The 65,441-nt window shown below is 39.4% G+C and overlaps 3 protein-coding genes and 2 pseudogenes across 5 annotated transcripts; 4 read left to right on the forward strand and 1 right to left on the reverse strand.

Annotated features, from left to right (window-relative positions):
- Positions 1-16,865: 16,865 nt before the first annotated feature.
- On the forward strand, positions 16,866-24,265 carry gfi1b (growth factor independent 1B transcription repressor). The gene is made up of 7 exons (XM_085166890.1): positions 16,866-17,106; positions 17,306-17,406; positions 17,708-17,887; positions 19,286-19,518; positions 19,670-19,807; positions 20,201-20,366; positions 21,224-24,265. The coding sequence occupies exons 2-7, from the start codon at positions 17,313-17,315 to the stop codon at positions 21,400-21,402; spliced, it is 990 nt and encodes a 329-aa protein (XP_085023016.1). The 5' UTR covers positions 16,866-17,106; positions 17,306-17,312; the 3' UTR covers positions 21,403-24,265.
- Positions 24,266-32,507: 8,242 nt separating this feature from the next.
- On the forward strand, positions 32,508-42,011 carry gtf3c5 (general transcription factor IIIC, polypeptide 5). The gene is made up of 11 exons (XM_085166889.1): positions 32,508-32,858; positions 33,949-34,147; positions 34,860-35,055; positions 35,163-35,346; positions 35,678-35,782; positions 36,373-36,487; positions 36,639-36,719; positions 36,934-37,022; positions 38,046-38,128; positions 38,593-38,735; positions 39,825-42,011. The coding sequence occupies exons 1-11, from the start codon at positions 32,655-32,657 to the stop codon at positions 40,013-40,015; spliced, it is 1,590 nt and encodes a 529-aa protein (XP_085023015.1). The 5' UTR covers positions 32,508-32,654; the 3' UTR covers positions 40,016-42,011.
- Positions 42,011-45,895, forward strand: LOC146514609 (bile salt-activated lipase-like; annotated as a pseudogene). The gene is made up of 12 exons (XR_014875152.1): positions 42,011-42,176; positions 42,453-42,600; positions 42,835-42,922; positions 42,991-43,173; positions 43,283-43,413; positions 43,513-43,618; positions 43,737-43,853; positions 43,994-44,180; positions 44,337-44,540; positions 44,676-44,885; positions 44,999-45,215; positions 45,604-45,895. The product of XR_014875152.1 is annotated as a bile salt-activated lipase-like (transcript).
- A 4,147-nt stretch (positions 45,896-50,042) lies between these two features.
- Positions 50,043-59,944, forward strand: LOC146514610 (bile salt-activated lipase-like). The gene is made up of 11 exons (XM_085166888.1): positions 50,043-50,176; positions 50,307-50,454; positions 50,683-50,802; positions 57,319-57,516; positions 57,628-57,758; positions 58,126-58,233; positions 58,351-58,465; positions 58,664-58,850; positions 58,974-59,177; positions 59,342-59,551; positions 59,675-59,944. Exons 1-11 carry the CDS (start codon positions 50,111-50,113, stop codon positions 59,856-59,858), a joined length of 1,671 nt encoding a protein of 556 aa, XP_085023014.1. The 5' UTR covers positions 50,043-50,110; the 3' UTR covers positions 59,859-59,944.
- Positions 52,692-55,233, reverse strand: LOC146514611 (uncharacterized; annotated as a pseudogene). Its single transcript, XR_014875239.1, has 2 exons — positions 54,346-55,233; positions 52,692-54,201 (listed from the first exon to the last, which is right to left on the reverse strand). The product of XR_014875239.1 is annotated as an uncharacterized LOC146514611 (transcript).
- Positions 59,945-65,441: the final 5,497 nt, after the last annotated feature.

The following is a 65,441-nucleotide window of genomic DNA, read 5'->3' on the forward strand; positions in this document are numbered from 1 at the left end:
GAGCAGGCCTTTATGCAGGCTTTGGCACTGGCACTTATCAAACCATGGACAGAGCAGATGCTCCCCTCTTCAAATCTGTCACGTCAACTCAGAGTCCTGATCTGTAGCATGCTTGACATCCCCTCCCCTGGTACTCTTGTAGGTTCGGCAGGATCAGTGGCAGCAGAAAGCAGTAGTCCCCCTTTGTCAGGTGTGCTGACAGGAAGACACAACACAGGTGCCATGTCTGCCATCAATCAGTTTGTCCACACATTACTACCCTGCGTCAACTGATTGCATGTAAGGAGTAGGGAAGTAAGAGTGGTCCTTTGCATGTTATTCTTATTTGGTGCAGTGGTTATGAATAAATATCACAGAGTGGTGATTTCCAAGGGAATTGATATGGTGAAAAAAAATATTTTAGTCAACTGGTCATTTTTACCCACTCAAAAAATGCCATTTTTGTTTCTCTATCCTGCAGCTATGTGTGCTATGTCTCAATTGTCCCAGGAATAGGTGTACCAAAGACCAAGTTTCCAGCATCATTATTTTTTTTGTTTAGGAATTTTTTGTTCTCGAATTCCTAATTTGTCAGCCACCTGAGTCCACCCCAGGCGCCTTGCCACCAAGTAGTTGTTTTACTGATTTAGTGACCTCACCCCCGCAGATAGCGAGTTGTCCCCCTCATCCTCAGACTCAGGCAAACAGTTTGCCTGATCATCTTCTCACAGGGGTTTTTGAATCGCTTTGAATGAAACCTCACCCAGGACCAATTTGCCATGCTACCAGGGGACACCCCCCCAGCAAAATAGTCCCTGGAAAATAATTAAAAAAAAAAAATTTGTTTATACAGTTATAGGCATATAGGTTTTTTTTGTGTGTTTTGTTTTTTGTGTACAAAAGTTATGGGGGCTGGACTAGACTTAACAAAAAATGTGCCTTTTGTTTTGGCTGATAACCAAACCTGAACAAAACAGTAAAACCAAACTAAACGAGGACCTAATCATGAAAAGTCTAAACCAGGAACACAGAGACACATGGGAGGGTTAACAGGCGCACCAACAAAGGACTGAGGAAGACAGAAACAATAAATACACTGTGGGGTGACAAGGAAAGTGGAAAAACATGGGAAGACAGCAGAAACAGAGACGTAATGAGACGGGAAGTAAATAAACATAGAGGGCACGACAGACACTCACAGGAGACACAGGGATGAGACAAAAATAGCCTAACTGACAAGAAATCATCAGTTTAATCATTAGTCTACATTTTAGGGTGTCATTTTCTCAATATTAGTGGATAACGGAATTCAGCTACAACATATCACTACAACACTGGAATGTGTCATGCAAGTCTCTATGAATATACAGGGAAATTAATCATCATCATTATTTCTCTTTATTAAAATTCAGATATTTCTAGTACCTTCAACCAATAGTTTCTAATCCACATAGTATTTATAAATGTACAAGAGGTTCCTGATTTCTATGCAAGACTAACATCTTAAATTTTAGTTTTTTCTTAATGAAGTGTTTGCATTTTTTTTAAAGTCACTGTGTAATTATAAATTATAAAAGCTTGTAAACTTTTATACTTAGGTGCTGAACAACTTGGCTCCTTTCCAAGGTGAAAACTTCAAGCAACCACAAGCAGCAGTTGTCATCTAAAGAAGAGCTTGCCTTGTTTGTAGGGGTAGGTTTCGATAATCAGTTTTCCAGTTAAAATCAATTTTAGCTTAAATAAAAAGATATCGATCCTGAATTGATTTTTAAATAGAAATGTTTTTTACCAAAACTGCCAGAATCTCAGGTTAAACCTCACAAAACTATTTCAACAACCACCAAACAGCTAATACAGTAAATGAGAGCAGATAAACTGATTCCACACAAAGATGTAAACAGAAGCGCGGACCCGACACATCAGACGAATCTGTGAGATGTCAGCTTTCTCACCCGATGGCATGTACACAGGCACGCCATTGTGGCTGAAAGCCAGCAGCTCACAGATTCTGAAGCTACAGGTTTTGTCACTAACCAAAATTCACTGAACCAGCAGCAAAAGAAGATCCAAACTACACTTCACGTTTAATAAACATCATCATGATTCCCCTCTTTTGCGGTTTTGCTTCCACCACAATAAAAAAAAAAAAAAAAAAAAAAAAAAAAAAAAAAATCACACTTCCTGCACAGCTCTTTCTGTCTCTCAGTGTATTTCAAGAACAGTTTCCCATCTCAAATCTCTGTTTTCTGGGATTGGGATTCTGGGGGTGCTCCACCTCCGTGCTGGGGCTCTGGCTGGGCCTTGGGGGATTCGGACCTAGTTGGTGTGTCGCCGAGGTTGTGGGTGGGTGGGTGCAAGGGGGGTCAGCCCTGGCGCAGGGGGCCTCTGGTGCATTGGCCAAACTGGGGGGCTCTTCAACTGGCAGGGAGGTTATTTCATGCTTGCAGAAGTTCACTCTGCAGGTGGGGGAGAGACATAGGAGAGATGTAGATTAAACTTAACCTGGGTGTCTATTGTCTTGTGTAGTCTGGGAGAGGATTGAATGGGGTGGGTACAGTTTCCTCTGCGGTTGGGACGGGTGGGTTGCCCTGGGTCCTGTGGGGCTTGGCGGTGCTGCTGCCGTGGGCCCCGGTCTGAATGGGCCTGGGCCCCCTTGCCTTGGTGGTTCCAGGAGGCGGGGGTGCATGTAGACATGCATTTAAAATTGGGCCTGCAGCAACCCCAGAACCCCAAACTGGGCCTGCTCTCTGGCAGCAGCATGATGCCCTCCCGTGTTTTAAATACACTTTAGAACAACACACAGCAACACTACACATGAGGAGGGAGGTATGGGGTCTTTACATACCTCTCTGATAGCCATCGGGGCGGAGGGGCTGGAAGGAGGTGTTGGCTGCCCGACCACCCCCGGAGCTGGGGGTGGTCTGCTTGGCTCCATCTCCTGGGTCTAGGTGCGGTTTCCCCCTCTGGGGACGAGGGTACCTGGAATATAAAGTATGTTTGGGGAGTATGATTGTGTGTACAATATCCATTTGTGTCTGTCTTTACATTGCGTGACTGCTGAGTATTTGTGCATATATATGTGTGCATGAGGTTGGGAATGCACGTTTGTGTCTGTGTGTGCCTGTTTGTCTCTGTCTATATGTCAGGTCGGCTCTTAGACTCCACCCATCCAAAGTATGGAGGCTTATTTCCCCTCACCACACTCCCTGCCAGTGGCTGTTGCCCTCAGGCATCGGTGCGTTAGTGGTATGTACCGGCTCACTCTCGGTGGCTGCTTGGAGGGGCCTGGCCCGGGGGGTGGGGGGCCCTCAGGCTTCTGGGCCTGTGGCTCGGTTCACTCTGGCACAGCTCCCTGCCAGCAGAGCCCGTGGGCACGCCAGTGCAGCCCGCTGTGGCTTCTGCTCCGTGGCTGCTGGGTGACCCGTCATCTGGGGCTCTCCCAAGCTTTTCCCAGGAGGGTGGCACGGATGCCCCTCTGATGGTCCTCCTTGGGCTCTCGCACTCTGGGGCTTCTGGATGTCTGGGGCCTGGACCTCCTCCATGCATGCTTCATGCCCTGGGGGACGGGGCTTTGGCTCCCCACACCCCCTAACAGATCGTTACATGGAGAAACCTTTTGAATACAAGCGCACTCATCAATACAGGTGTGCACACGGGTGTTCACTCTTCATAGACACAAAATACATCTTTCTTGGCTGCTACCTCAAAGCACATTGTGCGCTGTAAATAAAATAATTTTTGTGTGTAATAAAATACAATAAAATAAATAATAACAACAAAGGTTGATTGAATGGACCAATAGGCAAGGCCGTGATGATCCACTTGGTAAAGTAAATCTGTTGGGTATCTTTGTTGGCCGTCAGACATCAATTCCGATGGCTAATAAAACCAAACAGGACAAGCAAAAAAGAAAGTGAAAAAAGAAAAGAAATTTAAAGTAAACTTTTTCGAATTATGCCACATTGCAAGACGCTTAGCTGTATCTCTAATTAAACCTCTGTAACATTGCTCTGCTTCACTTCAGCACCATCAGGTAATGTTCATATGTAGATTCATGTTTTGGTTTTTTTTCGTTTTTGTTCCATTGCAGAATATTTTTAGGGCTATCTACTATAAAAAGCCAGGCCGGGAAAATCTTCATGTTTTTCTGTGTTTTATCCTCAGTTACTTTAACACAAAGGCATCTGCTGTGGTGCTTACACCTCTGATGAAGTCTCACAAGTGTCAGAACTGATAAATGGTCAGAATTATAATATTTCTGTCTGAGTCAAACTTGAATCAAATCTATATATATCTATATATCTATATATAGATATATATAGATATATAGACAATTAATTAATGAGTTTCTCATAGGTTCCACAATCATGGCAGATCTAGTAAAGAAAATATCGAACCAAAACCTTGTGAAGTTAGTCATGTCCATTCATAAAAATTATAAACTCGGGCTGGGTATTGTTACTGATTTCTAGAATCGATTCGATTCAGATTCACAAGTCTAATTTCCCTGTTGCAACTTCAACAGGGAAATTAGAATTGCTATCAGATTTACTTCTCTAATCAAAAGTAGGGACACAGGGAATCTGACTGTTATACAGATTAGCAGAAGATTAAGATCATTTATTCAAATAAAAGTATCAAAAGAAATTTAAAAAACACTCTGTAACAAGAATTAAATTAATTTAAAATCTTACTTAAATACCAGTTCAAAAGTAGGCAGTCACGGCACAAAGCTAAAATAGAGCATCCCAGGTTTGAGTCTGTGTAAACTGTAAATTGTAAATGGCCTGTATTTGTATAGCGTCCCCCCTATAGGGACCCCAAAGCGCTTTACACACCCAGTCATCCACCCATTCACACACACATTCACACACTGGTGGAGGCAAGCTACAGTTGTAGTTGCAGTTGTAGAACTGCAGTTAAAATCAGATTCTTATCTACTGCCATTATCACATCAAAGCTTTACCAGAACATATGGGTTTCAGCTCATCTTCACATTTTGGCCTGAATGACTAGAGTCCTTTCACCATGAAACATTGCAGCAGGAAAATATAAACATAGTAAACTTTTTTTTTTTTGTCATGCATGCATTAACATAGATAAAGTAGTCAAATACAGTCACTTCAGCCATCCAAAAATCTGTAGATGCTTGGCTGGAAGTTATAACATGTTTGGAGACAAATCTTTATAAATTTCAGTACAATGGTCAAAGTGTTCATGCATCGTTTGGCAGCAGCTAAAAGCAGCTGAACAGAATTGTTCATTAATCACATGTGTTTTACCAATGTGATGTTCAAACCATTATATAGAATTTAGTGACTACTGGAGTTTAAAAGCTGCTGCCATGGTAAGTTGGCAGCAGCAGACCCCAAAAGTTCAAAGTAAGCGTTTACATTAAATAAAATGCAACTGTCTACTTTGGTACAACTCACCACCATTTTAATGTGTCAGTCAAGAAATTGTTTGCCTCACTAATGGGCAGCACCTGTAGCTTATTTGCTTCCACCCCTTATATACTCAAGGTATGGTAGCTGGAGGTCCAAAACAAATGGGTCCTGCATAAAGCAGTAATGTTTCTCCATATCACACAACACAACACACAAGCATAACTTAAACATGACTATGTTAGAAAATGAGTTGGGCACTGATGGAATCATAGCTAGAAGATAGCCCTGGTATTAAAATCTGGCTGCAAATGACACCTTTCATATATTTTAACTTGCATTGACCAAACACCTGCATTTGATATGATCCTTTGAACTTTTAAAGTTTTCTCCAGTGAATTGAAATCATTTAATGCTTTTATGGTAATGTTTGTCAAGTGCACTAAACTTGGATCACATTTAAGAGCCAAACTATCACATATTGATGCTCAGTTGGTTATTAAAACGTCACACTGAACAAAAAGAATTATATTTTAATCGGTTTTAGATTGCGACTCTTCGTGGGACAGCAGCACTTCTGCACTAAAATGTTAAAATAGATATCTCCTGTAGTTGTCTTTGATTCCAGCTGGAAATAAAATGAACACATTTGAAAATTTTAAATGTTCTGTTATATTTCTAATTCATATTATTTCCTTTGCTGCTAAAAGGCGTATCCTAATAAAATCCCCTTGTTTTACCTATTCCCACTAGTTTAGGGAAAACATTTTGGTGGTTACAGTCACAAATCCCTGAATGGACTGGAACTGCATTAAATAAAGAAAAAAGAACGAATAGAGAAAATATATCATACTGCATGCACTGACTTGAAAAGGGAAAAAAATATATATTTCTATTATCTGGCAAATATGTCCAAATTCAAAACTTGGCATGTTGGAGATACATATTGTGATTTTTAAAAGATCCGTTAGGAGACAAATGTTGAAGTAAATATTGACTCAGTCTTGTGACTCGTGAATTTCCCCCCAATGCCTCAGGTATGTTTGTTTGTCCTTCTTTTCTGTGTTATTTCTAACGGGCACGCTTCATTTTTTGTCATTGTTGATCCAGATATGGACTGAGAATAATGTTTTATAATGGTTTACCACAACTATATTCCTCTGAGAGGTCAGCAACATATAATGACACAAGGTTTGAATAGATTAGCCTTAAATCTTTTGTATCTTGTTGGGCAATGAATAAAGACATTATCAGTCAAATTTGCATTTTTTCACATCCCTGTCAGGACAATGAAAAACAGAAATGATTGTGTTGCACAAGCAGTCATCTCCTAACTTCTGACTATGCTTCCCGTAGTTCTTTTGTGTAGAGCCCTGAAAATTGTTCTACACAATATACATAATTATGTAATGGCAAAAAGATAATTGTTTGTATTCCTCTCTGAGCCTTGTGTGCTTAGTGTAGCTGTATAGAAGCTGATGCTGCCATTAAAGTCTGACTTCCCTGCAAATCAGGGACAGGGGAATCAGTATCAATGTCCTGATTTTACAGGATGAACAAAGAGTAATCTGCACCACACAAAAGTTTAATGAAAGACGGTTTTTGGTGACAAGGTTTACGAACATAAAAAAGTCTTTTGACTTTAATTTCAGAGACAGGGCAACACTTTTCAGATGTCCCATGTTTTTTTGAACCCCTCAGGCACATTGTTCATGTATTTGTCCACTGTGGTGGTTGGAAGTGGAAAAATGAGCTCCTTCACTTGTTTTTAGGCTATGTATGATTTTTTAAATGTCTTAATGGTCTTGGGCCTTCTTATCTCTCAGATCTGCTTTTACCATATGAACCCTCGTGGACCTTGAGGTCCTACTGGCCTTTTGATTGTCCCTAAACTCAGGACAAGACAAGGCAGCCAAAAAAATGATTCGTTAAACATGTTTGTGGGTTTTACAGTAAAAAATATAAATGTTTTCTACTCGGATTTTGAATTTTTTTGTCTGAATTTAGATCAACTGTGCTAATATAGTATGCCAAAATGAAAAAAGAACTCAACTTTCAGATATTTGAGATTGTGCTGAAAATAATGATACCAAACAAGGCAAGAAAAACATATTTTAAAGGTGAAATATAGAGGTAAAATCAAAAGTAGTCAAAAACGGCCAATTATACCCTGGACCCCAAACATGTAACCAAAATTGGATTTTATCATCTAAAAAATATAGCCAGAGTCCGCCCTATTCTCTCTCGGGCCAACACGGAGATGCTGATGCATGTTTTTATTACCAGTCGCATTGATTACTGTAATGCCCTGCTCTCTGGTCTCCCCAAAAAGAATATTTCACCTTTACAACTTTTACAAAACTCTGCAGCTCGTGTGCTGACGAAGACCAGAGGGCGGGCCCACATTACCCCGGTTTTAGAATCGCTGCATCGGCTCCCCATGTGTTTCAGGATTGATTTTAAAGTTCTTTTATTGGTTTTTAAATGTCTTAATGGTCTTGGGCCTTCTTATCTCTCAGATCGGCTTTTACCATATGAACCCTCACGGACCTTGAGGTCCTCTGGTACTGGCCTTTTGATTGTCCCTAAAGTCAGGACACATACTCACGGAGAGGCAGCTTTTCATATGGTCCTCGTCTGTGGAACAGCCTGCCGGAGGAGCTCAGGGCCGCGGAGAACGTACATGTTTTTAAGAACACGCTCAAGACCCACCTTTTTAATTTAGCTTTCACCTAACGTTTATTTATTTTATGCTTATTTATCCTGTTATTCTATTTATATTATTAATTTAGGTTTTACCTAATATTTATTGATTTTATTCTTATTCATTTGTTATCTTCTTATTCTATTTATATTTATATTGTATCCCATTCTTATTTATTTTATCTTTTTATTCTGTATATACTCTTATTAGGTCATATCTCCAGTGTTTCCTCGGAGGGGACTCCCTGCACCGGGGCTGTGATCGACCGTGGCTGCTGGGGCTCTGTGGGTCCTCTCAGCCTGGCTGGGGGGCTTCTTTGCCTCCCTCCTGCTGCGTGCCCAGCCTGGAGGCTGCGGTCTGCGGCGCCATGCAGACGGCTCCCTGTGATAGTGTTTCCTCACCTGGCTCATGTGTGCCCAGCCCAATTTTACTCTTTAAGTGCGTGTGCGTGTGTGTGTGTGGGGGGGGATGTATCCATGATCGTTTATGTTAATGACAGTGTGGGGAGTGAGTTGGAGGGCGGTGCGGGGTGGGCTGCTTTTAACCAAGTAAAGCACTTTGTGCTACATCTTTGTATGAAAAGTGCTTTATAGATAAAAATTGATTGATTAAACATTTCTTAAAACATTTAGTCCGAGATTTTATTTTTGATTTTTTATTTTTAGAATTACGACAAAGAATTTGTACATTTCGGATTTGCTACAATTTGCACGAAAGATGTCCGATTTACTACAGATGAACTCAGAGTTTTAACAGTTTTTGACTGCTTCGTGAATTAAAAAACAAAAAGCAAAACAAAATGTTTCTGTTTGTCAGCAGTATCATTATGCCGAGATGTTTCATGGTGAAGATCAGAAAGTTTTTCAGGCGAATGACAACCGTTCAAGACGAAAATGAGCCGGTATTTTCAGGTAAGGTTTGAAAAAAAAAAAGATTTGAGGGATTGTAAAACTATCTGAGAAAGGCGGTTAAAATAATCAGAGTAGATTATAAACGTGTTTAATCAGGGGTTTTTTTAGTATGTTTTTTGTTTTTTAAATCTTCCAACCATCCATTTTTTCCTTTTTTTCCCCCTCATGGGATATCTAATTAGTCTATAATCACTCAGGCATTTGACGTTCGATTTTAAATTTATTACGGATTTATAGTAATCAGAAGGCAGTCTGCTTCTTCTTGTTTTGCCGAGGGGGAGGCAAAGCTTGAATCCTGCTTACTTTAAATATTATTATTTGAGTAACAGAGATCTCTTCTTTTTTTTTCTGTGTCTGTAGCCTCAGACGACCAGCGGCTCAGAAAACACTGTTCCCCAACTTCAAGTGACTACAGTTGTATTGTCTGTCAACAGGTAAAGACCATGCATGCATGTGTCAAGAAGCAAGAGCAAAAAATACATCTATATTTACTTTTCAGTGCACCTTTCCTTTGTGTACAAACCTGAAGTGTATCCAATTTAATGAGAAAAAAAGCTGTCTATTTTAAACTGTCAGTGTCTCATATTCTTCCACTGATGGACTTACTCTGTTTTAGGTTTACCCAACCGTTCATGGACTTGAGGTCCACAGCAGAAGGTCTCACAAAGGAACGAAGCCCTTTGTCTGCATACTGTGCAATAAATCTTTTGGTCATGTTGTCAGCTTGAGACAGCATATGAACATCCACTCAAAGGTAAATCAGCCAATTTCAATGGAAACAGAATTTTCCATTAATTATCTTGCCCCAAATTCTTCAATTTCCATGATGCACCCCTCTTTATTTTATTCTCTTTGCCTGTTAAACAAACAGCTTTGATTTCTGCAGCTTAACACAGCCATGAGCAATACTTCTTACTTCTACTAACATTTTCTTGACTTTACAGTTGACGTTACAGTTATGCTTCAATATTTAACACTAAATGTGATCATATGCAATTCTTTGATAAATGGGCAAACTTCACTTTTGTAATGAAGCTCTTCTTTCTGATTACAGGAAATATGTTTTGAGTGCGAGGTCTGTTGCAAAACTTTTAATCGTTCCTTTGCACTCAAAACACATCTGATAATCCATTCGGACATCAGGCCTTACCCCTGCCAGTACTGTAACAAGAGGTTTCATCGGAGGTCTGATATGAAGAAACACGCACACGTCCACACTGGTAAATATCTTAACTATTCCACAGCTTATGAACATTAATGTGATGATGGGATAAAACGAAACCTTTATATGATTTACATCTCCTGCTTTGCTTAATGCAGCAGGGGATTAGACAGGGATAAAACTGCTGATGAATCAGAAAAAGAACAAGTATCCTGTTCATTTGCAATTTAATAGTTTTTCTAACTTCCAAGTTCTGTAAGAGAAAAATCTATGTATTTGTTCACAGTATTTGTTAAAAACCTGTGTAGTGGCCTGATTCTTGTTTGTTATTTTTCATTGGAAAAATATTCAGCATTATTTGAAAAGCCTCACAAAGGTGAAATTTGTGGCAGTGCTTTCAGCCAAAGCTCCAACCTGATCACACATAGGTGGACACACACAGGCTTCAAACCTTACCACTGTGACATTTGTCCAAAGGGTTTCCAACGTAAGATGGCTCTACAAAGGCACCACAAGCTCCAGCATGCGTAAACTGAAGAGGAAATGAACTCAGCTGAGTTTCCCTGTATTTTTACTGTACCGTATTTTATTGTATTTGTTCATATTGTGGTTTATGATTATCTTCAAAACTACTTCAACACTTCCAGCACCATCCTCATCGGGGACTCTGGTCAGAGTGAGAACGATTTAATTTCTAAGGGTTTTCTGCCGTTTTGTGAGGTGAACTATGCTGCATCTCCCATGTACTGTTTGTTTAGTCCCACCCAAGATTATACCTTGTTTATCTTCTTAACTATGTACCTGATGCTCATACACTGACCACTGAGGTTAGTAACTCAAAACAGTTCTGGTTACTGTCATGGTTTGTGTTTTCAATTTTCTTGTGTTTTGGTATCTGTTGTGTATTAGTATGATTCAGGGGCGATTTTAGCCCAGTTTTGGAGGTGCTTCAGCACCCCCAAAATGAATCAAAGCACCCCCAAAGATGTCTTACTTTTTTTGAAAATATTTGCTGTTTGTGGGACACACTACTAAAAGTATAAAAAGCATACAGTACTTAATTGAGATGGAACATTTTAACAACAAAAGTATAGATAACCCCTCCCCCCTCCCAAAATGGTTTGTTCCAGCTCTGCTCTCTCCTACTCGCTCTAGCGCTGTTGCTGCCAGAGCGATGGTGGCTGAGACCACCTTTTTTTAGTATTTTATTTGTTCCTGAGTAAATCGGTTTGGCTGAGATTAAAGTTATAGTTTTTACACAGCTGAATAAACGTCAAGCAGACAACTGATTATCAGAAGTGTGAGATGCTCGAGATATACTCCGGTGTCCCGTTATATTTTAGATAACAATGAGTTTATTAAACTTCACCGAAACAATCTGCAAATTTCATTCAAATTTAATAAATTATCATCTTGTCTTTATTTTTAGTTAGCACATACCTTAAACACTTAGAGCTGTAAGCTAATGATAGTTATATGAGAGCAGATGCATGCTGGTGCAATAAGCTGTACCTGTACATCCAATGGATGATGATCTGATTAGTCGACTAATTGCAAAAATAATCGGTGACTAGTCGACTATCAAAATAATTGTTTGTGGCAGCCCTAGTTGAAAACGTGTTTTCCGACGATGTTTGCGCTGTAGTAAAATTAGCGATATTTGACTGCCCTGTTGATGTCATTGAAATGTATACAGCCTATTTAAAATCTAAAACTTAACATTGTCCGTAGCCTGCTGTTGTTACCACTGTCCTGTTTGAAATGTAATGAGAGAAACTGGTTATTTTGCCATATGTGCATGTGCCGATATTGAACCCAAGGTACTAACTAGCTAACTGACTGGATGCCCATTAACCTTATAACTCCTGTTGTGTGTGTGTGTGTGTGTGTGTGTGTGTGTGTGTGTGTGTGTGTGTGTGTGTGTGTGTGTGTGTGTACACATTGTCAGTCCAAAGAGGGAGAGAGGAAAGAGGGGAACATGAGGACAAAGTACAAGATCAGGAAGTACCAGGTAAGAAAACAGACAGGGAGTACTAACAGGCAAAACAGGAACTGTTAAACTGGCAAAGAAAAAGAAAGACAAACAACTAATACAAACAACTCACACAATCTGGAAGTTGTGTTCTCCCTATATTAAAGCTGCTATACAGAATCTGCAAAACAAACTGGGTTGTCAGCCCTGGCACTGCATTACCATATTGAGCTTCAGTCAGAGGAAGTCACGGTTGCCAAAGACTTTATAAAGCTCAAGAGTGAGGCTGGTGCCATTCCAGATATGTTAACATTGTACAATCTTCTGGATAATCAGATCTTCCCCAAACTGAAAACTGTTATTCAGGTTGCCCTAACAAACCCAGTTAGCAGCTGTATCTGTGAGAGGTCTTTTAGTGTCTTGAGTCAGCTCCATACCTGGCTGAGAAGGACCATGGGTCAAAGCAGACTCCAGCACCTGGCTGTGATGTCAGCTGAGAAAGAGATGCGTGAGAGACTTGACCACCAAAATGTGATAGACAGATTTACCAACCTCAAGGTGAGGCGACATAGGTTAAAAGAAAAGAAAAAATCTGCAGAGCCATAGTAGTATCTGCAGTAAAGATATTTTCATACATTGTATACATTGTACCAAAGGCCAAGTGTCTCCATTTTCTAATAATATTTTGTATATTTCAAGGACTCTTCTATTTTTGGAGTGTATTTTTTATGTATCTGTATTGTATTATACATACACTTTAGAAGTGAATCTCTGTCCAAAAAATGCACAGTGCACTGTGTAAACACAGTTTACTTTTTACTCACTGTGAGCATCATTCATCATTTTTCCCCAGTAATTAAGGTTAGGATATGTTTTTTTTTTTTTATTCCAATCCATTCTTCTTTGACAGCATTTTAATAACCTTGATCAGATTTGATGGTTTTGTTACAGACTTTTCAAAAAAGTGTTTTGCTTTTCTTTCAAAAATGTGGGGATTAAATTGTGTTAAAATGTACAAAACAGTGATGTCATGTTTTGTGACAAGGACCCAGGCACAGAGAGACTTGATGAATTTAAGAAACTTATGATTTAATAAAGAAATTTGCAGACTTGCACAGAGAGGGTAAAATTATGATGACTGATAATGGAGATGAAGACAACAGACAATGAGGACAGGGAGGAACAGGGGTTTAAATGCACCAAGGAGGCAGACAACTGGAGGCATTTAGGGATGCAGGGACTGACAGAGACGGGGAAGAAGTCTCATTGTGATGAGTAAAGTTTACCTTGCCTGGATGGGCAGCTCTCTGGGTGCTCAGCACCCCCAAAGCTCTGATCCTAGAATCGCCCCTGGTATGATTATTATTTTCATTTAACTGGTTAGTTCTGTGTTTATTCTTATTACCTCGTTGAGTTTACTGATGATCAGTTTAGTTATTTGTTTATTAGGTTCCCATCAGTCTTTGTTCTCTGTGCCCCTCTCTGTGTCTCTGTATATGTATGTTTGTTCCATGCCTCTCCTGTCTGTTTTGTCCTCTGTATGTGCTCCATAGTTATATCGGCATCTCGTCTCCCATTGTCAGTTCCTTGTTCCCTTGTTAAGTCAGAGTGTCTTAGTCTGCCTTTTTCCTGTTTTATTTTGATAGTCTCGTGGTCAAGGTTCAGCATGTTTAGTTTTGCCTACCCTGTGGTGTCAGATTCATTTGTATCAGCTGTGTTCCCCCTGTGTTTCCACTTCCCCTGATCACCTACAGTCTGTATATATTGTGTACTGTAACAAGAGGTTTCATTGGAGGTCCCCCCCAACCGTTGCTATCACGTGTGCTTTCCCCTGTTGCTCTCCTGTGTCCCTCCCGTGTTTCCAGGTTTTCTCTAATGTTCTGGGTTTTGTCTTTTTTTTTTTAGTTTCTCCAGTTCAGGCAATCCTCTGTTAGTTTGTTATTCATGTTTCTTCCCCATTGGCTATATCTGCCTAAATAAATGGCATGCTTTCAGTTAATTCCAGTCTTTTTCTTTTGTGGCCTTCGTTTGGGTCTTCACATAGAATAGAATAGAATTCAACTTTATTGTAATTGCACATGTCACAAGTACAAGGCAATGAAATTCAGTTTGCATCCATCCTGAAGTGTTTCAGCAATAATATAGATATATTACAAAATATAGATCTATTATAGATGTGTTACAATGTACACGGTATGAAGGTATGTTATGAATATACTATAAGTATGTACAGGCTCTAACTGTAGTGAGTGTGCAAGCTATGTACAGGCTATGAACAAGTATACGTATGGTTATAAATATGAAAACCTATAGCAGATTATAAATATATAATTGCGAGTATTAATAAACAGTGTAGAACTATAAATATTGTCTTGTACAGTATAATTGATTGTCTATACAGCATTTACAGTAGTGCAGTTGAGATCAGTGAGATATATGGATAAATTATACAGTGGTTATATATAGTGCCAGTAGTTGTAAGTGGTGGTTCAGTCCATGTTATTATTGTGTGTATGAGGGTACAGTAGGCCATTTGTTTGTTTCTGTCCATTGTGTGTATGTTCAGTTATAAAAGAATAATACATAAAAGAATCCACACTATCTGCCTCACATATTGTAACAGGTTAACTCATTCATAGTCATTTTTACATGACAGCAAATGAAATGTCACTGCTGGAATGACATGACCGAGTAAACTAAAACTACCCAGTCAGGGCATGATGGTTAATGTTTATTACCATCACTGTAAAAATCTTTGCATTTCTTCATTATTTATTAATCTGTCCTGTGACTGGGAGTGATGTAGTGCAGAAGGTGATCGGATGTTTGTATCTATAGTATGCAGTGTGTACAACACCAGTTCCAAAAAAGATGTGATGCTGTGTAAATGTGAATAAACAGAATGCAAATCTCATACACCCATATTTTATTTATATCAGAACACTGAAATCATATTAAATGTTATTTCATGAAAATATATTTTAACGATTTGAACTTTATGGCAGCAGTATGTTTCAAAAAGAAGTTGGGACAGGGCAACAAAAGGCCAGAAAAAAAGAGATATTACAAAGTAAGACTTTGCAATTATTCAGGTAAACTGGCAGCAGATCTGAGACATGACTGGATACAAACTTTCTCAGAAGTAAAGATGGACAGACATTCACAGAAAAATAAACAAAAAAAAAAACATCTACAAATTGTGGAACAGCTGGGAAGACTTTGACTATCTTAGTATCTACAGCACAGCATATAAGACACCGTAAATAATAAAGGATAAGAAAATCTGGAGAAATCTCTTGGACATGCTTGGCATCAGCCAGATTTAAAATACAGTAGTTAGTCTGGAAATGAATAACTATCAACAGCGAAAGGTACAGAAATGTTTTAGAGCAACAAATGTTTCCATCTAGAACAGCAATTTTGTAGGGAAGGACGTGTATATTTAAACAAGATAATATTAAAGCACATACTGCATCTATTCTAACAGCACAGAATTCATAGCAGCAGAGTCTGGGTGCTGAACTGGCCTGCCAGCACTGACTACCTTTCACTGATTGAAAATATTTGCATTGCTGAGCAGATAGGTTTCTAGAATGGGACAACAAGATGTGTATGAATTGGTCTCCTCAGTTCTCAGATGTTAACGTTTTTAGATGAAGAGGGGATGCTTCACAGTGGTAAACATGCCGATTTCAAAAATAAATTTTTCTTTAAAACATTTATACATTTTCTATGTTCTGTTGTGAATAAAATGCAGGTCTGTGAGATTTTCATACTTCTATTATTGTTATTATTATTATTGAGTTTGTTTTGTACAATGAAGTCTACTCCAAATGTTTTACTGATGTATTAAATTGAATAAAATGATATAACAACACACACAATACACACAACAAAACGTAATCAGAAAAACTTACACATTCAAAAATTTATGTTCAATTTAATCTGTTTAACATCCGAATAAAAATACATGATCCTCATTGAAAATGCACACGTTATCCACAAGATGGCGCACTCGTATTTCTCGCCCTTCTCCACAAAACGTTTTCTCCCTCCTTCCTTTAATCTGATTACAGTTATGCGATTTAATAAGCTGCTATTTTCATTTCAACCAGAAAAAACCCAAATCTCTCACATTATAGGTCTCCTGTCATTCGGACCTCCTCTTGTGTGAATCGAAAACAGACTGCCGGGAAATCTGTCATACACGAATAAAGACAAGCTTCGATAAAAGTACACGAAAAGAGTCAACACGGTTAATCTCCCGGACTGGTTTGGTGTGTGTATCTTTGGAGGTCCTACAATCTCATATGATCTTTTAGCCGTTTAAATCTTGCACGCAATCATACATCTTTACTGCAAGTAAATCCTGTAAATCAAACACGGAGCGATGAAAATATTTATTTATTAAATTAATTCGTTTTGTATTTCAAATTCCAGCTTATATTTATTAATTTTAAGCTTTTTTTTATTCAGCTGAATTTGGTTTTGCTTTGCTGGTGACAGTCGAAGTCTAAAAGCCTTTAAAAAAAAAAGAAGAAACAAATAATAATTCGCCTAGCATATCACTTTTATTCTGTAAACCTACTGCACATATATTTTGCCTTTAGTTCCGGCATTTTTGGTCCTGTGAGTACTGTGTGCTTTGTATAACTGTTCCTAAGGCCCTGTGTTTTTCTAAGCAAATTTCCACCTGCCGTTTGGCCTTTTCATTGGCTAAAACCACAGTCAGATTCCGCTGCGAGATTGAAAATCAGGGAGGGGGTGAGCGGGAGGTATAAACCTGATAGGTTTACACTGCTTTTCAAAGACTTTTGGAATCGACGCATCTCTCCTCTGAAACTTGTTTTTCTTCCAGAAAAAAGGAAATATTAACTGGGTTATTTTCCCCCCGTTTGCGTTTGTTTTCGTCTCTAGAAGCTGCGAGGAGCTACAAAATCAGCAGGGGGACATTTTCTTTTTTCTTTTTTCCTAATCTTCGCGGATTTTTAACGGTATGAAATAATTAGACGCAATGAAATCATCTCATGTGAAGCTTTGAGATAATTAAAATTCAAATAAGAGGAGAATTTCCGGGAGTTTAAGTGTATTTATTTATTGTTATACTCTTGACGTTGACGTAAAAGCCTACGTAAAAGCCTCGATCACCTTTTTAAAAAAAATATTTTTAATTATTATACTTTTCCGGTCTAGGATCACCATGCCTCTGTCGTTTATGGTAAGAAGCAAAAAGTTCACTTCCTACAGGCAAAAAAATTTCGATGAAGATGACTCGAAGGCCTCCGCAACATCTGGTAAGTCTTTAAAAAAAGAAGTGAGTTGATCTGAATAGGTGAAGAACGGGGCACTATTAAAATAATTAAATGAAATTACTGCTGCAGGGTGTAACTGCTTTTTATCGCAACCCCAAATCTCCTTGCCGTCTTAAACAAATTTTTATTTGTTTTGCAAATTAAAAAAAACAAAAAAAAAACTTCTGATGTTATTTGTAGCTTTTTCTTATTAAAGAAAATACCTAATTGAACAAAGGAAGATATTCATTTAGATTTACTTTCTCTCTAATCAACCGAACTTCACTTTGTTTTGGATTTGCAGAAATCCCAGCAGCCGTTCAGACCACAGACATTTCAGACAGGCCTAAGTCAGAGGGGCAATCTTCCCCTGAAGACCCCCGCTTACTTACTAAGGAGGAACCGGAGCTTGAATGTCCCTTACCGCTTCACCCAGAGCCAAGCAGACCTCTCATGACTCAGACACAGCCGTACTACCTGCCAGGTGAGTTTAAAAACTTGCCATCTGGAAGTCAAAAGACTAGGCTGGAATAGAGACTGCATATCAGAGGTGGAAGTAGACGTGGCCCATTAGTTTTGGAAAGCATTTTAAAGCTTCAAAGTTGGCATTTTGACCACAGTTTTATATATTTATTTATTTATTTATTTATTAAAGATTTGCCTATTCGGATGAAAAAGGGTTAAAAGTTATTCCCTTAGGCTGAGTAGCTAACTAACAAAACACTAATTTCACTCACAAAACCTGAAGTACAAACTCTTTGGTCTGTACCACATGGTTATCAATCAGATTATTAATCAGACTGCTGTAACTGAAGAGTGTAACTGCTATTCATAAGCTGGACCTTGTTTTTGTATTATTTTGACTCTGACATAATATTTTGTTTGATGTGTTTTGAGGTAATTTGATTTTTATTTTGTAACATTGTAATGGTGTGCAGTCTTGGCCAAGTCTACTCTGAAAAAGATTGACTCTTAAGGGATAAATAAAAGGTTTTGTTTTTTTTTTAAAGAAAGAATAAAGATTGTTCCATTAATGAGCATGAAAAGGCACAAAAGCTACAGCTGTCTCTGTGTCAGGACAGCAGTCCAGTTAACCCCAGTATATAGGTGAATGCACTGTAAAAATATTCAGCTCCATTGTCAGCATATATTTTTAATATCAGTTGTTAAACATGTTTTTCATGCTAGGAGGTATCCAGCACTTCCACCTTGGCTTTGTTTTTCATGTGTAGAAGTTTCTGTTTGCACTGGCATTCCACTCAATTTTGCATTACATGTTATCCAAATAAGTAACAGATATGTACATCTTTAATGTACAGGATCCTTTTTGTTTTCAAGAAAAATACTATAAGGAAAAACAGTAATATTTCATGCTTTCATGCTGAAATAGAATTATAGCCTTATGCTTACATCTACGAGATTGAGGAAAAAATGACAAGGGTGTGATTTAACAGATATAAAGCAATATATTTTTAGGCTGGATTGGCCCTTTCATGTCTTACAGTGGTTTTCTTCACTGCCAACTATTTTCTAATTACTTAATTTTCAAAGGTTAACTGAAGTTTTTTAACTTCTGCCACCTAAAAGAATCCAACATATGTGTACTGTTGTTACGTGGCAGCCATGTCATCTGATGCATGCTTTTAGAGGCTATTGGTCTATTCACAGTTAAAATCATTAGAACTTGCTGAATTTCAAACAATTTTCAAGCCTTTTTAAACTATTTCCAATGAACCCTCCGCAGCTCAGTCTTCACAAACCTTGTACCATCCCACTGAAAAATTTGTGCTACTGGAAAAACACCCCTGATGCAAACTTTTTAAAAAGGCATCTATAACAAAGATAAGATATGCTTTTTTTGTCTCTTATGTGTGCCCTTCAGAGCCTCACTTAGCTGACTTCCAACCTTATGGCTCACAGTCGCCTTATGCCTGGGAGACATTGTCTCCTTCCTACAAGCTCCGTCAGATGAGTTTCAGCCCCAAAGTGCTGCAGCATGCCAGTAACCTGTACAGCACCACCATCAACCGTAGTCCTCAGCCTCAGCAGCCTCTAGACTGCAGCACTCACTACTCGCCTTCTTCGAACACCTATCACTGTATCACCTGTGACAAGGTAGGTACCACAGCTTAGGCCAAGATCAAAGGCTTAAAACTGGTTGTGCAGCTCGCGAAGCTGTTATGTCAGGTGCAGACATATTTCACGGCTTTCACTTTGTCACTTTGACTCCACTGACAAGTGCAATTAAGGGCAAACTGTGTTCTAGGTATTTTCAACTTCCCATGGACTGGAGGTTCATGTCAGAAGGTCTCACAGTGGAATGAGGCCGTTTGGCTGCAGCATCTGCAGAAAAACATTTGGTCATGCTGTCAGCCTGGAGCAGCACATGAATGTCCACTCTCAGGTATACTGACGAAGCAGGAATTATTTCAGTGTTAAAAGAGTTTAGGGACCTGAATATGCAGAGGACAACACATCTTGGCCTTTAAATCTTTTGTGTGGATTAGGCTTCAATTTTTTACTCTACTTGTCTGATATGCTGACAGCTTTCAAGATTCATGCTTACATTTAGTGAACACAACTATAGTTCCTTTTCGTAAAATGCTCTTGATCATTTAAAGTAGGAACAATGAAGGAAATATGAACATATACATTTCCTTTATTACAATTTTTCCCATCAAAAGGTCCCAAAAATCTACTAAAATTATTGGAATGAACTTTTAAAGACACTTTTTTCTGACATTTATTCACTAACTGATTATTGTGCCTCACTTTTTTTGTCTTTGTCCTTGATCAGGAAAAAAGTTTCGAGTGCAAGATGTGCGGCAAATCCTTCAAGCGTTCATCCACGCTCTCGACACACCTGCTTATCCACTCCGACACCAGGCCTTACCCCTGCCAGTACTGTGGCAAGAGATTTCATCAGAAATCTGATATGAAAAAGCACACCTACATACATACTGGTAAATGTCTTAACATTCTCACAGTTTGTGACCATCAGTGTGACCCTGCATATGATCCATCTTCAGCAATCACCTGCTTTCCAGGTCAAGCATGTAGGGACTATTTCTAGGAGTAATATAACTGCTGATAAATCAGAAAAAGAAGCTTAAACAAATATCCTGTTGATTTGCATATCTGGGTTTCCTCTTCACAGAGCTCTGTAAAAGGAACTGTAGTTTATATTTGTTGCCAGTATGTCTCTGACAAATCTGAACAATGGCCTGATTCTTCTCTCATGGTTTTAATGAAAAATGTTATCTGTATGACGAAAACGCTTGGCACCATTTTTGGTAATGTTGGAAAACCTGATTTTACCGAAGCGGTGAAAAGAAAACTATAACAATTTTATACAAATCACTTGAAAATTGTCCAAGTTTTGATTGTGCAGATCAGGGGTGTCAAGCTTAAGGCCCAGGGGCCAGAGTTGGCTTGGCAAAGACTCCAGTCTGGCCCACTTGACAGCTTTGGGAAATATGTATAAGGGCATACATTTTGGATTTGGGGAGTTGTGGGGAGTGAGCTACCAGAACTTTTTTCTGTAATTTTAAACCTTTTTTAATTGTACTGACAGATTTCCTTCATTCACTCCAGCAGTATTTCTTTCTTATGTAGAAAAACTGAGATGTATTGTGGACATTGTGCTTCCTTTTCTCCTGTAAAATGCAGTTTAAACTGACAAAAATGGGAGTTTCACTGTTCCAATCCACTTAAGATGAAAGCTGGCTGTATGTGGCCCATGATGTAAATGAGTTTGATATCCCTGGTGTAGATTTCTTACGGCACGTGTCCTTCTGTGTGTTTCATTTTCTTTTTGTAGGTGAAAAACCTCACAAATGCCAAGTTTGTGGCAAAGCTTTCAGCCAAAGCTCCAACCTGATCACACACAGCCGGAAACACACAGGATTTAAGCCCTTCGGGTGTGACATTTGTTCAAAGGGCTTCCAGCGCAAGGTTGATCTGCGCAGGCACCACGAGAGCCAGCATGGCATAAACTGAAGAGGAAGTGTTCTCTTTCTTGTTGTTGTTGTTGTTTTTTAACCTGTGTGATAAATAATATTTAACAATATGCTCAGTAGAACCCAGTTAAGGTTAAAAGGCACTATGTAAGTTACATTGGAAGAAATCTTTCAAGATATGAATGAATGTTTATTCTGTTGCACTTTTCATTGTGTTGTTGCAGTGTTGCAATGTTCCATTGCTTAGAGTCCAATAAATATTGAAGCAATCTCAAATGTCTGTGGTTGTTGTTTTTGAATGAGGCAAAATATAATACTTGGTCCTTTGTCACCTCACGGTAAAATACACACATAGTGTGATGAACATTGTAAACAGACTTTCCCTTCCCGACTGGTTTATTCTGCTTTTCATAGTTAGAAACACATACAGGATGAAACTGTGACTCAGGCCCCAGGTGGAAATCTCTCGCAAGACTAGATATAGTGTGTAGTGGAGTTATCCTGCATTCAAATAACACCCAGAACATTATGCAAATCCAAGCGCAGGGAGCCATTCGTTCCAGAGAGTCGACTAGAAAGCAGCTAAAGGAAAGTTAGAAGCAAATACATCGTCCAGTTTGATGTTCAAGAGCAAAAAGGAGCTCTGTAATCTCAGTAAAAATCAGAATAACACAAACCGTCTGCCCGGACATACTGTATGTTTTCCCTACACACCTTTAAATGGCCTTTGCAGTGCATTCAGCCTAATGGGATACAGGGATTAATAAAAGGTTGTTGAAAAGGTACCGATTACTTACTCAGCTCTAACCACACCCAGGCAGCCTGTTGGATTTACTTCAACAAACAAATGGCGATTCTAACGAAGACACACCGCCCTCCTCAAACACCAAACCTGTTAGGTTTAAGCTGCTAAATGCAAATCAGATCTTCACCTGCTCTGTTTAAATCTGACAAGAACTTAAAGAAGCACTGTGAACATTTAAAGTGAACCCAAAGTTGAAGCTCCCACCCACCCCCACCTTCCCTGCCATGCTGTGATGTAAATATGATGATATCAGTTTTTCAGGTAAGTGGATCGTTACTGGTATGTTAGAATGAATAGTTTCTGTTGTTCAATGCATGCATCTATATCCACAATGCATGGGCCTAAAAGACTGAAAAGACGAACAGCTGGCACGCTGCAAGACTCCAGTCTTACAGTTTTTCCACTATGCAAACTGCAACAATTCACATCTGTTCCCCAATTTTCATTGATATTAAAAATGTTGCGCATTACATATTTTGTTATTGTATGTACGTCTGAGTTTACCAACCTCAGTTTCCCACATACAGCAGCTCTCCACTGTACAGTTAAAGAACTAGATGGCTTGTAGATAAATAGATATACAAAAAGTATAAAAACATACATTATAAATTCAAGAGCAAGTGTGTATTCAGTTGTGTTAGTGGTGCAGAAATCAGTGTTTGTGAAGGGACGAGTAGAAACATGAGGGCTTACTGTCAGGCAAACAAATCTGAGGTCTCTATGCAAAATTTGTTGATATTACAGTAGGGTCTGTTGTTATCCTCTGCAACAGTTAGACTTACTGGTGCTGCAGCTTGTGGGTGTGAGGAGACTGAGCAAATCAAAATCCTGCCCAGGTAAACCAACAGAAAGGGAAGGAGAGGATCATCTTGGGTGGAACCGAGCAAACAGGACATGGGTCCTGAAAGAGGAGGGGTGGTGCTGCCTGGGGAAGCCTGGGGGAAAACCGGAGAACATGAAGGTAGCATGCATGCCTGCATGTGTCTGCAACAATCCCACATGGAAGCAGAGACATACAAAACCTTAATTAAGGGGAGTAATTTTGATTTTCTAACACAATTGCCAGACATAGCAGCTGTGTTAAAGTTGTGTGTGACCAAAGTGGGAGCCACAGTTGATTTGTATATCTTGTTGCCTGAGGTGCTGTATCCTCAAAGTTGTAAATCTACTAAACAGGAAACAGTCAGAAATACTCTCACAAAACAACATTTTTTAGAAACTGTATGTAAAGATATGCAAAATCCATGCACGTTTGCATGGAGTGCAGGACAGTGAAATATTTTGAGTGTACTTGTTTGATGTGTCTCAGATGTCTGTAAAATGGCTTCAAGTTTCTGTCTGACCGGTGGTGTCAAATGTCAGAATCATACACCAGAAACAGTCTCAGCACTGGCAGCAACAGTTATCTGCCAAATCTGATCCATCCAGCAAATAACCAAACCAACAAATTTTAAAAAAAAATCAAGACTAAAACATAAGCTCTTTGTGTTATGAACAACACACCCTAATCCACATGCAGGTACCGAGTGTGTCTCTATCTCACAGACACAAGCAACAGGCGAGGTGATAGAGCACAGCGCTGAATTTGTCTTGCAAATTTGATCTATGCAAATGAGTCTCAGCCAGTACATTGGAAACTCTGCAGGATGAAGGCCTGAGGCATCAATGACATATTCATGGAAGACAGAGCGGGAGTTCCCCTAGTGGTGTGTCTTTCCCTGTAAGATCACAGGAACGTCACAGGTCTCTCAGTCATTACTGTTGTAATATACCAGTAACCAAACAAAACTTGTGCCACAAGACACATCTCCAGCTTGCTCTGGCTGTGACAGTTGATCCCAGAAACAAGGGATAGACTTTTTTCCCTTTTTTCTTTTTCTTTTTTAAGCTTTATGGCTGACATCCCTTCCCTGTTCCTCTTGTTATTTGACATTCCTGGTGATTCACAGATTTAGGATTGAAATGACTTGTCTCACAGATTTAGTGTAACAATTTAATATTTAAGAAGATAGCTTTCCTGCCTTTTTAGCTCGTTGTTCTTCATAATATCATGCCGAAAATACCCTGAACAAGAGTGGTTTTATTAGTTTCAGTTTAATGACACCAGATCTCTCACCATCATGACTATACTATTCAATTATGGCTGTTAAGGTTGTGTCTACTATAGGACATAACGTGTGACAGCCAATGTGGTGTAAAGCATTAAAATATAATAACCATGAATGTATTACTATGCACTCAAAATTTTGGTATAATCACTTCTTTTAGGTGGATTTTTGGACCGGTTCATAAATAACTCAGAGGTGTAAAATATATATAGACTGCAAGTGCTAAAATACAAGACATAAAATATATTTAAAAAAACACAAGGAAGCTAGAGGTTTGTTGTCTCTGTGGAGTCAGGCTTGTGTGATATGCCAACGATCCATCATCGGCAAACAGAAAAAAACAAATACAAAACAAACTGTCAACAGATTTCCTCTGTAAGACTGGACTGGGGGCAGATGCCTCATGATCACAACCACTGCTGTCACACAACGTCGGGGTGTGATACTATTTGATTGCCAGTGGCACAGTTTTGTGGTCCTGCCTTCCTCTAGATAAGTGCAGGGATGACGTGTACAAACGGACACACCTACAAAATGTTCCACGAGAGTCATGAGAAAAACAAAAAAACAGATTAGCATGTATGAGGGAGCTTCTCGTCTTTTTTAGAGGCAGAAACAACATGTTGCATTCAAGTTGCATCCAGACTGTCAATAATTATAAGGAGAGCTTCAGCACTGCAATATTTTAATTTAGTTTATCAATGGTAACCTTTATTGGCTCTTCAGCTCCTGAACTGATCTTTTTAAGTACAGGCAGGTAATAAAATATTATTTTGATGTGGAAGATTCTTTCACTGTGTTGTCTTTCCACCATAATTAAAACAAAATTGTAAGCAATGATAAGTGTTAATACTTGCTGGGATGTCCTGGTTGGCCAGCAGTCTTGGATGTAAGCCATGTAGTTATATTTTCCTGCCAAACCAAGGTTCTTTGTACAAAACAAGTCACATTGGTTAGTAATTAATCATGGCTTATTTTCCAGTAGGAGATCTTGAGATTATTTTAAAAGCAGATACAGCTTAATCTGCAAAGGTTGATTCTGTTCATCTGGACGTAGCGTTTTCAGTGGGAGAAATGTTTCGTCACTCATCCAAGTGACTTCTTCATGAGCAGATTCAACCTTTGGAGATTTACTTACCTGGATGATTGAGAATTCATCAAGATGATACAGCTTCATGTTATTTTAGTCTAATGCTGTGGGCCAGTCTGTTGGTCTTTCACGTCACAAATAAAAACAAAAAATTCAAACAAATAAATAAAAAACATCTCCATATAAGGTGTTTAGCCGTGGCCAGTGTTGGGGAGTAACGGAATATATGTACCGCCGTTACGTATTTAAAATGCAAAATATGAGTAACTGTATTCCGTTACAGTTACCGTTTAAAAAGGTGGTATTTAGAATACAGTTACTTTGTTGAAATAAATGGATTACACGGGGGTACTTCCCTGTTTCATATTGTGACGGGTCAGGACTGTTTGGGTTTTGTTTGACAGCTACGTTCTGTTGTACCAGGTGGTAGCGTTATGGTTGCCATGGTTACAGAGTGACGCTCTCTCTCCGCGTGTTTCCTGGGTGAGAGAGACCCTTTTGTTGTTGTTGTGCTAAGCTAATAGGCAGAATGCTACCGGTATAGCTCTAAAGAATGTAGCATCATAGGCAGTGTAGTCCGTGCTGCAGGGAGAATGGACTGCCATACACGTTATGTGTCTGTGAGCGAGGGAGGGAGAAAAAGGAAAAGTACGAGCTGTCATCGACCAAAAACGGGAGCTGGAAGCATGTAAATATAATAATAACCACTGCAGCCAAGAAGAGAGCCTGACGAGCCCAGTTGTAAGTAAGCTATTAAGACTCGACTGTACACCGTGTTCGTGTTTTCCTCCGAAACAATAAGTTCCGTTGGAGCAGCCTTTCAACGCCTCTCTCTGTCTCTCGCTAGCAAAGTTGACCCAGACAACAAAGTAAAGCTAGTTTTCAGCTACAAGCCCGACACAGAACCCACCGTATTAGCCAGAGGTCCCTTTACTACGGTTCGGAGCCGCGGACCTTCAGTAACAGTAATAAATCACAGCAATAGTACATTCACGTAGTTGTAAAAAGCATGATAATATATTAAGTAATTCAAAGTATTCAGAATACGTTACTCTCATTGAGTAACGTAACGGAATACGTTACAGAATACATTTTGGGGCATGTATTGTGTAATCTGTAATGGGATACATTTTAAAAGTAACCTTCCCAACACTGGCCGTGGCTGATAAGGGTCTTAAAGTCTCTTGAATCTATCTTCTTCAACAGTGATATTTTCCCACTTGTTGTTCTGATGATGGTGACAGAGAGCTCTTTAAAGTTTGGTCCAAAATATTTGCCTAGCAGTTCAACTGGGTTGAGAACTGGTGACTTTTCAAGCCTTTCAGAGGCTCTTATGGTCCTTGGAAGGACCATTATATGCTGGAAAAAAGCGTTGCCATCTTTATAGAAGCCTTTTATCAGAGGATAAAGTGATCATTCAAAACTACTTGATTTGTAGTTCAACAAGTAGGACTAAACCATACCAGAAAAAGTGGTTTAAGAAACACAGCAGAGCCATCTAATGACCTCACCATGAGATCCTACAGGTTCAGGTTTTATCTCCAATTTTTCATCAGTCTCTAGGAATATTGCAGGCATAGTCCCCAGAGGATGAAGCCTGCTGTGGTACTGTAAGAAACACTAATGAATCACTACAGTAGGCTCCTGCACATGTGACTGCACATATTCTAGACGATGAAGCACACTGGGCTTGCCTGAGTACTGTGTCGAACTTACCAGTGACCATATTTTTGTTCTATGAATACATATACATATATACATCAAATGAAAGAGCAGAAAGTTTGAATTTTAACATAGTGATAATGTGAAAACACTGATTGCTGGAATATTTGATCATTGCCAGGAACAGTGTTACATTTTCAGCCACTAGGAGAAAGAATCTGTCTTTGTCTCGGGGCCCTCACAGACATTAAGCTTCCTGTTGTTAAATGTTAAATATTATCCCATGTTTTTAGAGCAAACCCTAATTCGAACTCTTTCCCCATGCCTGAAATGGAAAACTAATATGTGAACGAGTTGTCACAATGGCCTCTTGTATAAAGCAAACACAGAGATTTGCATTATGCCTTGCACACAGAAGGAGCTCACAGGCCTCTGTGAGTATGGGATCTTCCCTATTTATGCTATAAAACTCTGGGGAATATTGGGCAACTCACTAGGGGGATTGAAAGTTTGATTTCACTGAAATGTGCTAATCTACTAAATTAACCATTAATCATTAGGCACACAAAATCACAAAAAAATAAATAAAATGATTAAATCAAATAACACAGGGAAATAAATTCCTTCATATCTTTACCTGGTCATGCAACATTTGACAGAAAGTAACAGCAGGTCATTGATTTATTTTAGGGTCTTTTCAGCATTAATAAGCATCTAGAAAACATACAAAAGACACTTTTTAAATGAACTAGAGAGCAGTAAAAGAAATCACTGATACTAATCTTGTGATTTACATACAGAAAATGATTGGGCTTTTGTAGGTGTGGCCTGAAGTTCACATAACACATCCAAATATGACCATAAATACAGATTTCCTTTACAGCTGATAAACCGCCAGCTGCTGAGATGAGTTGACAGGAGAAGGGATGTGCTGAGTGAGAAGTCAGAATGAGTGGGAGGAAAGGAGGGGTGAAATCTGTGGGCAGCAGACTCTTCCAGAGTGAACTGAGCTGTGGAGGCCGACTGATAACCTTATCATGGCCTCCCCACGTTGTAACGGCTGGAACAGGCCAGCAGCAAGACAGGGAGGAGTGTAGAGGCCCTCAAGCCAGATACCACCAAGAGCTGGTTGGATATCCAGTGGACGATGGCCCCCCTAGAGGAAAAAAGGGACGGCAGAAAGACTAAAAAATCTTCACTTCACCACAGCACACAACAGATTGTCAGTCAGAGTCTTGTGTGTCTTCTATCCCCTCCTCTTTATCATGAAACAATGAGCCACAATAACGTCTACTGGGATAGGACACTAGGACGTTAGGAAACGTACATGCAGGTGTTACTAACGGCATCATTAAAGCCTTTCTTCTGTTCATGTCATCCAGTATGTAAGCACTTTATAGAGTCATAGTTAATGATTATGATACAGCTCTGCTTTATCTGCTCCACCAAAGCAAAATGTCTACCATAAAGGAGAAAGTGATCATCTGTTTTATCTCTGTGTTTCCAGTATATATCTTCCTGTAATGGAAGCATGCAGTGTAACCAACAGTTTGATCATTTATACTGTATAGTTGCAGAACACCTATGCATGTAATTAAAAAATAAATAAATAAATAAGAGTGATGCTACTGATGACTGTTAAAATCTTGTGTTAAGCCTTGGACTCGCTTAAAAAGTAAAAGAAAACAAACAAGAATCAAAGTAAACACAGTGTCACTATAGACAAATATTTACATTGGTAAACACAGAAAACTGTTGAGCCTGCTCTCTTCTCTGAGGGGGTGACAGTCAGTTTGCATTTTTGGGAGGGGCAGAGACCACTCCTCTTTGCCTCTGGCAACTGTGGTTCTGTCTTTCTGAACAACTGTATGTTCATCAACTGTTAAAATATCAGATTTTATAAGATTGTTAATGCTGTACAAAAAATAATGTTCCTTCAGTCAGACTGAGAGGATTCAAAAAGATGGTTACTTGTGTTAGCTTTAATGTTGTCTAGCAAGACACCGCCATCGTGAGGCCAAAAGTAGTACAGCAGCCATCTATTTTTCTAGTAACTACTATATACTCAGTGGCCATACTGATTTATTCTGATAGGAAGGCAACAGTTACCCAAAGAACTACTAGTTACAACCAGGGTCAGCAGAAGAGCAAACCTAAACACAAAACACCAGACGGGCCACAGCAGCAGAAGACCACACAGTGTCACTCCTGTCAGCTAAGAACAGGAATCTGAAGCTACAGTTTGCACGAGCTCACCAAAACCAGACAATAGAAGATTGTAAAAATCAAAAATCAAATCATTTGCAAACTGGTTTCCTAAACATTAAAAAACATTAAAAGATCTTAACCCAAAAGTGTACCTTGGGGATGGAACAGGATTAGAGTTAGGAGCAAGATTAGGCAAAAAGGATCCAGCTGCTATTAACAAGATGTGTAAAAGGTGTCAGATGAATGTAAATTCCCTGGGACAAATGTTTTCTTCCCTGTTATGCAACCATAATTTATAATCACTTAGTTTTTGCACATTTCAAACTTCATATCATAATGGGCTAATGGAGTTGTACTTTATCTCTTCTGCCAGGTAAAAAAAAAAGTGCACTGTGAAAGAAACCTCAGAACTACAGGAAGAAGTCGTAATCAGTTTTATCTCTGTGTCTTCCAGTAGCTGACCTTTCCCTGTGCTCCCTCTGTCATGGAAGCTCTCGGTGACTTTCTGTAGCCTGTATTCACCTCTTCTATTTTATTCTTTAAAGTAAAAATATTTAACTAAAATGTCACAAAGTAATTTACCAAATTGTAAAAATAAATCATCTTATGCTTTATCACAAATGAACATTATAGGAAAAAGTAAAAGTAAGATGATCCTATGATAAGTCTTAAAAAATATTGACTCGCCTAAAGGTATGACAAAAAGAAGAAAAACAAGAATCTATGTAAACAGAGTGTCACAGCAGATATTTATATATATCTGCCTATATAAGTCAGCAAACACTGTCATCCCCTCGGAGTAGAAAGCAGTCTCAACAGTTTGCAGTTTGTGGGATACGGGACAGAAAGACAGTGACGGCAGTGAATCTCTCAGTCAAATCAAAGATACATTTAGTGACTGTATAAGTACCCAGCGTTTAATACAATTTAAAAATACATGGACTTTACATTATGTTAAAGCAATAAAGAAGATCTGCACATCACCATCATGAGGCCAAAAGTTGTACAGGAAGGTGCATTTTTTTAACAGTGCCTATAAAAAAATAAAGTGAGCATAAGAACCTACACTCAAGTATTTTCTAGTATTATTCTTTCTGCACAGTGAATGAAAAGGAAATATTTAAAAAAAAAAAATCCCCATTAAGGGATAAACAAAATAAACATATTACACGTTAATAGCATATATATAGTCTATAGTATGTATAGTATATTATGTATAACATACAGAGACCAATTATTAATGCTAAACTAAAGGGGAACCAAAATACATGAATGAATCCAGCTCTTGGGAGCCTGAAGCATTGCTCCATTCTGGCTGCCTTTTGTACTTTGTTTTTACTGTGATGTAAAGTACTATATTCCACCAAAACAAAACATATAAATGTATTTTAACAAAGAAAGCGAAAAAGAAAGATGGAAAACTCTGAAAAAAGAAAGTTGTATTTGTTTCTCACAAAACATGACATTCTTTTGTAATGCTTTGAGAGAAAAGCAAGAATCAAAGTACATACGACGTCACATTAGACAGTTGTTGCCCCCCCCCCCCCCCCCGTCCACAAACGCACGCACACACACACACGCACACACACACACACACACACACACACACACACATTTAAGCCTGCAAACATGCAGAAAACTGTTAAGCCTGTAGTCTGCTCTTAGGGGATGACTGCCAGTTTACAGTATGAATGAAGACTCTGTGACAACACTGGGCCTCTCTTATGACTGTCTCGGGTTTAAATGAATAATACACGTTTTCAAATGTGAATGAAAATAACTTGATAACTTGTACTGTTTAATTTTGATATTCACCATTATATATAACAAAATATGTTCAATAAGGAAAGCACATTACTGTGTGAAAGTACACCTACATATAATGATTTTTATATTGTTATTACTATATTTTGCATTATGTAAAAGAAACAAAAAAGGACTGAATCAACACAGGTGACCCAGATGCTAACAACAGGCAAGATGTCTTTTAAATAATAACTTCAATGGGTGAAAACTATTTACTGCATAAAAGATGAAAACCTTTAATCATCAAGAGGCTGAAAAAAACTTGTATTTATAGTGTTGTTGTTATGGGATTTTAAGTTGTTTAAAATGAATTTATAAGTACACACCACTAACCACATTGTGAAGTTTGCAGACGACACAACTGTGGTTGGTCTTATCACTGACAATGACGAGTCTGCCTATAGAATGGAAGTGGAGCAGCTGGAAGTGTGATGTAGATCCCACAAGCTCACCATCAATGTGGACAAAACAAAGAAGATGGTGATCAATTTCATAAAGTCTGGCAGAGATCACCACACAGACCTCATCATAGATGGTGCTGCTGTCGAGAGGGTCAGAAGTGTTAAGTTCCTGGGTGTACACCTAGCTAATGACCTGTCCTTTTCCATTAACACCTCAGCAGTTATCAAAAAAAGCACAAAGCGTCTCTACTCCCTCAGGAGACTCAGAAAAGCAGGACTCTCCACACTTCACCTCACACCATTGAAAACATCCTGACACAAAGTTTTACATCTTGGTTTGGCAATTGCAAGTCCTATGGGAACCGTCAACTCAATAGGATTGTTAAGACTACCAGGAGGATTGTTGGTGCCCCTCTCTCGTCTCTGGAGGAGATCTACAAACAGCACTGCATATGCAGAGCTATCTCCATCATCAGAGACCCCCACCACCCCTCGCATAGCCTGTTCTCCCTCCTGCCGTCTGACAAGAGGTACAGGAGCATCAGCTGCAGAACCACCAGGATGCTGGAAGGGCTCTTTGCACAAGCTGTGAGACTGATAAACAGACTGTGCCCCCTCCCCACCCACTCAGCTATTCACACAGCTACACTGTGAGGTCCACAAACGGACTGTAATGGCCCCTATCTACACACGCATGCGCACACACACACACACACACACACACATACACATACAATATACTCCCCAGATATACATACACCCTAATTTAACCATCCCTTTCTGTGAAAGGACTGATTCTACCTACCCAAATGAATGTGACTTGAGTTTGTTTTATAACTTAGATTTGATGTTATTTATCCATACCCATTGTTGCAATTTATTACTGCCTTTTTACTACTCTTTTTAAGCTTATTCTTTTTAAACTGTATTGTTCATTGCACTTTAGAGGCTGGTGAGAAACACTATTTCGTTTTTGCCTGGGTTACACCATACGAAATGACAATAAACTTGTTGAGTCTTGAGTCCTGATTTTAAAAGGCTACCGGAACGTCATGTGTGCTGAAATGTTTCCGCCCGGAGTTATTTTGGACTTGAACACATGCTCGTACGGCTGTTGGTGCAGGAGTTAGATGTGTTTTCTTTATTGTTCTTTTTGGCTAAAGTAGTTGGTTCATTACATTACTCTTAATTGTCGCCAGCTAAGGAATCGGTATGTCGGATATGAGGGACGCCAAGCTAGATTTTACTCTCAAGGAGCTGACGTTTTCCCGTCCCGCCGACCACGAGGATGTCGCGGGAAGCTCGTCCACCGTGCAGCTCCAGGACAACAAGTTGGTGTGTGTGGAGTATCCGGGGGTCTTCAACAGCGCGGACAGGATGCTGGCCACTCTGGGTGGTGAACAAAAAGTAACAAAAGTAAGCGGAATATAGCTGGGACACAGATCAGTCTCGGGCTTTTATTTTGAAAACCATTGTGTCGTTTATGTAGCCCATAGCTCATTTGCTTCAGAGTTCGATGCGTTTTGCATTCATTGATGCTCTTCTGCAAAACATGGTTGTAATGAGCGGTTGTTTGAATTACTGTTTGAGTTGCTGCCATGTGATTGGCTGATTAGATGTTGCAATAATGAGCAGTTGAACACGTATCCAACAGAGTGACCAGTGAGTATATGTGTATGCATATAAAACATATGCCTAAGTAAAAAAAAAAAAAAGAAGAAGCCTATTTTTTCAACTCCACTAAAATTTGCCAGTCATCAGAAGGTATTATTCACTGTTAAATGAGTTTGATGCCTTAATGACTGAACCATTAACAAAACAGATGAAGGGCAGCCTGAGATATTTTAAGAAGAAAAAACGATCCATTGCAACAATGTGTCTGAGCTTTTCCTCATTCAGTACATCTGCTGTCCTTACATGACCACCAGAACCTAGGATCACAGTGGAAAGGCAATAAACTGTAACACCAGTTGTTTTTTTTTCCATCTTTATGATTATAACAACATTTTAACATTTTTAACCTTCCAGATAAAAAAGCTGTCACCAAGGGAGGAAGGCCATTCGTAAATTGTTACCCAAACAATTAGCACAAATTATTAGAATTATTTTGCTTTTTACCTTCTTTAGCTCCAATCCATTGAAGACTTTCTCATGAGCGCCCTCTCCTGCAACCTGGCTTAATTACAGCCAGGTGCACTGGCTCCCATAGATTGAAACAGAGAAATTTAAATGCTGTGCTCCACTGAGATACACAAATAACAAGTTGGTATTTAAATTTCTTTGAAGTTTAAATATTTCATAGAACATATGAAACATGCGTTCCTGCCCTTGGTTGTAGCTTTGTGGGATTGGAGGGGAGAGCTGTTTTATTTGAAATGTATTGTCTATTTTTTTCTGTCTTTTTGCATGTAAAATTGTCTTTTTTTGTGGGTAATTAACTGATACTCAAATCATTCTCACTTTTGTGGTTAATACCTGTACCCTTTATTTCCCATTAATCCCACAGACCTATTCCAACCCCAGCAAGCGTCTCGAGCTGCGTTACCGGCCCCAAGACCCTTTCTGTCACTCACTGTACGGAAACCGCGTCCCATCAGGCAACCTCCTCCTCAGAGTGCGACGGCGGGCGCGAAAAAATGACCCCAAGGATGCTGAAATCCACATGGACATGCTCGGAGTCATTGGAACCACATACAAATTCACGGGTGTGTCTCTCAGTTATCCACCTGTAGCATAATAAAGTGTTACTTTTGTTAGCCTTTGGTCCTCTTTCAATGTTTGGTTTCACTTTTTTAAGAATCTCTAATATTTATTCGTTCCTCATACAGTTTATACGTAATTTAGTAATGATGATCTTACAGATGTGGCATCTTGACCATGTTAAAAGTGAGAATTTAAACAATCAAAGGAAATCCAGTTTGACTGTTGCTGTACATGTTTACTACAGTGCCCTCCAGTGGCAGATTTATTTACTTTTTGTTTTAGACAACTTTGGAAGATTGCTTCAGACATCAAATCTTGTGCCAGCACATGAAACAAGGAGATGAAATATGAAGATTATCGGTGCAATTTATTGGGCGCAGAATTTCTTTTTTTTCTTTCAATGAAATTCAGTAATAGGGGGGTCACATCTGTGGGAATTATATTATATATTGTCTTGACACAGGGACCCTCCCATGATCTTACCAAACATCATATTAACTTGTTTTAGGCAGTGGTTTTCATATTTCTGGCATACCACACTTCTGAAAACGAAAAATGTCCATTCCCTCAATCCCTTTGTCTTTGTCTTAAATTCCAGAATGGCAATGCTTTCTGTCACAGGGTGGTTTGATCTCAGACAGAAGATGACAGCGTATCAGAAAAAGTACAAATAATGCCAGTGACAATGTTTGTTCTGATGTTTGCCGTTTGCAGGGCTGGCAGACTTCCAGTGCCTCGCTGTGCATTCAGAAGGTGGAAAACATACGTCTTTGTATGACAAAATCATCCTCCGCAAACCCGAGAGTCAAGAGTTCTTTGAGCAGCCCATGCCTTACTTTCTCCCCCCACCCATCTTCTCACGCCTCGACAGTCCCGTGGATTATTTCTATCGGCCTGACGTCCATCTAAAGTTAGTAAACCACTGTAAACCCCCAAACAGCAATATTGGGAAGCCTTTATCGATCTTTAGTTTCAGGGTGATACCTATAATATTTCACCTCTTTTTTGCGTTTGTAGCCAAATGCCAGGTGACAGTAAGAATTTCATTGGTTTAAATCGCGCTGGCCGGCCCCACAACGCCATTTTTGTCAGCTTCACTGATCCCGTCGTGCCTGCAGAGTGCCTCGAGGCAGCTAAAGTGACCTGGAAGCGAATCTGCATGAATGAGTGTGACAAGAAGGCTGAGGAGCAGCTGAAAAAGGTGTGTCCAGCACTCAGCCACACTCTGATTGCAAGGGTCACTAGTTGATAAGTGCTGGAACTGAGGGGAGATTGCACAGCTGTATTTACATCTGCTCGGACACTTTGAAAATTCTGTCTTGTTGTGTTTTTTGGCTCACAATCTGTATCTACTGGTATTTTTGTTCATTTTCCATCAGCTGATTTCAGAAGCGCAGCTCAACCAACAATAATCAGCAGTTTTCTCTCCAAAATAGCAAAATGTTACAAGGCTATCTTTTATATAATGTTACATAAATATTGCTTTCCATCATGTTTGGTTATTATCTAATCTCAAAATACTTTGCACCTAGATGTTTGAGAGCCGGCCCATCTGGTCACGGAACGCAGTCAAAGCCAACATCAACCTCCACCCTGATAAACTGAAGCTGCTGCTGCCCTTCTATGCCTACTACATGGTGAGGTTATCAGCGATTTCACTCAGGTGTTTTGAAATATTGAAATTTTAATTAAAAGAATCTGCTGTACTTACTCAGTCTGCCCTAAAATCTTAGAAATGTCTGTGTTTGCTTCCACTTTAATCAAATACCAGTGACATTGTCATGAATAAGAATGTACACTTATACAACTTTGTAGTGAATGAAATACTTAAAAAAAACAAATATAACCTATTGATATTTAATTTACTGCATAGCAATAAGCAGAATTTATATTTGTAGGGTGAATCCGCTTTTAAGCTTAGAGGTAATTTAGCTATAATAGTTTACTTTACATTTCCCTATTTGGTTAAAAGCTTAGCCATTGATTTAAGGCTATGACTTATTTAATATGATATTGAATAAGTAATATCCATTTACTATACAACATTGAATCAAGTCAAAGCCTAAAATGCCACAAGTGTTAAAAAATAAATGCTCAAAAGTAATAAAGGTTTACTAGATTGCATGCTTTTGTTGATATTATTATGTCCATCTGCTGGACGAGAGACTTGTGCAGTCTCTCATTTCCTGTAAAAAGAGATTAACATAGGTAGACTTTTTGTATGTAGGTGACAGGGCCGTGGAGAAGCCTGTGGGTGAAGCTCGGCTACGATCCCCGAAAGACCCCGGAGGCCAAAAAATATCAGATGCTGGATTTCAGGATCCGTTGTAGCTCCAAGCACGGTGAGAGCAGAATTTCTCCGTTTCTGTTGAAACTTTTTCTACATTTGTGTTTCAAAAGGGCAAAAAACAAACTTGAGCAATTTAGTCATTTTGCAAAATCAGCTAGTTTGTTATGATGAGCATTTTTGATTTCATTTGTTCCCATTTTTAGGCTACTTGCTATCCAACATACCAATAAAAGCCAAGAGAAGCTCCCTGAACTACAGTCTGCCAAACACATTAAACAAGTCGGGTAAGTGTTTTAGAGGTATGGAGGATAATGCACACAAGTATTATTTGTGAGCCTATCAGAGCCTCTGATTTGCACATATATTCACACAAAAGGGAGAGCAGTGAGTGCAGTGTATGAATTGTGAAGACTCAAGTGTTTTAAAAGTAACCTTGTTACTAAGTTAGTAAATGAAGTCATTGCTCTATTCAGTGTTGTGCTGTCCTTTTTTCCCCAGCACCCCAGCCAGCTAGTGTGATGGATCTTCCCACTCAGGAGGGTCCCAGCAGCAGTCGAGATCCAGCTCCAGTCACATACCAGCTGAAGGTCAGTGACCATTATCAGAGCAAACATGCTAAATGTTTTAAGCACACACACCTTCTATAGTTATAATATCAGGCTTTAAAAAATATTTTTGATAACACTTATATTTAGGCTTAATGAGGTACGCTGTTGGGGGACTTCCCATGATGCACTTCTCCTTCATTCCCCTCATTTTACTCCTCGTGTTTTTATAAGCCTCTGTTGATAGTCAGTAGGTTTTGTCTGCTCTCTCATAAGTTGTTTTGGTGCTGCTTGTTAATTGTTTTTTATATGTTCATATTTTCCGTTATATTTTTTCCCATCCAGTCAGAGCCTTGTCTTCCTGTTAAACAAACCTCTTGCAGGATGGCGAGGGGATTTTTCATTTTGAAATTCTCTCTATTTTTGTGCCTTTAGAATATAAAGCACTGTGAGGTGACCATTGTTGTAAACTGGGGCTTTGTAAATAGAACTAAATTGAACCCAAGTTGAATTAAAGCTCTCCTTCTTCATGGGACTCTGAGCATTCTTCTAGAAGCATGCTTAAAAAAGAATATATGATGGGATAAATTTCATGATTATATGGCCAGAGTTTACAGTATTGTACAGCTCTGGGGAGGCCAATTCATGACATGATTTTCTATCCAGATATTCTTTTACTGTTTGGAAGTGGGTCGGGGATCATGCTGAAAACTGAACTGCTGTCAGTTGGATACTTTCCAGATCCCATTGCATGTTGGATTAAAATCTAAACACGCATTTCTGTGTTTATAATTCAGTCAGTTTTGACAAGACACCACTGGCTGAAATGCAGCCCCAAATAATGACAGAGACTCCACCGTGTTTTACAGATGACACTCACTGATGTAAAGGAAATGAGGGGTGGATCAAAACTTTAGCCCAGTGCTGTTTTTTTTTTGTTTTTTTTTTAACACATTGACATTTTTATGCCTGAAGCTACAAAGGCATTTAATGACAGTTTAAATGCAAGCTGTCTTGCAAAAAAGTAACGGAGAAGCTGTCTGTGTCTCTGTTTCATCTCCACAGGAATCATCCTACATTTTCAGAGAGGGCATGCTGCCTCCTCACAGACAAATGTTTTACCAGGTCTGTGATTTGGATGTGGAAAGGTAATACACAGTAATGTTCATAACGGTCATATCTACTCTCATCTGTCATCATTTTTCATCTAAATAAAGTTGATCAAACTGACGTCTGGGTTTTCTACAGGTCCTCTCACCTAACTCCTAAAAATGTTGTTATCTAAAGATTCTCAAAGAGTAGATTTAACTGCTTTTCAGATATATTTTGTATACTCTGATGTGCTGGCTGTTTCTGTTTTTGGTGGGATAAGAGAAGATAGCAAGATGTGCTAATGTTAATAGGGAGGAAAACATGAAAGTACGATTCTCTGAAATTATGTTTTATAAATACATAACAGGAGCAACAATGGATAAGATTTTAAATTTAAATTTAAATTTTAAATATAAATTATTTTAAAGTATCCAGTGTAGCATCTTAATTATCTGGTGGATTTATCAAATATGTTGCGGTTCCATTAGAATGACTAATGTAAGTGTTTGCCCTTTTGCAGCATCCAAAAGGAGATCGAGCAGAACAACGGAAACGAGCAGCACTGTGACGAGCGTGACGGCTGGTGTGTCGTTGGCACCACAGACAAGCTGAGGGACATGATCTCAGCCATGATCAAGGCAGTGATCAGAGCGCAGAAGCCAGGTAAGGAAAAAGTTGTGACGCTTATTACTGTGTAATAAGACTCTTATTACTGTGTAACCGCCTTGATCATTAGAGTACGTTAACTTGACACAGTGTGCACCCGGAACCTGTTTTACTTTTACTCCAAATCATGCCCTGCTCTTAGTTTAGTTTCTCACCTGATAATTTGCTATCAGGTGCTCTTTGCTCTTCTCTATTCATTAGCTGCAAAGCTTTTTGCCCTCCAAGCCTACTTCATGGCCCACTTCATATCCTGATCAGGCTGATCGGCTGGTTACAGATGTTATACAGAGACTCCTAGTTTCAAGATAAATCCTAAAGATCGATAGAAATCCTACTAACCCGATGTGTTAATATTTGTGACCTTTACAAAATAGTTAAATGGCTAAGAAAATTAGTCTAAAGGTCTGTACAGCTGTTTTGTGTGTATTTAAGACTGTCAACTGGGCGCTTGACAGTTAACTTGGCATTAAATATGAATAAAATGTGAAGCTTTCCGCCTTGCAAGGCCAGCAGCTACTCCAGTTACATAGTCTAGTTTTAAGTAAAAGAGTGTGAACAACAACTGGATGGACTGAACTATGTTCAGATATTAACGTTAGTCAACCAGTGGTCCAACTGAGATTGCAGCCCAGGCACCTTTGCTGGGCACAGTTCTCTTTCTGTCACTATCCAATATCTGCAAAATGCCAACAATAAATCTTTAAAAAAAAACATCCATGTTTTGAGCAAAATTGGTTTTGTTATCCATTAACGTTTTCTTTGATAGTAGGTCAACTTTTTATGTTTTTGGTTCCATAATTGAAGTCAGAATTCCTGCAGAAACATTGATGCCCTGCGTTGTTCTAATAGAAAAATGCTGACATGCTACCCTAAAAATAAACCTGTTTGTTTGTGCACTAACATTTTGAAGCACTGATTATGGATTATCATGACAAACCAAAACTCATAGACAAAACTTAACAGTGACTATTTTCAGTATTTGAAGTAATTGAGTCCTGAACAAGACCACCTGGCTCCCACTTTTTACTTTTTATTTTTGGTTTTGGCTTTTTGTTCTTTTACCTGAGTTTTCTGTTTGTCCTTCAGTGTTGCCGGAATTACCCAAAAGACGAAGACGTAAAGGCCAAAGCGTAAAAGATGTTTATGCAGAGGAGGAGGAAGATGAAGTAGGGGAGTATGAGAATAGGGAGGATGAAGAGGAGGATGAGGAAGATGAATTTCAGCCATCTGAAGGAAGTGAAAATGAGATGGAGACTGAAATTTTAGATTACATGTAACACAATAAAACCACGTGTTGACATAAATTTGACTGTTAATATGTTGTGTCATCAGTTTCTTTAAAAATGTGACCATGTAAATAAAGAAATTATGTTCTTTTGAAAGGTTTGTGTAACAGTTGTGTTCCCTTTGCTGTTAATGTAGAGAAACCGTTTGTGTTTGCGTTTAAATTGACATTTTTGTTAGTTACAGTATAACTGGAGTTCACCATGGACACAAATAAAGGTTTTTTTTTCATAACCAACATTAAAAATCGCCGGATGCCATGTTGTGGTCTTCCTCCTTTAGGCGTATTAAAAAAAAAAAAAAAAAGATAGAAAAGTAACTAACAAACAGGTAATTACTTAAAATTTGCAACAAACGACTACAAATTGACATGATAGCATCACGCAGTTGCTGGTGAATTTTCGACTGTAAGGCCCGAAATTAAGAAATTGAGATTCAAACCAAACAACATTGTTCCAGTCTCCTGTTTTAAGTTTTTTTTTTTGTTTGTTTGTTTGTTTTGACTGAATAAGGCACTCAGAATGTACATGAATAAAATATTTAGAGTGTTCAATTTGAACTATGAATTGCAAAACACTGAACAACAACATGAACTTTGGTCCTGTACTTGTACTGTTTTTGTGGATCTCTTTTTTTTCTGAATATGTTCAGGCATTTTGGGTAAATAGAGGAGCTCCAAAAAGCAGTTTCTCTTAGGCTGTAGTCAAAGACACTGCTGACACTTCTGCTGGCAATTCAGATAAATGTGAGAAGGCTGACACTCCTATTTGTTACAGATTCAGCAGAGAGAAGCAGCTTGCTGGGTGCGCAATGCCAAGAAAAGAAGCTCAATTCAGTTCATTTTTGTCCCAGTGAAACTCCCAGTGTTTCTGACGGAGAGTAAGTGGGGCTCGTGTCTAGACACTCAGCCTGAGGAATAAGTGAAGAGTTATAGGATAGGGCGAAAGTTTTGGCACCGCGCTCGCAGCTTTGAGCCATCCAAGCAAAGTGCCGTTTAGGACCTGGTCCTGATGACTTCATCTCCCGCTCCTAGAAATAAACTCTTTTAGCAGCAAATATCACAATCACGCTAATTCTTGTCCTGAAAGTGAAACTCTTACAAATACATATGCATGAGACCAGCCACCAAAATATCTCTGTTCACAACTTTCAGTCACAAAACTGACACTGGCGTTCTAGTAGATCCAGCAGCTTTCCAATGTCAAAAGCTGGTTTTGTAGTGCTGCTGCTGTCAGTTCATGTGGCCCTGAATGTTCCTTCTTTTTTAAAATTTTAACCTTTGAAATTAAGGAATATTTGGCTGTTCTTGTTTATACGACCAACACTGAAAAAAAAAAGGGGGGGGGGGGGTTGAACATGTTATGGTGAAGTCACATGCATGTTTTGTAGTCTATCTTCTGTATAGTTTTCACCCTGTTAAGGAGATACTAGTGCAAGGCTGTTCTGATTCTCAGCATACGCCTTGTCTTTTCCTTTGCAATTCTCCTGCCCACTTTTCCTTTCCAAGCCAAGTGGTTAGGGGTTAAAGGTTAAGGCAAGACACAGTCTGAGTATCAGAGGATAAGTAAGGAAAAACATATATATTGTCCTCGAGATATTCTTCAGATGTAGAGAAAACCTGCACGTTAAATAGAAGAAGTGCAGAACATAAAATAAAAAGAGACTATTTTTCTTTTTTCCCCCAAGAAAGATTTTAATAACACCAGTTAACTCCAGCTAATTTTCATTAGTATGTATCGGAATTAGTTTCTCTGTTGACTGAGAATAAAAGTATTTGTGCTCCTTGTTTATCATTTGTATTTATTTTATTTATAAATAATTATAAATAGCTTACCTACTTACTAGAGCAGACATTAAAAGAGATGTCTCATGATAACTACCATTAACCATTTTTTTTCTCGTCGATTTTGGTTTTCTAGTTAAATGTGGGGAAGTTTGGGGGAAGATGTAGTGTATACAAGGTGGTTAAATATTATTCAACAGTGAGAAAACCAGGGGCCACAGACTCCACGTTGGTCAGATGTTGTGCAATGTTGGTTCCTTTATAAAAGTCTGGCTGACAATCAGGGTAATTCTGACAGCTTGATCATGATGCTGAAGCTGGGGATTTTGTTTGCCGTTGCTGTTTTTCTGGAGAGGGCCTCTGCAGCCTCTGTAAGTATCACATAATTGTTAATATTCAACATATTTTTCATGTTTACAGACTTTCTTTTGGATATCTCTAAAGGTTTCACTGTGCAGAATATGTTTCAAGTTCGGTTGTGCACTGATAATTCAGCTGTGATTGCGTGATTACAAAATGTGTAATTTTGTTACATTAAGCGTTCAAATTGAAACATATTGTGCTCAATTTAATCATTGTGGTAAAAAACCCAAACATCCATCTTCTGGCTCACATATTTAGTCCATTTATTGCCTTAATCTCTGTAGCTTGGTGTGGTGAAAACTGAAGGAGGGATGGTTGAGGGTGAAACAATTAGTCTTGGATTATCCTGTTCCATGGACATCTTCAAGGGAATTCCCTTTGCTGACATTCCTGGAAGGTTTGAGAAACCAAAGCGTCACCCTGGTTGGGGAGGTGGGTGGACAGCATTTTTCACTAGATTTGACATCTTTAGCAATTATGTTTGAAACTCACAGAAGCTTTTTCTGCTCATTTCCTTTCCATTGTTTCATCTTCTGCTTGCAAAGCGAAATAAGCATTCGCTAAGGCCAGCTCTGTGTGAAGAAATATGTAATAATAACATACTTGATGCTTCATGCTAATCTTAAATGATAACACACTACTCTTTTACTGTGTGTTTCTGGTCAGGTGTTCTAAAGGCCACACAGTACAGAGACGAGTGCCTCTGTTAAGGACTGTCTGTACCTTAACATTTGGGTTCCTCATGGCAGCTCAGGTAAAGACAGAAGCCAAAAATGTTTATATATTAACTTAGACCAGTGCTAACTGTCTTCATCTCTCTAGTATCTTCTGGTCTCCCTGTCATGGTTTGGATCTACGGAGGAGGCTTCATGGGGCCTTGCTACCTGGATAACTACATGTACTATGGGAAGGAGATAGCAGACAGAGGGAATGTTATTGTAGTGACACTTGGGTACCGTGTGGGACCTATGGGCTTCATGAGCTCTGGAGATTCTGATTTACCTGGTAGGTACACACATCTTATAGAGCCTGGTACATGCTGGACTGCCAATACAAAAATACTTCCATTTAAATAGTGATTCTTTCCACAAACTTGATTATATTTGATCCTCAGGAAACTACGGTTTGTGGGATCAGCAGGCCGCCATTGCCTGGGTGCACAGAAACATCCGCTCATTTGGAGGCGACCCTGACAACATCACAGTCTTTGGAGAATCTGCAGGTGGAGTTAGTGTTAGCTTCCAGGTGAGAGTATTTGCTCTTTCTCTGACCATCTATCCATAGGTGGAACTCATTTCAAAGCAGATAGTGAAATATGTATTTCTCCTGACATTCCACCCACAGACTCTCACTCCCCACAATAAAGGGATCATCAGGAGAGCCATCTCCCAGAGTGGGGTGGCACTTTGCCCCTGGGGACTCAACAGAAACCCTCGTAGGTTTGCTGAGGATACATAGCAGCTTCTTTACATATAACCACTTTTGTTTTTTGATCAAATAAGGAAATAATAATACAAACATATGCATAGAACATGGGGGTAATTACAGATCATTTGCACCCACTCTGCAGGTTGCTCGGAAGGTCAACTGCCCAACTGATAACAGAATGGCTTCCTGTCTGAAGATGACTGATCCTGGGACCCTAACAAAGGCAGGAACTGTGAATTTGCTCAGTTCACATGATTGTAAGGACTACGTTCCACCAAACCTAATTTAGACGTGATGAAAACAGTTCTGCTTAAATTATCCACCAAATTACATTCATACTAATTATTGCACAATTTCTGGCATATATATAATGATTTCTGATGTGTGCATATCTTAGAGCCCCTTGTGTTGAACCTGGAGATAGCCCCTGTGATCGATGGTGACTTCTTGCCAGACGATCCTTCCAACTTGTTCCACAATGCAGCTGAAATTGATTACATTGCTGGAGTCAACAACATGGACGGGCATATGTTCACCAATTTTGATGTTCCATCAGTCAACCTTGATCTGGTTGTCACCCCTACGTGAGTTTGAGTGCTTTGATCAGCTTTGGAGTGATTTGGAATTGCATCATGAAACAATTTCAAACAACTTACACATCGAAAACGGTAAACCATGATTTGGTGGCAGTAAGGAATTTTATCAGTTCTCAGTGGAAAATACTCTCTTTCTGATTGCAGTAACGATGTGAGGATGCTTTTGGCTGCCTTAACAAAGGAGAAGGGTGAGTCTGGCCTGAACAATGCCTACTCCACGTATACCTCAAATTGGGGAAGTTTTCCCACCTGGGATACCATCAAGAAAACCATTGTTGATATTGAAACAGACTACATTTTCCTGGTTCCTACACAGGCTGCCCTTTATCTTCATGCTGACCATGCCACGTGAGAATGTGACCTTGAAATACAGATGTCACAGTTTATCTAATTAATTACTTACGAGATAAAAATACATATTTTTTTTAGCAGTGGTGGAGTTATCATCACATTACTTTTCCTGTTCTTTTTGTCTCATCAAAGAACTGGTCGCACCTACTCCTACCTCTTCTCTGAGCCCAACCGTATGGGCGGTCCTTTATTGCTCTACCCAAGCTGGATGGGAGCTGACCACGCTGACGACCTGCAGTACGTGTTTGGAAAGCCCTTCAGCTCACCACTTGTATACTGGCCAAGCCATCGCCGTGTCTCTGACTACTTGATCTCCTACTGGACCAACTTTGCCAAAACTGGGTATAATTCTGCAAACACAGATTTTTGTGTCAAAGAAATCAAACAACTGAATCACTTATTGTAATACTAATTAAAAACACATCAGTGATGTTTTCAATTTCTCTGATCAACAGAGATCCTAACAAGGGAGATTCAGCCATGCCTGCTACCTGGCCAACATTCACCAGAAGTGGTGAAAAGTTCCTGGAGATCAATTCTGACATGAACCAGAATTACATAAGGCAGGAAATGAGGCTGCGTTATGTGCATTTCTGGACCAGCATCCTGCCCAGCCTTCCCAGAGTCACCTCTGAATATGGGGCATGTACTATTCACTGTAGACATGTGCAGGCATGTAGATCTAAATAAAGTATCAGTATCAGTGCTAGTTCATGAAAAATAAACATATTAGAGAAAAATATGGTTGTCTTAGTTTTATTTGATCAACTCTCAGGGGTTTCTATAATGTTTTCATCATATCTATTTTAATTCTTTCTTTTTGATTATATTATCCCTCTGTTCAGCACTTTGGCAGACACTTGATGTGCTTTAAATGTGCTAAATAAAGATGACTTGACTTTCGAATTTGCACCTGAAGCTGTAAATATGTGGAGTCAAATTTTGCAAATCTACATATTTTGTGGTAAATTTAATCAATGTGGTAAAGAAAATTACTAAAGCTTAATGTTTTCACTAGTTAACATTTTCCCCTTAATGTCATTGTGCTTTATCTCTTTAGCTTGGTGTGGTGCAGACCGAGGGAGGGAAGGTTGACGGAAAATCGATTAGTCTGGGATCAGGCCGATCCATGGATATCTTCTTGGGGGTTTCCTTTGCTGATCCTCATGGAACATTTGAGAAACCAAGGCCTCACCGTGGTTGGGATGGTAGGTAGACCAAGTGACTTTCTCATCAGTCTGTAGCTGTTATCTCTGAAACTCTCAGCAGCCTTTTCTGTATGTCTCCTGTTAATTTTAATCAGTCAATAGAAAATTACTTCTACTACTTGCAAAGGTAGGCAAGCTAAGACCTGCACTTTCACTAACTTTGTCCTCTAGTATCTGCCGATCTCCCTGTCATGGTTTGGATCTATGGAGGAGGCTTCCTGGTTTGAGGCTCCATGGGTGCAAACTTCCTGGATAATTACCTGTACAGCGGACAGGAGATTGCAGACAGAGGGAATGTTATTGTAGTGACGTTGGGGTACCGTGTGGGAACACTGGGCTTCCTGAGCAGTGGAGACTCTGGCTTGCCTGGTAAGTTACACACACTTTACAGAGCCTGGTACATGCTAGGTTGCCATTTATAAAAATACTTCCATTAAAGCAGTGATTCTTCTCATGAGCTGAAATATATTTGATCCTCAGGAAACTACGGTTTGTGGGATCAGCAGGCTGCCATTGCTTGGGTACACAGAAACATCCGCTCATTTGGAGGCGACCCTGGCAACATCACCATCTTTGGGGAATCTGCAGGTGGAGCTAGTGTTAGCTTCCAGGTGAAAATACATTTCCACAGATATGTATATATACACACATATATCAAAATCTTTGGTTGTTAGAACCAGTGACCATATTTGGACAAGATTATAGAGTTTTGAGCTATAAACTCACACTGGCAACTTAGTTTGCAAGGAACTGAAGAAGAGAATTCCTGCACAAACTTGTTTGCTAAAATAAAAACACTGTAAGCAGTACAGCAACATCACAGTCAACAGATCAAAGGTGGATGGGAGCTGACCACGCTGACGACCTGCAGTACGTGTTTGGAAAGCCCTTCACCACACCACTTGGATACTGGCCAAGCCATCGCCGCGTTTCCGGCGCCATGATCTCCTACTGGACCAACTTTGCCAAAACTGGGTATAATTCTATAAACACAAACGATTGTCAGAGTATCACAGAAACCAAGCAACTAAACCGAGTATTGAAATATAAATTAAGCTGCTGTATTTATGTTTTACTTTTTTCTTTTTATGTCCACAGAGATCCCTATTGACTATATGCACGTTAGCATATGCTACTTCCGGTGCGGAAACTCCTGTGGGGAGCTTTGTTTCCGGTGTCCTATTCGCGCCCTGTTTACGGTCCAAAACAAGTTAAGCAAATGAATAAATAAAGCGGCGATTTACATTTCTATAGATGTCTCAGGCATTTACCCAATATATCTGTAAATGATGTTCATCGACTTGTCGATATTTTTCCCCCGAGCCTCAGGGCAAAAGAGAAAAGGGATTCAAATGTTATATTTCTCAGCTGTCCCTCGTTTATCGCGGGTGTTATGTTCTAAAAATAACCAGTGATAGGTGAAATCAAGTAGCCAATTATATTTTTTGACGGTGCAAAACGTTTCGTGGACATCATGGACATACAGTACTGCACTTTAGAGTCACACTGCTAGCGATCGATGCAGCGATTCTGTACTGTACAGGAGAGACGTCACGGAGGAGATCGTCTGCAGCGATCAGGACGTAAAAAAAGCATGCAACAAAAAAGTTGCACTAAAAAATCTGCGAAACAGCGAGGTGAAAGGTAAACCGCGTTATAGCGAGGGACCGCTGTAATTTTGAAGGTAAGTCACAACATACCCTTCATAAATACTGATGTATAGAAACCCTTACCAGCAATCATTCATTTTTTGTGTGGCTTTTTTCAAGGTTTGTTAACATGCTGTGTAGGTGTGTACTTGACTAGCTGATATCGACATAACGGGAAACATCTGGTTTGACTATTCTTCACCTGTAGTTTGAATGCTGAACATTTGCCTGTTTAAATCATAAGACCAGTCACTATACAGAGATGTGCTTCTGAATGTCTTCTGCATGCAGTAATGCAGTTCTGCTTGTGTTGAGTGATGTAAACAACTGATCGATCTAAACTCTTTAAACGTCAAAATTGATCATTAGATTTTTATGACACAACAGTGGTGAGTGTTTCCACCTTCTCCTCTTTGTAACTTAACGCGATCTTTCCGTTTTCGAGTTTTGGACATCAATTTTGGAGTATATCTTCGCAGTAGCGATTGACCGCAAAGTAAAGCTACCGGAAATGTACAACCCCACATCCGGTCTCAAACCAGGAAGTTAGCATTTTCTCGTGCACAGGGTCAATAACGGAGGTTCAAGCGTGCCTGTTAACTGGCCAACGTTCACCAGAAGTGCAACACAGTTCCTGGAGATCCATTCTGATATGAACAACAACTACGTGCAACAGAAAATGAGGATGCCTTACGTGAATTTCTGGACCAGGATCCTGCCCAGCCTTCCCACAGTTGCTTCAGAATAAGCATCATGTGCTGTCACCTGTGGATATGTGTAGACAAGTATTGCATCACTAGCTCATGAAAAATAAATGGATAGCAGACAAAAATACTAATCTGTTGGGTTTATTTGATCATGTGTTTGGATTTACAATATGACCATCCGAAGCTCTAAATATAGGATCTCAGCTTATACACTGATCAGTACTTCTGCATAAAATTTTCGAGCTAACCATGCTGACAACCTGCAGTACGTGTTCGGAAAGCCCTTCAGCTCACCACTTTTATACTGGCAAAGCCATTCCCATTTCTCTGACTACTTGATCTCCCACTGGGCCGATTTCACCAAAACTGGGTATAACTGCAGACACAATAGATAGGCGTGTCACAGAAATCCATCAACTGAATCAGTTATTGTAATATAAATTTAAAACACACCAGTAACGTTTTCATTTTTTGGTTATGTTAACAGAGATACCAACAAGTGGTGACATGTTCCTGGAGATCAATTCTGACATGAACCGGAACTACATAAGGCAGGAAATGAGGCTGTGTTATGTGCATTTCTGGACCAGCATCCTGCACAGCCTTCCCACAGTGGGCTCTGAAGAAGGAGCATGTGCTATCCGCTGTGGACATGTGCAGACATGTTGATCTAAAAGTATCAGTGCTAGTTCATTAAAAATTAGCATAGCAGAGACAAATATGGTTGTCTTAGTTTTATTTGATCTATTTGAATTTACACCTGAAACTCTAAAAATATATATGTGGAGATGCCAGGGCTAGTAAGCTAATGATAGCTTCATACCTAACAAACCTAAAAGTCAACTCCTCTGATGTTTGACATCAACAAGGCATTTTTCACCCAGAGAACTACTGCTCACTGGTCATTTTCTCATTTTCAGACCATGCCCTTTGAACCCTAGAGATGATTGTGAGGGAAACTCCCAGTAGATCAGCAGTTTCTGAAATACACAGACTAGCATCAGCAACCAAGTCACATTCAAAGTCACTTAAATTGCTTTTCTTTGCCATTTGGGGGTCAGCACGTCATCTGGACCATGCTTACATCCCTAAATGCAGTAGTTGCTGTCATGTGATTGGCTGACTAGATATGTGGCAGGTGAGTGTCATGCACATGCAGACACTGTTGCTGCATATGCATGGACCCATGTCTGTATAGGTGTATAGATTATGTCACAGATAAAATCAGTAGCCGTGGAAAAGCACATAAGAGATCACGCTGACTCTGCAAATTTGCACTTTATAGTAAGAAATAGTTATTAATTGTAGGCTACAATAAAGGTATTTACAGCTCAGTTTTGAAGCATTCAAAACATAATGGTTAACTTTTCAGATTGGCTAGAGGAGTGTGACTCTGTGCACAGTCTGACAGCTGTGTAAACTCAATAGAGGATGGTTTCCTGATAAATAGTGGGGGGGAAAGGGGGAAAACTCAAAGTCACACGTGAAAGATTAATCACTTGAATGTCTTACGAAGGCTCTGGTCAGGACTGTAACACAATCTCTGTCTGTTTTGTTTGTGTGTTTTTTTAAACCAGCTCTCTATATTGAAAGTAATTCACTAAATTAAAAAATGAGATGCCAAACATAATACTAGTAGCCTTCTTTGCATGTCCAGAATCAGACTGTCATTATTTGTCTGCGTGAAATATTTCAAAATACATCCTGACCTGTGGTCATTCTTACACATTAGGCAACTTACATGAACATTTGGCTAAATTTGTCTCTCTTCTCACTGAGTCTAAAACAACTTATTTTCCTTCTCGAAAATATGGAAATTAATGATATAATGATATGATACACGGGAAGTATTTGGGAAGGTGTAATGTACACAAGGTGGTTAAATATTATGTAACTGTGAGAAAATCAGGCCCACAAACTTCACACCGGTCAGATGTTGTCCAGGGGAGGAGTCCGCTTTATAAAAGTCAGGGTGACAATCGGTGCCATTCTGCCAGTTACTCATGATGCTGACGCTGGGGATTTTGATTGCTGTTGCTTTGTTTCTAGAGACGGCCTCTGGGGCCTCTGTAAGTGTTACACAAAATATGTATTTTTCATGTTTACAGGATTTTTTGTCATCTTGTTGTGCAAAGACTATTTAGCTACAAACGTATGAACATTTTTTTTCCTTAATCTCATTGTGCTTTATCTCTTTAGCTTGGTGTGGTGAAGACCGAGGGAGGGAAGGTTGAGGGAAAATCGAAGAAACTGGGATCAGGCCGATCCATGGATATCTTCTTGGGGATTCCCTTTGCTGATCCTCCTGGAACATTTGAGAAACCAAGGCCTCACCGTGGTTGGGATGGTAGGTAGACTGATTGAGTTTCTCATCAGTCTGTAGCTGTTATCTCTGAAACTCTCAGCAGCGTTTTCTGTATGTCTCCTGTTAACTTTAATCAGTCAATAGAAAATTACTTTTACTACTTGCAAAGGTAGGCAAGCTAAGACCTGCACTGTGTGAAGTAACATACATAATGTATCCTGATATTTTTTCAAATGTAATATTCAACTCTTTTAATGTGTTTCTGGTCAGGTATTCTACAGGCCAAAGACTACAAGCCCAGATGCCTTCAGTTGAACCTTGTGATGACCGATTCCATCGGCAGTACAGACTGCCTGTACCTTAACATCTGGGTTCCTCATGGCAGCTCAGGTAAAAACAGAAATGCACAAAAGTTTATTTTAGTGCTGGGCAACGATTAAATTTTTAAAATTGTGATCGCATGAATTGCATGATTCTCTGCGAGAACCCGCAGGAAAAGGCCACAGGTCGGACTCAAACCCAGGCCCACTGCTTTCCAGCCATACACCTGCTCACCCACTGAGCTAAACCGGCACCCATAGCACTGCTATATGAGAAGTGCACATCTCATATAGCGGATTTGCTATATGAGTTAGCAACGTTGCTATCAGTTAGCAACGTCTTTGAAGAAATAAGGTGCTTTTTAACAGCACTATTTCCGTAACACAGTAGTAGTTAAAACACTTCTTGTCGATCTCAACATAAACATGAATCTAATCAGATCCAACATAGAATCACGAGCATAACTTTATAACAGGCACCTTTTGATCAACAGCAAGTTAACATTTATAAATATGTTGATTTTTTTCAGGTACCACCATAAACATTTTCTGTTGTCAGGGAGATGTTCAAGATCATTTACTGAGTCATTCCACGAGAATAGCTAAAATTGGACTTGGATATTTTCACATTTTTTACCAAAATGTATTATTTATATGTATATCCCACATCATTAAGGATATATTTAACTATCAGAAAAATGTATTTTCCCATCTCAGGCATTAGTTTTCTTTTATTATTGATCATATTTTTAAGATGTAGTGACTGTAATTCTTCAACCCTGTTATGGACATTTTGGAGGCTCTCTGAATATTATCATAAAATGTATTTCTAAAGAAATCAATATGTTTACATTAGTTAGATGTCCCCCATACTAATTCAATAATTTTACATAGAAAAATGACATAAAATCACACATTTTTACCCTTTTAAATCCTGAAATGTAACTAATGAGTGAAAGCAATCTTTTCATTTTTCATCAAAAATTTAGTTTAACTAAGAATTGTAATCTAAATCAATGATCAGATGATAGCGCTCAATATTTTAGACAGAAATCAGCAAACATTAAATTATTTTTTCAACATTTTAAGAAAATTATATATGAAAATGTAGGTGTGACGGGGTTGAGACTAGCATAACAGGGTTGAAGATGGTAACAGGGTTGAAGAGACAAATACAGCTTTACATATAAACAGTTGTTTACTCTTAAATTCAATGTACAGGGCTTTCCATTAGCATTATATCTCACTTTGTAACCATAGGAAGGACACCAGATACAAATTACCGTAGAATCAAGTTTTATTAATCTCAAGTAAAAACAACCACAACAGCACATTAACAACTAGCAAACATTGTGAAGTGAATTGCTCAAATGTAACATAATGCGTGTGTGTGTGTGTGTGTGTGTGTCTAGGCATAAGAGAGCCTCATGAGGTGTGCTAAAAGTCACCTCATCCTTGCTCCGATAACATACAATTAAACTTGATGAACTGGTTGAACTAATAACAATAATAATCAGTTAACGATTTCAATGTGTCTGTCTGTATCAGTGCCTGTGTCCATGTCAGAGTGTTTTTGCATGTGTGTGCCTGCATCAGTGTGTCTGTATATAATCATGAATGTGACGGTTGTTTTATGAATTCATCTTGTGAGTCGGTTCCACACCTCTTTCAAGACTTCCACATGGCGCTTTGTCACAGCCCGTGGGGGTGGAATGAGTTCAAGGACATCATCAAACAGGTACCAGAGGATATCATCCTTATGCGGCCAGAAGAATCGGTTTAACCCAACACGATGCATGCATTTGACCTGGACTTGTGTTGTTTGTATGTTTAGAATGATATCTGGATATAAATCATCATCATATCTGAGAATACACCATTTACCAATCAGCTCTGGACTTTCCCACTGGATTTCTTTTTCTGGATTCCCCCGACTGCCTGTCTGTGATACAGCCGTTTCTATCTTCTGGCCAAAAGTGAAACACTTGGTGTTGCAGCACTTGCCTCAAAAAAATTCCAAGAACCAGCCTTGAATCCTCTTCTGTCCAGTTCTGTAGTGAAAAGGTAGAAGTTTCCTCGTTGTTTGTATTGCATACAGGGTCCGTCGCTTAAAAAGTGCAGCACAGACACTTGTGGATGTTGGCCTTGAAGGTAATCTAGCACAGGATTTAGGTGCTGCCATATTGCTGGAGGGCCTTTATGTCTACTGGGAGAGATGGTGCTAAAGCTCACAGGCTCTGAGAGTCCACCAACATACAACACACCAGTATGAAGGGTGGCCTGCTGATGTGAAGCCCCAAAGTGGACCGCCTGAACTTGAGAACTGTATTTACAGCTGTAGTTTTCTTAGAAGTCAACATGTATCAAAGCCTCGTCCCCTGACATGTTGTTCTTCAGCTCACGGCAGAAGGCATACTGCTGCTTGATATTACAGTGATGCATTTTAAATTTCTTTACAAAGCTCTGGAAGAGCTCAATGAGGTCCTCTTGTGTGCCCTCCACAGATTTCTTGACTGTCACCTTGACAGTTGCCTTTTCTCCCTTTTTGTCTATCTCCTTTTCCTCTATCACCCACTGGGTAAATGATGTGGTTGCGGTGCTGTTGTATGCACTTGTGATGTGGACAGTTTTGTCCTTGCAATGGGCACACTCTCCATACATACAACTCTTGCTGGATGAGTTGCAGCAAACCTTCTCTATCAACTCTTCAATGTTGGCAGTCTCAATGAGTTTCAACTGACGGAGCTTCACTGCCAGAAAGCTGAGATTTTCATGCAACTTACACATGCATGTGTCACGTTCAGAGAGTGTTGGATTCACAACCCAAAAGGGGCGAAGATGACAGAAAAGGGAATAGGATATCATCTGGTCTGGGTTTTCTGCCAAAAACCTTCTGTGGATATTTTCTATCGTGTCCATCAGGAACCTCTTCTGCATTTTTAATTTGTCCTTTGTGAGTGTTTGTTTGGTTCCTGTGGTCATTCTACTCACGTCATCCCTGAGATAGAACGCCTTGATTCTTTTTTTGAAGTCTTCAGTGAACCTGCTGGTCATCTTTCTTTCAAAATTAAGACTGTCATGATGTCTAAAATTCTTGTTTGAAAACCCGAGGGAGTCACTTGCAAACTTTTGCAACCTGTATTTTTTTATAATTCTCCCTGTCGCAACTTTGGCAATCAGTTGCCTTTCTCTGTCCTTGGTGGCTTTTTTGTATTTATTCCTAATATCTTCAATGAGTGATTCATGGAAAAGTAAGGTTTTTTTTATTTGGGGGTTAACGAAGCAATTTGAAGTGAGTCGTGTTATTTTCGACTGTGGGGAATCCGAAAATTTCTTTGAACGTTGGCACCTTTTTTTGTATTTTTCTTTGCTTTTTCTTTCTTTTTCAAGTTTTTCCTGGAGTTCCGCTATTTGCCTCTTGAGTTTATTTTTTTCTGTTCTGTACTTTTTCCGAGCCACCAGACGTTGCCTATAAAATAAAGCAATAAAAGTTGATTTGGGTGTGGAAAATTATGCCGTTTCCTCCTGCCCTCCCTGTTTCTAAAATGACATTGTGAAAGTGACATAAAATGACATTTTCACTATAACACTGTTAACTACCCATTGCCCTAACCTTGAAGATCTTGGCTGTGAAGGCTGCTCTGGGTGATCTCCCTGATCAGGACTCTGTGGAGGAGTGCTAATGTTCTTGAGCACTTCTTTCCTCTCCTTGCTCCTATGGTAAGCTGCTCTCCACATTTTTCTTTTCTTATGCTGTTCTCTTTTACTCAGTTCATTAATTGCTTTCTTCTTCCCTGCCTCTACATTCTTTCTCCATCTCTCACACTTACTCTGCAGGTATCTCTCCCTTCTTTCAGGATCAGCTTTAAGGCGTTCCCGATACTTCCTTTGCCTTTCTGCTGCTGTTGTTGGTGCCATCTTACTTGCATCCTTAACATGGAACATAAATCACATTCAGCATGCATGCAGTATAAGAATGGTGATTGAATATAATAATAATTAATTTAAATAATTGGATAACTTAACAACCAAAGTATTAAAATCTCAACCCCATCACAATCTCACAACCCCGTTACAATCAAAAACATAACAGGGTTGAGTGTGACGGGGTTGAGATTTTTGCACAAACTGGCCGCTGCTCAATATAGTGAATACCAGACAGAGAGCACATGGCATGCATGAAATTCAAAATCACCATATATTCATGAACTAACAAAAAACGTTTTCATAAGTAATAGTTTTCTATCTTTTTTTCATGTTATGGTGTTGAGTCATTGAGGTTGACGACCACAATATCACAAGATAAATGACTAAAATAAAGGAAAAGATGGGAGCAACTTGCCTGTCTCTGTGGTCCTGTTGTCCAAAAGACTTCAGTGATGTCACTTCCTGATGTATATGGAATTCTGGATCACACCATTGTATTTATGGGGGTGGGATCATTTGTGTAACGGGGTTGAGGGGTTACTCAGGTACAGAAATAATTGTGATTTTAATGAATAATTAACAATTACATTTGAAAAAAACAAATATTAACAACAAAAGAGCACAAATAGATGTTTAGGTTGATATCAAAGTTTATTGACTTTTTAAAAAGTTTTATTTGGTATTTTCAATGTAAACTTTCATCAAGGCCATGAGGGACATGACAAAATAGGTGGTGTCAAATGAAAAAACTGTATTATTTCCCATAAAAAGATAAAAAATTAGTTCATTTTTTTACACTGTATTAAAGGGTACATTTTAATATATATGTAAAGCTGTTTAAATTGAAAGTTTGGCGACCAAATAGATGAAATACGCCATAAGAGGTGAGAGGGACTCAAATTGTGCCATTTTCATGGAATGACTCTACTGTCAAACGGTCAAAGGACTTTTATTCTGTGAAGTCTGTTGTTTGTTCTTGATTTCTGGTGGAGAATCTCAGTCAAACAACCCCCCCCCCCCCCCCAAAAAAAAAAAAAAACAACAAAAAAACACCTTCAGTAATCTAGATTGAGTTGACAAAATTTACTGCATTTATCTATTCCTCTAAATTGAAATTTTCTTACTCTTTGGCACTCTCTTCTGTTTTCGCTGCAGTCAGAGCATGCAAACACAGCTCCCACTGTTCATCGATATAATGTACTGCAACTCTCAGGTAATTATGGTTACCTAGTGACATCCACTAGATTCCAGAGGGAACAACAGCTAGTGCACATAATGACACGGTTGCTTTCATAGTGCTCTCCTTTTTGTACAGCTTGTGAATTCTGGTGTGTCTTGAGGGAGGCTCATACATGCCATCATTTGTTGCAGTTCTAAGAACGTTCCTCAGACCGACATCTTCCACGATAATAATTGACTTGCAGTTTGTAGCTAGCCACTTTGTTATGGCGATTGTTAGCTTCTCCTGCTTTTGTTTAACTATACTTCTCCTACAAGCTGCATCCAATGTGGTCTGCCGATCCTCCTGCCACTGTTTGTTTGAGTGGGTGTTTTGCTGGCATCAATAGCGTGTAATGCATTTAAGTGATACTTCAGACTTGAAGTACAGTGGTCCCTCGTTTATCGTGCAAGTTATGCTCTAAAAATAACCAGCGATAGGTGAAATCCATGAAGTAGTCAGCTTTATTTTTTAGTTATTATAGATGTTTTAAGGCTGTAAAACCCCTCACTACACACTTTATACACTTTTCTCAGACAGACGTGAACATTTTCACACTTTTCTCTCTTGTTTAGACACTCTCAAAGTTCAAACCTTCGTAGAAAAATAAATCAAGTATTATAGAATGAAACCAAAGATCAAACCCTGTTTAATGCACCTTATAATCCGGTGTGCCTTATGGTCCAAAAAATACAGTAACTTCTACCTTCCCTTAGCATATCCAGAAGTCCAACTTTTTGTGCGGTGGTTAGCATCTTCCTGTGCCTTTTGGGTGCTACCACAGGTGCCTTTGACGGTGCAAAAGGTTTTGTCGACACTGTTGTGTTTGTTGGGGAGATAACTTACAAACACACAGTACAGCACGTAAGAGTCACACTGCTAGCGATCGAAGATTTATGTTAATTTGACAAGCTGAACACATTCTGTACTGTACAGGAGACATGAGATTGATTGACAATGGTCTACAGTCAATGAGAATGCAGAATACAATGGGCAGGGGAAAAAAAGGACGCAAAATTGCACACACAAAAAATAATCCGTGAAACAGCGAGGCTGCAAAAGGTGAACCGCGTTATAGCGAGAGACCACTGTACTCCGATGATAAGAAAACTCAACTTTGCAGCTCTTACAAATAACTTTAGTTCTATCAACTCTGCCCTGCAGTACTGTCAAGCCCACCATAAATGATCTCATTGGTTGAGATGCATAATGTCACCCATTTCAAGCCTGCACAGATCAACATCCCATCCCTCCTGTGACCCGTGGCTTTTTATGTTCCGAGGCAGTTAGCATGGACCTTCAAAATAAAATAATTGTCGTTATTAATCAATGAATGCGTTGATGTGATAATAACACATTAACTTGCCCAGCCCTAGGTTATTTGTTTATTTTTTAATGTAAATTAGACAAAGACTAAATTTCACTAACTTTGTCCTCTAGTATCTGCCGATCTCCCTGTCATGGTTTGGATCTATGGAGGAGGCTTCCTGGTTGGAGGCTCCATGGGTGCAAACTTCCTGGATAATTACCTGTACAGCGGACAGGAGATTGCAGACAGAGGGAATGTTATTGTAGTGACGTTGGGGTACCGTGTGGGAACACTGGGCTTCCTGAGCAGTGGAGACTCTGGCTTGCCTGGTAAGTTACACACACTTTACAGAGCCTGGTACATGCTAGGTTGCCATTTATAAAAATACTTCCATTAAAGCAGTGATTCTTCTCATAAGCTGAAATATATTTGATCCTAAGGAAACTACGGTTTGTGGGATCAGCAGGCTGCCATTGCTTGGGTACACAGAAACATCCGCTCATTTGGAGGCGACCCTGGCAACATCACCATCTTTGGGGAATCTGCAGGTGGAGCTAGTGTTAGCTTCCAGGTGAAAATACATTTCCACAGATATGTATATATACACACATATATCAAAATCTTTGGTTGTTAGAACCAGTGACCATATTTGGACAAGATTATAGAGTTTTGAGCTATAAACTCACACTGGCAACTTAGTTTGCAAGGAACTGAAGAAGAGAATTCCTGCACAAACTTGTTTGCTAAAATAAAAACACTGTAAGCAGTACAGCAACATCACAGTCAACAGATCAATTTTAGTAATTTATGTTGACCTAGACCTGGTTCTCACCCATCTGCTACAGTGGTTACAATTGTTGGCTTTCTATTTGCACTGGAAACCATAAAGTTGTTGCACAAGATCAAACAATGTATTCTTCCTAACCTTCCACCCACAGACTCTCACTCCCCACAATAAAGGCATCATCAGGAGAGCCATCTCCCAGAGTGGAGTGGCACTTTGCCCCTGGGGAATCAACAAGAACCCTCGCAAGTTTGCTGAGGAGGTATATAGCAGCTTCTCTGGATATAATCACTCTTTCAGAACAAATAATAGGAATACGAAATCTGTGTAAACAGCTTTAACAATAGCACATAATTATTAATTTACACCCACTCTGCAGGTTGCTCAGAAGGTCAAGTGCCCAATTGATAACAGAATGGCTGCCTGTTTGAAGATGGCTGATCCTGAAGCCCTAACACTGGCAGGCACTATCAGTTTGTCCGCTTCACCCGATAGTAAGGATTACATTCCACACAGCCTACTTTACATTCTCATTTTAGACACGATGAAAGCTTTTCTGACAAGATTGCTCACAAAGTTCAATGGGATACAAGCAAATCCAATAGTTTAAACTATATGCTGACTAACACAGTATATATAAAACAAAGTTTGTTCTGCATATAGTACATGTTCTAATTGTCTGCATTTCTCAGACCCCATTGTCTTCAACCTGGTCCTGTCTCCTGTGATTGATGGGGACTTCTTGCCAGAAGATCCTTCCCACTTGTTCCACAATGCAGCTGAAATTGATTACATTGCTGGGGTCAATGACATGGACGGGCATATTTTCACTGCTTTAGATGTTCCGTCAATCAATTCGGATCTAATTAGCACCCCTATGTGAGTTTGAGCCATTTGATCAGTTGAAACAATAACAATGCCAACATGGATGTAACACTATATCAAACCTTAGGTGACAGTAAGGTGTTTTATCAGACCTTAATCCTCACTTTCGGATTTCAGTGACGATGTGAGGAGGCTCTTGGGAGCGTACACAAAGGAGAAGGGCGCAGTTGGTCTGAGCAATGCCTACTCCACCTATACTTCAAACTGGGGAAGCAATCCCAGCCAGAAGACCATCAAGAAAACCATTGTGGGAGTAGGAACGGACTACATCTTCCTGGTTCCTACACAGGCTGCCCTTTATCTACATGCTGACCATGCCACGTGAGAATATTATCTTGCAATACAGATGTCACAGTTTAATGAGATAATAGTGGTCTCAGTAAAATTTCATTCATATAAATAATTACAGAAATGAAAATCTAATTGTTTTTGTCAGTGGTGTAGTTATTGTCACATCAATGTTTTTTTTACCCCTCTCATTAAAGAACTGGGCGCACCTACTCCTACCTCTTCTCTGAGCCCAACCGTATGGGAGGTCTTATCATGCCCTACCCAAGCTGGATGGGAGCTGACCACGCTGACGACCTGCAGTACGTGTTTGGAAAGCCCTTCACCACACCACTTGGATACTGGCCAAGCCATCGCCGTGTCTCCGGCGCCATGATCTCCTACTGGACCAACTTTGCCAAAACTGGGTATAATTCTGTAGACACAAACGATTGTCAGAGTATCACAGAAACCAAGCAACTAAATCAAGTATTGAAATATAAATTAAGCTGCTGTATTTATGTTTTACTTTTTTCTTTTTATGTCCACAGAGATCCCAATAACGGAGGCTCAAGCGTGCCTGTTAAATGGCCAACGTTCACCAGAAGTGCACCACAGTTCCTGGAGATCCATTCTGATATGAACAACAACTACGTGCAACAGAAAATGAGGATGCCTTACGTGAATTTCTGGACCAAGATCCTGCCCAGCCTTCCCACAGTTGTTTCAGAATAAGCATCATGTGCTGTCACCTGTGGATATGTGTAGACAAGTATTGCATCACTAGCTCATAAAAAATAAATCAACAGCAGACAAAAATACTAATCTGTTGGGCTTATTTGATCATGTGTTTGGATTTACAATATGACCAGGGGTGCACATAAGCATCTGCTGTCAAAATAAAAGACGCGCACAAGATAAGAAGTTGCAACGCCTGTTTGCATACATAAGATTTTCAGGAGGAGGACAGACATTTGTTTAGAACTCTTAAAGATGTCGAAGAAGTAAGCTCCTTTACGCAATTACTTTGGTGTTCCTCCACCTCCAAAGAAATGTCAGAAGGAGTCTGAACTGCAAAAGAAGCGCGTACTCTCGGAAAACTGGTTGCAGGAGGTGAGCTGGCTTCAAACAAATGATGAACGCACAGAGTTTTGGTGCAGAATATGCAGTGAAAATCCCACTCTAGCAGACAAAAACAGTGGTTATCGTTCCCACCAACTTGTACCCGAGTATACACACTATCTCACTCTCTCACTCTGTCTCTCTCTCACACAGACACACACTGTGTAAATGCAAAAATTGTATAGTACAGGAATAATCAACAGTATTAACTGTATCATTCCGGTGCCATGAACAGCAATCTCAAACGGAAGTCGGGTGAAGTCCATTAACTTCAGGTCTTCACTGTGGTCACTGTACCAAACCAGCACACTAATGAATAGAATTCCTCATTCAATAACTATTTCTAATGGACCAGCTTCTCGATATATCCTACATACATCAGTCCTTCCAAAAAATACAAACTATTGTTGAATCTGAATGTCATCTTTCTGGCTTTGCACTCAGCAAAGTAATTGACAACATTACTCAAGTCCAAATTTCTAGTGGTATACTTATCTTGCACTCTTTTGTCCTGTATGTAAATGTAATTTATAACTGCGCCAACAAACTACTTCATGATCCATTCACCAAAAAACGAATTGTTTCATAGTTGATGTCAAGAGGTTCATTGGGCAGTTAGGAAGTACTTTTGCTGTGTGCAAAAAATGTATTTCAGTGTTTGCTATTATCCATACACACACACAATAGCAGCCCCTCTCGCTCAGTTTTTGCATTTGCGCTCGCTCGCAATGTGTTGCTTGCGCTCAACATTTCTGCCTGTGCGCGCTCAACTCTTTCTGTACACCGTTATATTTGTGCCACAAAACCAGCCAATCACAGACTTGGATGCAAAAAAAATCTGATTGGCTGTTTTGGTCTCCAATCAGCTCAAAATGACAAAATGCAATATCCCAGAATCCATTTCGTCCAAAACTCAAACGAGGCAGTCGCGGAGGAACACAGAGTGGCGGAGTTTGAAATATTACTCTTTCTGGGTCACAAAATAAACTTTTAAAATATTTTCATGTGAGAATGGTGCTGTGTAAACTTCAAATATCTGTTCGATTTATCCAGACATCACATATTTGCAAAAGTGCTCTAATGTTGTTACTGTTTTGAAGAAACAGTAACAATAACTTAAAAAATAGCTTTATTTACCTGCATGGCTCAAGGACAGTCGCCAGCTTTTGGAGTTTTATCAGCTCTGATGGAGTTAGAATGACTAGCTTGTGCTTTTGTTTGTCTAAAGCAGCAAAAACCGCCTCTTGATTCTTTAGTAGACGAGAAACCCTATCCCGCGTTGAATTCCACTGTGTGGAAACATCCTGTATGAGTGGCTCTTTCTGTTACCCCAGTCTGTTTGCTCCTGGTGTCGTTCCTCCATATTAGCAGTGTTGTCTGTAATGCATCTAATTTTGCTTGCTTTTCAGTGTCATAAAGCTGTTGAATTTTTACTTGAAATTGTCCTTTGGCACGGCAGCTGGAAAGTTGGATCACCTGATGCTAACTGTAGCATATTTTCTAACACCCAATCTTCTACCACTGATAGTGATCTCAAAGTTTTCACATTAATTACCACCTCATAAAATATATGGCTCTTAAAGTACCACCCTTATGACCGACATTAAAGTATAAACACCATATACAGTTTACACAAGACAAATTTATTTCTTATATGTATGTTATTTATTTTAATGTCATAAACCAGATGTGACAAGTGATAATAATAACTATACTACATTAAATCTGTTTAATGATCTATTTAATATGAACAAGCCCCTAAAAAAAGGCAGTGATCACTGTCGGCCTCTCTTAGTTTTTATTACTACTGTTTATTTTAAAGCTCAGTTTTTAAAACCTTACGATGTAACTACAGCCCAGCCCATGCAGCAGTATATTAATGACTAACCTCGCATTGTGGATGGATTGCCTCAGATGTTCTCCTGGCTGAAGTTTGGTCCCTTTACATCATCCCGACATGCGATTGCATTTGTCCCTAACCATCGGGAACCCTCGCGTTAACTTTTATCAAGTGGAAGAAAGTTAGTGTTCATCCTCCATCCTCTGTCTTCATTTGTATCGGAAATGATAGCAGAGCTGTAGGTTTTAATTTTTCAGAAATACCTCAATCAGAACATCGTATATTATTTAAACTTACATTTTTGGGGGGATACTTCCTGCGTACCACTAGAGTGAGCCCATGTACCACCAGTGGTAGCATTCCACAGTTTAAGAACCACGGATCCAGAACAATCCATTTTGCAAGAGAATTTGTAAGTTTGTCCGATGTTGACTTACTAATTTTGGTCCTGAAGCCAGTCATTTCATTAAGTTTGGGCTGCTGACAATTTTTGTTGGTACTTGAACTGGGACTGCTAGCACTAACAGCTCCCACAGTTTCTGTGCTCGCTGCAACATGTTTTGGATTTAGATGGTACCGTAAGGTTGAAGTGCGTCTGTTGTATGCAAACAAAACCACGCTTTTATCAAGGGTTCGGTCGGGTAGTCTTTTGAAATGAAATTTCAATCGGAAATTTCCGATATCCGATCCAGTAATTTAGGTCAGTATCGGACGGATACGTAATATCGGATCGGTCCATCTCTATCACAAATATTAGATCTTGAAACCACATTATCAAAACAGAGATATTTTTTTTCTTTTAGGTATAACAGTTACATAATTGGCAAAATACACTATTCTGTGTTTTACCTGTCCCTTTCTCTCCTACACTACTGATAACTATTGCGCTCTCCCAGAGTCAGTGACCTAGTGGATACGGTACTTCCAGAATGAATGAACTAGACATGACAGGAAAACAAAAAAAACCCATGGTAATGCGTACCGTATTTTTCGTACCATAAGGCACACCAGACTATAAGGCACATTAAGCGAAACAAAACAATCAGATAAGTCAAACTTTACTCAACTCATTCTTCTTGCTTCCTCCACTTCCGCCCTATTGATTCATTAATGTTGAATTCTCTTGCAGCTGCTCTATTCCCATGTTGTTGCAGTATATTAATACTGCAACAACATGGGAATGTTGTTGCAGTAACCTCGTATTGTGGATGGCTTATCTCAGTTGTTCTCCCGACTGAAGTTTGGTCTGTTTACAGCATCTTACCATGCAACTGCATTTGTCCCTAACTATCGGGAACCCTTGGAACTTGGAAAAAAGTTAGCGTTCATCCTCCAGCTTTACTGTTTAGCTGGGTCGCTAGCGATCACCTAGCACATCATTATATACCAGCTAGACCAACTTCAGTAACCCTACAAACATCACTGGTGTTTAGTTTTCTGTCTTCATTTATGTTGGAAGTGATATCAGGGCTGTACGTTTTAATTTTTTCCAAAATCTCTCAGTCTGAATATGGTATTTCATGTTTAGGTGGAAACTAGCGAGCTAACTTCCTGCTAACTTCTTACTCCGTTAAATTTAATAAATTCTGTTTTCATGGATGCCTGGCCTGTTAAACTTAATTGTTACACCTGGTAAAGCAGCAACGGTGATCATTTTATTAAAGTTTAAAGAATTTAGATGGTTTTTAACTCTCAGTGATGCTGCAGTGTTCGTTTGACTTTGGGACCTGAAACAGACGGAGTTTTGGACCCAGATTACTCCGGAGGCTCCTGACTACGATAGCCGTAATGCTCCGTAGTGGGGTGCGATACTGCATATTTTGGTATCGAGCTGATACCAAGTAAATACGGACCTGTATCGCCGATACCAATACCAATACTTTTCAATAAATAAGGTGGGTGTGTTATTGAATTGCTAAATCTCAATTAATTTTCATGACCTTCAGTGTTTTTTGTGTTTCCTTTTTATTATTAAATAGTTAAAACCCAGGACATAATTAAGACAAAGTTTATAATAAAATAGAAAATGCTCTATTATTGTGACGGGGCGTGGCCTGCGATGCCACTGCAGGTGAGAAATACTCACCTGTACGGCATCTACAATCACGCCTTGCAGGCTTAAAACCTGTTTAAACTCAACTGAGAGCTAAAACTCAGCAGAGGTTTCAAAGCTGTGTGCTGGTGACTGGATATCAGCCGCTGATAAAGTGGGTTTGCCTATAAAGTGCTCTGTAGGGAAACAAGAGCCAGCAGCTCTGCGCTTAGGAAACAAACCATATTTACTTATCTGGTGCAGAATAATGCGCTGACATTCCGTTATATGGAGCACCGGCTGCCCAGTTAAACTGTGACTATCACCAGGTAAGGTGGGCATGTAACTTGAATTAACAGCAGGTGTTAAACAGCTGATAGGTATGCAGGTAAACTGAGGGCCCGTTGAGCTGATCGCTGGTGTCCTGAGAAAAAGTTCTTAAGCTCGTTATTTATGTTACAGAGACACAAGACCAGGCGGAAAGAGATGATTGTTCGGTGAAAATGAGAATCTGCGAATGCAACATGTGGAACACGGACAGTGGAATATTTAAGCAAGCCGGTTAACGTATATTTTTTAAAAAAAAAAACAGTTCAGATGGAACACCGGGGATGTGAGCTCGGCACACTTTGTCAGCAGAGCTAGTGACATCTCCGAAAACATCGGAGCACTTATGCAAACATGTTCTATGTTGACAAACTGACCAAACGTGAAGATTACGCCACTACGTTTGTGGCTAAAACAATATTAAAAGTGTATTCGGTGACAGAAAAATTGGATATTTTAAAACTTTAGGCCACCACTATTGCTACCTGTGATTTGAAATGCATTCTGGGATACCTGGCAGCCCCAAGTCCACACCAGCAATCGATTATCTCGACCTGTCTTGACTTACTTTACAAGGCAACCAATCAGATGTTAGAGAAGCTGCTGTGACAGCGTTAACCCCGCCCCCTGAGTTTGATGGGTGAGGCTGACAGATAAAATTATTTCAGGGTGAGAGCTGAATGGGATAACAGCTCAAGTAACTAGTGATGGGATTTCCGGCTCTTTCAGTTCGGCTCACTAAAAAGAGCCGGCTCTTTCGGCTCCGAACCGGCTCTTCAGGTTGTTTTGTTGCTTTAATTAATTTATTATTAACAATAATATAAAATCATGCACAAAAGGAATTACTAACGTAAAAAAAAGTGGTTTTATTTATATATGTTTATATATATATATATATATAGATATATGCGGTGGCCCCTAGAGACAAAACACGTACAAACTCCAAAACACATTTCTAGCATGAACTGAACTTCCAAAGCAGAGCTACTAGATCACT

This window comes from Neolamprologus multifasciatus, chromosome 7, assembly GCF_963576455.1.
Source record: "Neolamprologus multifasciatus chromosome 7, fNeoMul1.2, whole genome shotgun sequence".
Lineage (NCBI taxonomy): Eukaryota > Metazoa > Chordata > Actinopteri > Cichliformes > Cichlidae > Neolamprologus > Neolamprologus multifasciatus.

Bases quoted from the DNA above. Each gene is read 5' to 3' on its own strand.
- LOC146514610 (XM_085166888.1), top strand. From the start codon at position 50,111: ATGATGCTGACGCTGGGGATTTTGATTGCTGTTGCTTTGTTTCTAGAG. The intron at 57,759-58,125 runs GTGAAAATACAT...TTCCACCCACAG, and splicing joins GAGCTAGTGTTAGCTTCCAG to ACTCTCACTCCCCACAATAA. The intron at 58,466-58,663 runs GTAAGGATTACA...TGCATTTCTCAG, and splicing joins TTTGTCCGCTTCACCCGATA to ACCCCATTGTCTTCAACCTG.
- gtf3c5 (XM_085166889.1), top strand. From the start codon at position 32,655: ATGTCGGATATGAGGGACGCCAAGCTAGATTTTACTCTCAAGGAGCTG. The intron at 34,148-34,859 runs GTGTGTCTCTCA...TGCCGTTTGCAG, and splicing joins AACCACATACAAATTCACGG to GGCTGGCAGACTTCCAGTGC. The intron at 36,720-36,933 runs GTAAGTGTTTTA...TTTTTTCCCCAG, and splicing joins AAACACATTAAACAAGTCGG to CACCCCAGCCAGCTAGTGTG.
- gfi1b (XM_085166890.1), top strand. From the start codon at position 17,313: ATGCCTCTGTCGTTTATGGTAAGAAGCAAAAAGTTCACTTCCTACAGG. The intron at 17,407-17,707 runs GTAAGTCTTTAA...TTGGATTTGCAG, and splicing joins GAAGGCCTCCGCAACATCTG to AAATCCCAGCAGCCGTTCAG. The intron at 20,367-21,223 runs GTAAATGTCTTA...TTCTTTTTGTAG, and splicing joins GCACACCTACATACATACTG to GTGAAAAACCTCACAAATGC.